The sequence below is a fragment of the Nicotiana tabacum genome, chromosome 3 (genome assembly GCF_000715075.1).
Source record: "Nicotiana tabacum cultivar K326 chromosome 3, ASM71507v2, whole genome shotgun sequence".
NCBI lineage: Eukaryota > Viridiplantae > Streptophyta > Magnoliopsida > Solanales > Solanaceae > Nicotiana > Nicotiana tabacum.
This window is the reverse complement of record NC_134082.1, coordinates 214558170-214630258: the sequence shown is the minus strand read 5'-3', so window position 1 is coordinate 214630258 and position 72089 is coordinate 214558170. Positions and strand designations below refer to the sequence as shown.

Below are 72089 nucleotides of genomic sequence, written 5' to 3'. Positions count from 1 at the left end.
TTTGGGAAAGCACATGGGGAACATTTGCGGAATCCAAGAAGTCTTGAAATTCCCTATGTCCCCCATGCCACATTTTGAAAATATAATAAATATAAAAAATAAAATATATATGTATATATGTATATATAAAAAAAAACGTTGAAAAATTCAAAAACAAAAAAGAAGATTGTGTATGTTTTCATCATCATCCACAAAATTAGAAAATCGTGAAAAAGAGGAGAAAATAACAGTGTAGAGATATAACTACTTATTGTTAGAAAAAAAACAAATGTCCGAGTAGTGTCGAAACTCTGCCGAAATTTTGAGAAAATAAAAAATGTCTTATTAGTTTGTTTTATTAAAGCAAAGGAAAAGCAGAAAAAATCATCATTGTTTTGCCATAAAAAAAAAAAGAAGAGTCTTGTTTTTAAAATATGTTTTATTTATTTGTTTATGAAAATGACAAAATTAAAATAATCCAAAAATAGTTTTTCCTTTATTGACTTCTTTAGAAAGTCTTTCTAATTGTTTTTTTTTAAAAAAATAAAATATAATATAAAAAAAAAACAAATCCGAAAATATTTTGATTCTTCTTTCAAAAATTGAAAAGAAAATTCAAATTTTAAAAAAAAAACATTTTAGAAGCATTTCTTTTATTAAAGGTAAAATTCCGAAAAATATTTTCTTCTTCTTCTTTAGAATAATAAAAAAAAAGCAAATGAAAATTCAAAAAATATATCTTAGAAGTATTTCTTTTTAAAAAGAAAACCAATCAAATAGTTTTTAAATAGTTCTTAAAGTAGTTCTTTCACAAATTCACAAAAAAAAGAGTTAGGTTTATCTACTTATTCTTGATTGCCCGAACTACGCGGGTTTGATTCTCACCGGATGTGAGATACGTAGGCAACCCTCATCGGGTCCAACCCCACCTTTTGCTAAAAAGCCAAAAACAAATAATAATAATAATAAAAAAATATATGTCAAATTTTAGTTTTGTCATAAAGAAGTCGGGTGACGTTGTTTTATCAAGACATAGCCGAATGTTCCTGAAAGGGACGCCGGAAGGCTGACTTTGCATAAACAGCCACCTTTGGGTCATTTTTAAGATTTAGTCCAGTTGACCCACACAGCCTTAAAAATCTTCGTCACCGAGACGTTGAAGGGCCGTGTTTGCAATGTTGAATTTTCTGTTTTTGAAAAAATGATAAAAGATTCATAAACAAGTCAGGGTGATGCTGTCTTGTCATAAATAGCCGAATGTTCCCGAAAGGGACGCCGGAAGGCTGACTTTGCATAAATAGCCACCTTTGGGTCATTGTTTTAGATTTGGTCCAATTGACCCACACAGCCTTAAAAAATCTTCGTTCCCGAGGCGCTGAAGGGTCGTGTTTGCAATACCAGGTTTTTATTATAATTTGAAAAGAAAAAAAAACAAAGAGTCAGCGGTCAGGCTATTTCGGCTTATTATGCATACCGTTTGAATTTTGTCATAATAAGCCGAGCCAGCTTCGGCCGCGTCTTAAACCATTCTTGCCGAAATAGCCTTAGAGTATCTTTCAGTTGTCGAAATGTTATTTTCGTAAAAGAACGGACAAGTTTGTAAAGTGGTATAAAATAATCCTCTCCGACCTCAAAATTTATATGAAATTTGGAAGGGGGCACATTTGCAAAAATAGCCGTTTGGCTGCATTTGGCAAACGGGGAAAGGAACTGGCCGTTTGTTTTGAGTTTGTAATTCGTTGATTAGAATATGCGAGTTGTTTGATTTTCGAGGCCATTTGTTGTCTCTTGTCAAAAGTCTGTTGGTTAGTTTTTAAACTTTTGCAATCAAGTTTGTTTTACTTTGAAAGTTGGAAATTCCAAAAAAAATAAATGTGTTATTTACTGTTTATCTTTTATTGGTCCGAACTACGCAAGGTCTGATTCATGCGGGGTCATGATACGTAGGCAATCTCCATAAGATTCGACCACAACAAAAAAAAAGGAAACAAAAAAAAAAGAATGAAAAAAAAAGAATGAAAAAATCGAAAAAGCAAAAAAAGAAAAAAAGAAAAAAAGATGTTGTCAATAATGAGGACCGACTGAGTCCATTCTAACCTGTTTGTTTTGCAAATAAGTTAAGGTGGTTGGTTTGTGGTAAGCCGGACAATGACACCCGTAATCCTTTACTTGCACCTCATGATGCACACTCTGCGGGGATCAGGCCTGATGACAGAAGCATTCGAGTCCTATTGGGAACTTGTTGACTAAGGGTAATGATATTGAAGTTGGCAATGGTCATTGCAATACTAATGCAAAGCTCAGTGGCTACGATGCCAAGTTTGATAAAATGGGAGGACGCCCCCTTCCTTGGTTAACAAGAAAGAAGCAGTTGGTGGCTTATTTTGTTGTCATTTCTGTTGTCCGGATTATTAAGGTTGTAATTTGGATTTTGTCCTGTGTCAAACCTTCTTATCTTTCCATTTTGTCATAGCAGTTTGTTTAAATTTTGTCCAGTTTGTCTTAGGATTTTATTCTGGTTGTTTTGTTTGTTTTATTATTCAAACCATTTCGCCGATAGTCTAATACAAAGCCGGTTTTTTGTTAGTTCCAGTCGTCTTTTGTTTAGTCCTTTTATCATTTCGTTCAATGCCGATTCTAGGGACATGACATGCGCACCCAGTTTGGGCCTAATCTTAAAAGTTAATCATAAAACCCCGGAAAGGCGATCAAACCATTTAAAGAAAATAAGGACGGTTTGAGATTATTCAGAGCTCGAGTCATGTGGAACTGGGGCAAGTTAAGCACAAAGAAAACCGTTAAAAGCAAGATTCGCCAAACTGGCATGAGGGCTGTTCAAGATAATGAGAGTTAGAGTGTCGCCCAACGGTGCGTTAGAAGTGACATATGAACAAACAAATGTTGAATATAATTGTCAAGTCCAGCACCATCAGAAGAGACTACAAATTTAAATCGTGTTGTTTGCACTTGACATATTTTGAAGACTGGAATGACGAAGGCATTTTGTTCTGCTACCCAAACACTTTATCCTTCATTACCCCTTTTGAGCCTTATTTATTTTCTTTCATACCCCTCGTTCGGAATCAGTAGCAACGAAGAAAAAAAGGAAAAAGAAAGAAAATGACAAAACGAAAAAGAGAAAAAAAAACAAAAAAAAGAGAAAAAGAAAAATGATAACAAAAACAAAAGAAAATCAGAATGAAAAAGAGGAATTGGGAACTACGTTTGACCTGATTCCTCAAAGAGGATACGTAGGCGCTTCACGGCTCGGTCATAGTTTTGAAAAACGAAAAAAATCAGTTAGGATATCCCCAAGCAAGAAACTGGGGCAAAGGTTGCGTTTATTGTGAATAAATCTAATTCCGAAGGTTGTAACTAATAACCCAAAATTAATGTATTTTTTTGAGCCTTTTATACCCTTTCTTTCTAGCCTATCCAAAACCCACATTACGGTCCAAAGAAAGACCTTCTGACCAGTCTTCAAAAGATGCCAAGTCAGACAAATGAGAGTCTTACCGGCGAACATAACATTCTGTTCCACAGCAGAAAGGACTCTAATCTCCAACAGAAAGAGTCATACCGGCGACACTCCAAATCCCCAGCTGGAAAGTGATACAAATGAGAGAGTCTTATCGGTGAAAACCTTCACAGGCACCATAAGGCGATGAAAGCTGAGAGAAAACCAAAATGAGAGAGGCTTGATAGTGAAAACCCTTCGGGCACTACAAGTCGAATAAGATTGGGAATCAGATGGGGAATCGTCAAGGGAAGGTCTTGAGAGACGATTGACGGCAGAGGATAGGCCAAATACGCATGTCATGGCCATTAGAGTCGGTATCTGCGTTTGATAGATTTTTATTTATAGTTTCTTTTGTTAAAGAGTCATCTTTTCCTTTGTCTTTTATTATGTTTCTTTTTATTTTTTTCCTTTCATAGGAAAATTCCCTAGTAGAATCTGTTTGGTCGGAACCAGTGGGAAATGACTTCAAAATAGGCCATCAACTAGTACATCCAAGTGGTACAAGGAACATGCGCAAAACCCGTGTCAAGAAGGGTATCCCCATCAAGATGAGATTGATAAAAAGGATGGGCCAGTGTTAGCAATTAATATCATCCCTAGCAAGTTTGATAGCATAATGGAACACAAAGCTGGGAAAGGAGAAAGAGGAAACCATCCCCAACAAGAGTGGCATGACCGCTTACCATGTTTTTAAACTAACAAATTTTTCTTTGATTTAGAAACAGGGAAAATGAACGTTATTGATGGCCGAAAGACAGGCCATAAAGAAAATCATCAAACCGGGGCAGAAAATTTTCTCATTGTGAAAATTTTCTCGAAGACAGGCGCCCACCTGAATAACGAGAGGAATACTTTTATGTCTTAATATAGACAGGCGCCCACCTGAATAACGAGAGGAATACTTTTTGTCTGTGCATTTCATATTTCAGGCACCCACCTGTATAACAAGGGAATACATTTCATGTCTTTACCATTAGGCGCCCATCTGTATAACAAGGGAATACATTCCACGTCTGTTCCAATAGGAGACGCACTTCCTAAGCCTAGCCTTTACCAATAGGAGACGCACTTCCTAAGTCTAGTTTTGCCAATAGGAGACGCACTTCCTAAGCTTTACCCATAGGAGACGCACTTCCTAAGTTATTTCACCCATAGGAGATGCATTTCCTCCTAAGTTTATTTTTACCCATAGGAGATGCATTTCCTCCTAAGTTTGTTTTAGTTTCACCCATAGGAGATGCATTTCCTCCTAAGTTTATTTTTACCCATAGGAGATGCATTTTCTCCTAAGTTTGTTTTAGTTTCACCCATAGGAGATGCATTTCCTCCTAAGTTTGTTTTAGTTTCACCCTTAGGAGATGCATTTCCTCCTAAGTTTGATTTTTTACCCATAGGAGATGTATTTCCTCCTAAAGTTTATTTTACCAATAGGAGACGCACATCCTAAGTTAAGTTTCACCAATAGGAGACGCACATCCTAAGATAAGTTTCACCATTAGGAGACGCACTTTCTAAGTCAATTTCACCAATAGGAGACGCACATCCTAAGTAAGTTTCACCAAGAGGAGACGCACATCCTAAGTTAGTTTCACCAAGAGGAGACGCACTTCCTAAGGAAAGTTTCACCAATAGGAGACGCACGTCCTAAGGAGACGCACTTCCTAAAAATAGTTTCACCAAGAGGAGACGCATATCCTAAGTTAGTTTCACCAAGAGGAGACGCATTTCCTAAGAAAAGTTTCACCAATAGGAGACGCACATCCTAAGGAGACGCACTTCCTAAAAATAGTTTCACCAAGAGGAGACGCACATCCTAAGTTAGTTTCACCAAGAGGAGACGCACTTCCTAAGAAAAGTTGCACCAATAGGAGACGCACGTCCTAAGGAGACGCACTTCCTAAAAATAGTTTCACCAAGAGGAGACGCACATCCTAAGTTAGTTTCACCAATAGGAGACGCACATCCTAAGTAAGTTCCACCAAGAGGAGACGCACATCCTAAGTTAGTTTCACCAAGAGGAGACGCACTTCCTAAGAAAAGTTTCACCAATAGGAGACGCACGTCCTAAGGAGACGCACTTCCTAAAAATAGTTTCACCAAGAGGAGACGCACATCCTAAGTTAGTTTCACCAAGAGGAGACGCACTTCCTAAGAAAAGTTTCACCAATAGGAGACGCACGTCCTAAGGAGACGCACTTCCTAAAAGTAAGTTTCACCAAGAGGAGACGCACATCCTAAGTCAGTTCCACCAATAGGAGACGCACATCCTAAGAATAGTTTCATCAATAGGAGACGCACTTCCTAAGAATAGTTTCACCAATAGGAGACGCACTTCCTAAGCTAAGTTTCACCAATAGGAGATGCACTTCCTAAGCTAAGTTTCACCAATAGGAGACGCACATCCTAAGGAGACGCACTTCCTAAGAATAGTTTCACCAAGAGGAGACACACATCCTAAGTTAGTTTCACAAACTGGAGACGCACATCCTAAGATAAGTTTCACCAAGAGGAGACGCACTTCCTAAGAATAGTTTCACCTATAGGAGACGCACTTCCTAAGAATAGTTTCACCAGTAGGAGACGCACTTCCTAAGCCAAGTTTTACCAATAGGAGACGCACTTCCTAAGAATAGTTTCACCAATAGGAGACGCACTTCCTAAGTTTAGTTGTACCAATAGGAGACGCACTTCCTAAGTTATTTCACCCAATAGGAGACGCATATCCTAAGTTATTTCACCCAATAGGAGACGCACTTCCTAAGTTAGTTTTACCCAATAGGAGACGCATTTCCTAAGAAAAGTTTCACCAATAGGAGACGCACTTCCTAAGTTTATTTCACCAATAGGAGACGCACTTCCTAAGTTTATTCCACCAATAGGAGACGCACTTCCTAAGTATAGTTGTACCCATAGGAGACGCACTTCCTAAGTAAGTTTTACCAATAGGAGACGCACTTCCTAAGTTTAGTTTTTCCCAATAGGAGACACACTTCCTAAGTTTATTGTACCCAATAGGAGACGCACTTCCTAAGTTCAGTTTTACCATAGGAGACGCACTTCCTAAAGTTCAGTTTTACCATAGGAGACGCACTTCCTAAGTTCAGTTCTACCAATAGGAGACGCACTTCCTAAGTTCAGTTTTACCATAGGAGACGCACTTCCTAAAGTTCAGTTTTACCATAGGAGACGCACTTCCTAAGTTCAGTTCTACCAATAGGAGACGCACTTCCTAAGTTCAGTTTTACCATAGGAGACGCACTTCCCAAGTTCAGCTCTACTAATAGGATACGCACTTCCTAAGTTTATTGTATCCACAGGAGACGCACTTCCTAAGTTTATTGTACCCAATAGGAGACGCACTTCCTTAAAGTTTAGTTTTGCCCATAGGAGACACACTTCCTAAGTTTACTTTTATCCCATAGGAGACGCACTTCCTAAATTAAGATTTCACGCATAGGAGACGCACTTCCTAAATTATTTTTATAGGAGACGCACTTCCTAGCTCAAAATCATTAAGGTTTCACCCATAGGAGACGCACTTCCTAAGACTATTTTACCCCTAGGAGACGCACTTCCTAAGTTTAATTTCATGCACAGGAAACGCACTTCCTGAATTAAGTTTTCATTATTAGGAGACACACTTCCTAGTCTGGTTCGCTCAGGTTATACTTTTGCTTTAGGAGACGCACTTACTAGTTTGGCTTTCTAGATTATATTTTATGTCAGGAGACGCACTTCCGGAATTGAGATTTCACCCTAAGGAGATGCACTTCCTAGTTTGATTCATTTTAAGTTCGACCATAGGAGACGCACTTCCTAGTCTAGTTTTTTGAAGTCTACCCATAGGAGACGCACTTCCTAATCGAGGTCTTTCAAGTTTTTAGGAGACGCACTTCCTAGTTCTAGTCACTGAAATTTTCACCCTTAGGAGACGCAAGTCCTAGTTTAGCTCATTCCGACTCAACCATAGAAGAAGCACTTTCTAGTTTGAGTCATTGAGGTTGTTTTAGCAGACACATTTGCTAGCAAGAGTTTTGGTTTTACTCGTAGGAGATGCACATCCTAGCCTAGTCTTTAGTTTACTCTCGTCATTGTGTCAGGTGGGTAAGTGAGTTACAATTTTGCTAACGACTCACAAATCTTCCCAGTACAAACTGGGTTAGGAAATTTTGTTTGTTTTGTTTGTTTTGGTTGTCAGGGACCCGCCTGTAGAACGGAGGTTGTTGCATGTCGAAGATCGAAGAAGTCAGGAGTCCACCTGTAGAACAGAGGAACATTTTTCAGGATCAAGCAGTAACCCACTGGAAAGTAGAAGGATTACAACAGAAATCCCCAGCATTCAATCCAAGTTAGAAGTTCGCCTCAAGAATGCGAATCAATAGTCTGGGATGATCAACAGAAGCTGGTCACAAAAACAAAAAAAAACAAGAAAAAAAAAGAGAAAAAAAGAAAAAAAAAAGAACCCAAATTACGGAAGTGGAGAACAAATGCGGTCTGCTCAAGAACTAGCACCTACAACTAGCAAGTATCAAGGTTCAAATCCGAAGTCTGTATGAAGCACCATTCAAGACTCAAGACCAAGTTTCAGAAGACTTAAAGATAGGAATCCTTGTAACTAGTAGCTGATAGGCTTAGTTAGTCTTTTTCAGTTTTCATTTTTGTTGTAGTGACAGGACCGCGGACCGGAACCTCAATGGAACGGAACCTCGATCGGCTCTTCACCTCGGTACACTCTACCATCTCTCATTTCCGAACTACACGTGGCCTGATTCCTGTATAACCAAGGATATGTAGGCAGCTCCGATACCAGGGCTCGGTCACATCCTCTTCCTTTCCTTAGTGTAGTCCCTCCAAGTAATGGTCGGGTCAAAAACATGTCTAGTCGTTCTTTGTCGAAAAACTCTTCGTGTTTCCAGTCAAAAGGGGCAGTTGTAGACACCGGATTTTTGACCCTCCCCGAGAATTTTCACATTTTTAGCGTGAATATGTGAAATTGGGTCTAATATAGCCATTTTAACTATTTTACTTTATTTCGTTGCAAAAAAGGAAAAATCACAAAAATACATATAAATTTTAGTTTATGTATTTCTCATAAATTTGAAAAAATACAAAAAAAAATTGCACTTTATTTTGGTACTTTATATAAATTCGAAAATTACAAAAATATATACTTCTATTAATGTTTGATAGTCATTTTAATTTTGAAAAATATAAAAATATATTACTTTATATTTTATTTTTATATAAAAACGAAAATTACAAAAAAAATAGTTTTATTAATATTTTGTAGCTATTTTAAATCTTGAAAAAAAATATTTAAAAAACAAGAGATATAGTTTTGTTTAAATATTAGTCTTATTTTTTGTAGTTATTTTGCTTACATAGGACTAGTTAAGCAACGGTTTCTTATTCTCGGATCCGGGCAAAAGAATAATATTCGGGTTCAAACTACCCGGTTTTAGGCCTAATTTTCGGACCTAGCCCATAATAATCCGAGTCCGCCACACGTGGGGAACACGGACGGAATCCCATACACGGGGAACCCCACCACGCATGGGGAACACAAGCCTCGAACCCCACCACGCGTGGGGCTCATTTTTCTGGGCAAATGGGCACAAATACACGGACTGAAAATTTTGAACGGGAGGGGCTTTTGGAAAAACCAACTGGGGAACTACTGTTCATCTTTCTTCTTCATAAAGAAGAAAGAAATAAAACCCTACGAAAGAAAAAAAGGGAACCCTACTTCCCCCGACGTCAACCACCAGCCCCGTCGAGTAGCAGCTGTTGCTGCTGCGTCACCTTCCCTACTGTCCAAACACCACTCCGTCACCTTCCCCGACACCCCTACTGTCGCAACCAAACCCTACACCAAACAGGCCCTTCCCACCACCAAAACCACCGTCAACCACCAGTCTCCCTTCCCTCCGTCGACCTACTATCACAACCAAACAGGCCCGTCACCTTCCCCCAGCACCACGACCAACAGCAATAACCTAACCTCCCGTCAAACCCCCTCCTCCTCACGTCCAGCAAAACCACCAGTTCCATCGCCCACCTCCATCCAGCTGACCCCTCGTCGACCACCGGCGTACACCACCAAACCTCCAGCTCGACCTCACGCCACCACCAGTCTCCCCGTCGTTTCCTCACGCCAAGCAGTGGATCAAACGACCATTGAACACCACGTCCAAACTACCACCAGACCACGACCCCTCCAGTAACACACTGGGAAAACCAGTAGCAGCCATGGTTCATGCTCAGCCCGTTCGTGTTCGAGTTTTGGTGCGAGCTATTCCGTTTGAGCTGTGATGACTGTTTCCATGGTTTCCCGTTTGAAGTCCGTTCAAGTGCCGAGGTGAGGTTCCAGTTCGTTGGTCTCGTTGCGTCATTTCGCCGACTATGGCTCCATTTCGGTTTGATGAATGAGTTGTAAATCCCCAGCAGTGTTTATCATTAGAGGTTCGTTTTCTAATCTTTGTTTGAGTTGCTATCGGTTACTATCGTGTCCGAGCTTGAATACATGTTATGTTGAAGATTTTGTTTAAATCCGTCGAGTTTTAGGTTTGTACTTATGTTATTGCTATCTCGAATGGGCATGCTAGACGAAAGTTGTACAAAAGTTTTCATGTTCGTGACTAGCTTGCCGAACGGGTAGTCGGATTGATTTAATAAGCTCTGTTATAATTTTATTAGTCATTATTCAGTTGTTCATCATATGGTTTAGTTCTAAATGTAGGTTTATGTTTAATTGTGATTCGTCAAGCTTGAGGTATTCTTCATTAGCCGTGTATCCTACTAGCTTCCATTGTTCGATTAATAAATTAGGATTTCTTTTTTTTAGAAACGAACTTAATAGAAAATATAGTCGTTGTAGGTTTATACTTTTTAAATAAAATGAAACGAGCCTCGCCACATAAAAATACAAGCTGCGGGGCCCTCTAAATGTATATATTAAATACTTAGATTCCGGGACGGGCTGTTTTAGCAAATTTCACGGCCCTATCCAAAATAATAATGCGCTAGTTGCTTTAGGCGCGCCTTTAATAATTTAATTTTCCTAAACTCGGGTGCACATTTATGTGACCCAAATCTAAATCTCAACGGAATCGAAATGTGTCTCTAATCACGGGTATATTGATTATGGCGTGGCCCGAGATGCATTTCCATGACGTTGTAAATTCCTTTTAATATTAAATGAGACGAGCCTCGACAAACAAAAAATGTAGAAGCTGCGGGGCCCTCTAAATGTATATATATTAAAAATACTTAGAATTCGGGACATGCCGTTTAGCAAATTTCACGGCCTTCCCCAAAATAACAATACGTTAGTTGCTTTAGGCGCGTCTTAATAATTTATTTTTCTTAATTCGGGTGCACATTTATGTGACCCAAATCCAAATCTCAACCGAGTCGAGATATGTCAATAACCACGGGTGCATTGATGTAACGTGGTTCGAGATATATTTTCACGACGTTGCAATTCTCGTAAAAAATAATAATAAAAGCGGTCAAGAGTTTAAAACTTGCACATAGGTTTAACATGTACAAAATCAGATAATCAGGCCAAATATAACAGTTGAGCGACCGTGCTAGAACCACGGAACTCGGGAATGCCTAACACCTTCTCCCGGGTTAACAAAATTCCTTATCCGGATTTCTGGTGCGCAGACTGTAATATGGAGTCATTCTTTTCCTCGATTCGGGATTAAAATTGGTGACTTGGGACACCCTAAATCTCCCAAGTGGCGACTCTGAAATAAATAAACCAATCCCGTCTCGATTGTCCTTTAATTGGAAAAAACTCCCTTGCAACCCCCTCGGGTGCGTAAAAAGGAGGTGTGACAGCTCTGGCGACTATGCTGGGGACAACCCAGAACCACTGGTTCAGGGTTAAGAATTTGAGCTTAGAATAATTGTTATTATTTGGCTTTATTTATTATCTGATTTTATTACGTGTTTTGAGCCTAATATGCTAAATGCTGCTTTTACCGCTTTGATATTATTTGAACTGTATATAAATTATGCCAAAACCTTTCTCTTCTTACCTCCGGGGATGTGCTTACTGGTTGAGACTCCCTATTCTGTTAGTGTCATACCCTGAATAGAAGAGGCTCGGAAAGTTTCTAAGCCGGCTGGCCTTTTGGTTCCCGGAAAGAAGCTCCTTCCTCAGCTCGAGTTGTCCGTTCGGATACACTGTCTAGAACACCGACCCAGGTTTTTGAACCTAGTATAACAAAGCCACATGCCGGATCCCTAGTAGGAACGTTTATTTGCATCATGTGCATTTGACTTAGGGGACTCAACATAGGGGTTGGGTCCGTCTAGGACAAGCAACCTGAAAATAATAGACCATCTTTCGGCATCCTATGTGCTACATGTTGTATTTAGTCAAGGGCGAATGGGTCATTTGGTCATTTCCAGCATGGTGTTATTTTAATCAAAAGCATGGGGAACATTTGTGGAATCCAAAAAGTCTTGGAATTCCCTATGTCCCCCACGCTTCGTTTTTGGGAAAGCACATGGGGAACATTTGTGGAATCCAAGAAGCCTTGGAATTCCCCTATGTCCCCCACGCTTCATTTTTGGGAAAAGCACATGGGGAACATTTGCGGAATCCAAGAAGTCTTGAAATTCCCTATGTCCCCCATGCCACATTTTGAAAATATAATAAATATAAAAAATAAAATATATATGTATATATGTATATATAAAAAAAAACGTTGAAAAATTCAAAAAAAAGATTTTGTAAAGCAGATTGTGTATGTTTTCATCATCATCCACAAAATTAGAAAATCGTGAAAAAGAGGAGAAAATAACAGTGTAGAGATATAACTACTTATTGTTAGAAAAAAAACAAATGTCCGAGTAGTGTCGAAACTCTGCCGAAATTTTGAGAAAATAAAAAATGTCTTATTAGTTTGTTTTATTAAAGCAAAGGAAAAGCAGAAAAAATCATCATTGTTTTGCCATAAAAAAAAAAAGAAGAGTCTTGTTTTTAAAATATGTTTTATTTATTTGTTTATGAAAATGACAAAATTAAAATAATCCAAAAATAGTTTTTCCATTATTGACTTCTTTAGAAAGTCTTTCTAATTGTTTTTTTTAAAAAAATAATATAATATAAAAAAAAAACAAATCCGAAAATATTTTGATTCTTCTTTCAAAAATTGAAAAGAAAATTCAAATTTTTTAAAAAAAACATTTTAGAAGCATTTCTTTTATTAAAGGTAAAATTCCGAAAAATATTTTCTTCTTCTTCTTTAGAATAATAAAAAAAAAGCAAATGAAAATTCAAAAAATATATCTTAGAAGTATTTCTTTTTAAAAAGAAAACCAATCAAATAGTTTTTAAATAGTTCTTAAAGTAGTTCTTTCACAAATTCACAAAAAAAAGAGTTAGTTTATCTACTTATTCTTGATTGCCCGAACTACGCGGGTTTGATTCTCACCGGATGTGAGATACGTAGGCAACCCTCATCGGGTCCAACCCCACCTTTTGCTAAAAAGCCAAAAACAAATAATAATAATAAAAAAAAAATATATGTCAAATTTTAGTTTTGTCATAAAGAAGTCGGGTGACGTTGTTTTATCAAGACATAGCCGAATGTTCCTGAAAGGGACGCCGGAAGGCTGACTTTGCATAAATAGCTACCTTTGGGTCATTTTTAAGATTTAGTCCAGTTGACCCACACAGCCTTAAAAATCTTCGTCACCGAGACGTTGAAGGGCCGTGTTTGCAATGTTGAATTTTCTATTTTTGAAAAAATGATAAAAGAGTCATAAACAAGTCAGGGTGATGCTGTCTTGTCATAAATAGCCGAATGTTCCCGAAGGGGACGCCAGAAGGCTGACTTTGCATAAACAGCCACCTTTGGGTCATTGTTTTAGATTTGGTCCAATTGACCCACACAGCCTTAAAAAATCTTCGTTCCCGAGGCGCTGAAGGGTCGTGTTTGCAATACCAGGTTTTTATTATAATTTGAAAAGAAAAAAAAACAAAGAGTCAGCGGTCAGGCTATTTCGGCTTATTATGCATACCGTTTGAATTTTGTCATAATAAGCCGAGTCAGCTTCGGCCGCGTCTTAAACCATTCTTGCCGAAATAGCCTTAGAGTATCTTTCAGTTGTCGAAAGGTTATTTTCGTAAAAGAACGGACAAGTTTGTAAAGTGGTATAAAATAATCCTCTCCGACCTCAAAATTTATATGAAATTTGGAAGGGGCCACATTTGCAAAAATAGCCGTTTGGCTGCATTTGGCAAACGGGGAAAGGAACTGGCCGTTTGTTTTGAGTTTGTAATTCGTTGATTAGAATATGCGAGTTGTTTGATTTTCGAGGCCATTTGTTGTCTCTTGTCAAAAGTCTGTTGGTTAGTTTTTAAACTTTTGCAATCAAGTTTGTTTTACTTTGAAAGTTGGAAATTCCAAAAAAAATAAATGTGTTATTTACTGTTTATCTTTTATTGGTCCGAACTACGCAAGGTCTGATTCATGCGGGGTCATGATACGTAGGCAATCTCCATAAGATTCGACCACAACAAAAAAAAAGGAAACAAAAAAAAAAGAATGAAAAAAAAAGAATGAAAAAATCGAAAAAGCAAAAAAAGAAAAAAAGAAAAAAAGATGTTGTCAATAATGAGGACCGACTGAGTCCATTCTAACCTGTTTGTTTTGCAAATAAGTTAAGGTGGTTGGTTTGTGGTAAGCCGGACAATGACACCCGTAATCCTTTACTTGCACCTCATGATGCACACTCTGCGGGGATCAGGCCTGATGACAGAAGCATTCGAGTCCTATTGGGAACTTGTTGACTAAGGGTAATGATATTGAAGTTTGGCAATGGTCATTGCAATACTAATGCAAAGCTCAGTGACTACGATGCCAAGTTTGATAAAATGGGAGGACGCTCCCTTCCTTGGTTAACAAGAAAGAAGCAGTTGGTGGCTTATTTTGTTGTCATTTCTGTTGTCCGGATTATTAAGGTTGTAATTTGGATTTTGTCCTGTGTCAAACCTTCTTATCTTTCCATTTTGTCATAGCAGTTTGTTTAAATTTTGTCCAGTTTGTCTTAGGATTTTATTCTGGTTGTTTTGTTTGTTTTATTATTCAAACCATTTCGCCGATAGTCTAATACAAAGCCGGTTTTTTGTTAGTTCCAGTCGTCTTTTGTTTAGTCCTTTTATCATTTCGTTCAATGCCGATTCTAGGGACATGACATGCGCACCCAGTTTGGGCCTAATCTTAAAAGTTAATCATAAAACCCCGGAAAGGCGATCAAACCATTTAAAGAAAATAAGGACGGTTTGAGATTATTCAGAGCTCGAGTCATGTGGAACTGGGGCAAGTTAAGCACAAAGAAAACCGTTAAAAGCAAGATTCGCCAAACTGGCATGAGGGCTGTTCAAGATAATGAGAGTTAGAGTGTCGCCCAACGGTGCGTTAGAAGTGACATATGAACAAACAAATGTTGAATATAATTGTCAAGTCCAGCACCATCAGAAGAGACTACAAATTTAAATCGTGTTGTTTGCACTTGACATATTTTGAAGACTGGAATGACGAAGGCATTTTGTTCTGCTACCCAAACACTTTATCCTTCGTTACCCCTTTTGAGCCTTATTTATTTTCTTTCATACCCCTCGTTCGGAATCAGTAGCAACGAAGAAAAAAAGGAAAAAGAAAGAAAATGACAAAACGAAAAAGAGAAAAAAAAACAAAAAAAAAAGAGAAAAAGAGAAATGATAACAAAAACAAAAGAAAATCAGAATGAAAAAGAGGAATTGGGAACTACGTTTGACCTGATTCCTCAAAGAGGATACGTAGGCGCTTCACGGCTCGGTCATAGTTTTGAAAAACGAAAACAATCAGTTAGGATATCCCCAAGCAAGAAACTGGGGCAAAGGTTGCGTTTATTGTGAATAAATCTAATTCCGAAGGTTGTAACTAATAACCCAAAATTAATGTATTTTTTTGAGCCTTTTATACCCTTTCTTTCTAGCCTATCCAAAACCCACATTACGGTCCAAAGAAAGACCTTCTGACCAGTCTTCAAAAGATGCCAAGTCAGACAAATGAGAGTCTTACCGGCGAACATAACATTCTGTTCCACAGCAGAAAGGACTCTAATCTCCAACAGAAAGAGTCATACCGGCGACACTCCAAATCCCCAGCTGGAAAGTGATACAAATGAGAGAGTCTTATCGGTGAAAACCTTCACAGGCACCATAAGGCGATGAAAGCTGAGAGAAAACCAAAATGAGAGAGGCTTGATAGTGAAAACCCGTCGGGCACTACAAGTCGAATAAGATTGGGAATCAGATGGGAATCGTCAAGGGAAGGTCTTGAGAGACGATTGACGGTAGAGGATAGGCCACATACGCATTTCATGGCCATTAGAGTCGGTATCTGCGTTTGATAGATTTTTATTTATAGTTTCTTTTGTTAAAGAGTCATCTTTTCCTTTGTCTTTTATTATGTTTCTTTTTATTTTTTTCCTTTCATAGGAAAATTCCCTAGTAGAATCTGTTTGGTCGGAACCAGTGGGAAATGACTTCAAAATAGGCCATCAACTAGTACATCCAAGTGGTACAAGGAACAGGCGCAAAACCCGTGTCAAGAAGGGTATCCCCATCAAGATGAGATTGATAAAAAGGATGGGCCAGTGTTAGCAATTAATATCATCCCTAGCAAGTTTGATAGCATAATGGAACACAAAGCTGGGAAAGGAGAAAGAGGAAACCATCCCCAACAAGAGTGGCATGACCGCTTACCATGTTTTTAAACTAACAAATTTTTCTTTGATTTAGAAACAGGGAAAATGAACGTTATTGATGGCCGAAAGACAGGCCATAAAGAAAATCATCAAACCGGGGCAGAAAATTTTCTCATTGTGAATTTTTTTTCGAAGACAGGCGCCCACCTGAATAACGAGAGGAATACTTTTATGTCTTAGTATAGACAGGCGCCCACCCGAATAACGAGAGGAATACTTTTTGTCTGTGCATTTCATATTTCAGGCACCCACCTGTATAACAAGGGAATACATTTCATGTCTTTACCATTAGGCGCCCATCTGTATAACAAGGGAATACATTCCACGTCTGTTCCAATAGGAGACGCACTTCCTAAGCCTAGCCTTTACCAATAGGAGACGCACTTCCTAAGTCTAGTTTTGCCAATAGGAGACGCACTTCCTAAGCTTTACCCATAGGAGACGCACTTCCTAAGTTATTTCACCCATAGGAGATGCATTTCCTCCTAAGTTTATTTTTACCCATAGGAGATGCATTTCCTCCTAAGTTTGTTTTAGTTTCACCCATAGGAGATGCATTTCCTCCTAAGTTTATTTTTACCCATAGGAGATGCATTTCCTCCTAAGTTTGTTTTAGTTTCACCCATAGGAGATGCATTTCCTCCTAAGTTTGTTTTAGTTTCACCCTTAGGAGATGCATTTCCTCCTAAGTTTGTTTTTTTACCCATAGGAGATGTATTTCCTCCTAAAGTTTATTTTACCAATAGGAGACGCACATCCTAAGTTAAGTTTCACCAATAGGAGACACACATCCTAAGATAAGTTTCACCATTAGGAGACGCACTTTCTAAGTCAATTTCACTAATAGGAGACGCACATCCTAAGTAAGTTTCACCAAGAGGAGACGCACATCCTAAGTTAGTTTCACCAAGAGGAGACGCACTTCCTAAGAAAAGTTTCACCAATAGGAGACGCACATCCTAAGGAGACGCACTTCCTAAAAATAGTTTCACCAAGAGGAGACGCACATCCTAAGTTAGTTTCACCAAGAGGAGACGCACTTCCTAAGAAAAGTTGCACCAATAGGAGACGCACGTCCTAAGGAGACGCACTTCCTAAAAATAGTTTCACCAAGAGGAGACGCACATCCTAAGTTAGTTTCACCAAGAGGAGACGCACATCCTAAGTTAGTTTCACCAACAGGAGATGCACATCCTAAGTTAGTTTCACCAAGAGGAGACGCACTTCCTAAGAAAAGTTTCACCAATAGGAGACGCACGTCCTAAGGAGACGCACTTCCTAAAAATAGTTTCACCAAGAGGAGACGCACATCCTAAGTTAGTTTCACCAAGAGGAGACGCACTTCCTAAGAAAAGTTTCACCAATAGGAGACGCACGTCCTAAGGAGACGCACTTCCTAAAAGTAAGTTTCACCAAGAGGAGACGCACATCCTAAGTCAGTTCCACCAATAGGAGACGCACATCCTAAGAATAGTTTCATCAATAGGAGACGCACTTCCTAAGAATAGTTTCACCAATAGGAGACGCACTTCCTAAGCTAAGTTTCACCAATAGGAGATGCACTTCCTAAGCTAAGTTTCACCAATAGGAGACGCACATCCTAAGGAGACGCACTTCCTAAGAATAGTTTCACCAAGAGGAGACACACATCCTAAGTTAGTTTCACAAACTGGAGACGCACATCCTAAGATAAGTTTCACCAAGAGGAGACGCACTTCCTAAGAATAGTTTCACCTATAGGAGACGCACTTCCTAAGAATAGTTTCACCAGTAGGAGACGCACTTCTTAAGCCAAGTTTTACCAATAGGAGACGCACTTCCTAAGAATAGTTTCACCAACAGGAGACGCACTTCCTAAGTTTAGTTGTACCAATAGGAGACGCACTTCCTAAGTTATTTCACCCAATAGGAGACGCATATCCTAAGTTATTTCACCCAATAGGAGACGTACTTCCTAAGTTAGTTTTACCCAATAGGAGACGCACTTCCTAAGAAAAGTTTCACCAATAGGAGACGCACTTCCTAAGTTTATTTCACCAATAGGAGACGCACTTCCTAAGTTTATTCCACCAATAGGAGACGCACTTCCTAAGTATAGTTGTACCCATAGGAGACGCACTTCCTAAGTAAGTTTTACCAATAGGAGATGCACTTCCTAAGTTTAGTTTTTCCCAATAGGAGACGCACTTCCTAAGTTTATTGTACCCAATAGGAGACGCACTTCCTAAGTTCAGTTTTACCATAGGAGACGCACTTCCTAAAGTTCAGTTTTACCATAGGAGACGCACTTCCTAAGTTCAGTTCTACCAATAGGAGACGCACTTCCTAAGTTCAGTTTTACCATAGGAGACGCACTTCCTAAAGTTCAGTTTTACCATAGGAGACGCACTTCCTAAGTTCAGTTCTACCAATAGGAGACGCACTTCCTAAGTTCAGTTTTACCATAGGAGACGCACTTCCCAAGTTCAGTTCTACCAATAGGAGACGCACTTCCTAAGTTTATTGTACCCACAGGAGACGCACTTCCTAAGTTTATTGTACCCAATAGGAGACGCACTTCCTTAAAGTTTAGTTTTGCCCATGGGAGACGCACTTCCTAAGTTTACTTTTATCCCATAGGAGACGCACTTCCTAAATTAAGATTTCACGCATAGGAGACGCACTTCCTAAATTATTTTTATAGGAGACGCACTTCCTAGCTCAAAATCATTAAGGTTTCACCCATAGGAGACGCACTTCCTAAGACTATTTTACCCCTAGGAGACGCACTTCCTAAGTTTAATTTCATGCACAGGAAACGCACTTCCTGAATTAAGTTTTCATTATTAGGAGACACACTTCCTAGTCTGGTTCGCTCAGGTTATACTTTTGCTTTAGGAGACGCACTTCCTAGTTTGGCTTTCTAGATTATATTTTATGTCAGGAGACGCACTTCCGGAATTGAGATTTCACCCTTAGGAGATGCACTTCCTAGTTTGATTCATTTTAAGTTCGACCATAGGAGACGCACTTCCTAGTCTAGTTTTTTGAAGTCTACCCATAGGAGACGCACTTACTAATCGAGGTCTTTCAAGTTTTTAGGAGACGCACTTCCTAGTTCTAGTCACTGAAATTTTCACCCTTAGGAGACGCAAGTCCTAGTTTAGCTCATTCCGACTCAACCATAGAAGAAGCACTTTCTAGTTTGAGTCATTGAGGTTGTTTTAGCAGACACATTTGCTAGCAAGAGTTTTGGTTTTACTCGTAGGAGATGCACATCCTAGCCTAGTCTTTAGTTTACTCTCGTCATTGTGTCAGGTGGGTAAGTGAGTTACAATTTTGCTAACGACTCACAAATCTTCCCAGTACAAACTGGGTTAGGAAATTTTGTTTGTTTTGTTTGTTTTGGTTGTCAGGGACCCGCCTGTAGAACGGAGGTTGTTGCATGTCGAAGATCGAAGAAGTCAGGAGTCCACCTGTAGAACAGAGGAACATTTTTCAGGATCAAGCAGTAACCCACTGGAAAGTAGAAGGATTACAACAGAAATCCCCAGCATTCAATCCAAGTTAGAAGCTTGCCTCAAGAATGCGAATCAATAGTCTGGGATGATCAACAGAAGCTGGTCACAAAAACAAAAAAAAAACAAGAAAAAAAAGAGAAAAAAAGAAAAAAAAAAGAACCCAAATTACGGAAGTGGAGAACAAATGCGGTCTGCTCAAGAACTAGCACCTACAACTAGCAAGTATCAAGGTTCAAATCCGAAGAATGTATGAAGCACCATTCAAGACTCAAGACCAAGTTTCAGAAGACTTAAAGATAGGAATCCTTGTAACTAGTAGCTGATAGGCTTAGTTAGTCTTTTTCAGTTTTCATTTTTGTTGTAGTGACAGGACCGCGGACCGGAACCTCAATGGAACGGAACCTCGATCGGCTCTTCACCTCGGTACACTCTACCATCTCTCATTTCCGAACTACACGTGGCCTGATTCCTGTATAACCAAGGATATGTAGGCAGCTCCGATACCAGGGCTCGGTCACATTCCCTTCCTTTCCTTAGTGTAGTCCGTCCAAGTAATGGTCGGGTCAAAAACATGTCTAGTCGTTCTTTGTCGGAAAACTCTTCGTGTTTCCAGTCAAAGAGGGGCAGCTGTAGACACCGGATTTTTGACCCTCCCCGAGAATTTTCACATTTTTAGCGTGAATATGTGAAATTGGGTCTAATATAACCATTTTAACTATTTTACTTTATTTCGTTGCAAAAAAGGAAAAATCACAAAAATACATATAAATTTTAGTTTATGTATTTCTCATAAATTTGAAAAAATACAAAAAAAAATTGCACTTTATTTTGGTACTTTATATAAATTCGAAAATTACAAAAATATATAGTTCTATTAATGTTTGATAGTCATTTTAATTTTGAAAAATATAAAAATATATTACTTTATATTTTATTTTTATATAAAAACGAAAATTACAAAAAAAATAGTTTTATTAATATTTTGTAGCTATTTTAAATCTTGAAAAAAAATATTTAAAAAACAAGAGATATAGTTTTGTTTAAATATTAGTCTTATTTTTGGTAGTTATTTTGCTTACATAGGACTAGTTAAGCAACGGTTTCTTATTCTCGGATCCGGGCAAAAGAATAATATTCGGGTTCAAACTACCCGGTTTTAGGCTTAATTTTCGGACCTAGCCCATAATAATCCGAGTCCGCCACACGTGGGGAACACGGACGGAATCCCATACACGGGGAACCCCACCACGCATGGGGAACACAAGCCTCGAACCCCACCACGCGTGGGGCTCATTTTTCTGGGCAAATGGGCACAAATACACGGACTGAAAATTTTGAACGGGAGGGGCTTTTGGAAAAACCAACTGGGGAACTACTGTTCATCTTTCTTCTTCATAAAGAAGAAAGAAATAAAACCCTACGAAAGAAAAAAAGGGAACCCTACTTCCCCCGACGTCAACCACCAGCCCCGTCGAGTAGCAGCTGTTGCTGCTGCGTCACCTTCCCTACTGTCCAAACACCACTCCGTCACCTTCCCCGACACCCCTACTGTCGCAACCAAACCCTACACCAAACAGGCCCTTCCCACCACCAAAACCACCGTCAACCACCAGTCTCCCTTCCCTCCGTCGACCTACTGTCACAACCAAACAGGCCCGTCACCTTCCCCCAGCACCACGACCAACAACAACAACCTAACCTCCCGTCAAACCCCCTCCTCCTCACGTCCAGCAAAACCACCAGTTCCATCGCCCACCTCCATCCAGCTGACCCCTCGTCGACCACCGGCGTACACCACCAAACCTCCAGCTCGACCTCACGCCACCACCAGTCTCCCCGTCGTTTCCTCACGCCAAGCAGTGGATCAAACGACCATTGAACACCACGTCCAAACTACCACCAGACCACGACCCCTCCAGTAACACACTGGGAAAACCAGTAGCAGCCATGGTTCATGCTCAGCCCGTTCGTGTTCGAGTTTTGGCGCGAGCTATTCCGTTTGAGCTGTGATGACTGTTTCCATGGTTTCCCGTTTGAAGTCCGATCGAGTGCCGAGGTGAGGTTCCAGTTCGTTGGTCTCGTTGCGTCATTTCGCCGACTATGGCTCCATTTCGGTTTGATGAATGAGTTGTAAATCCCCAGCAGTGTTTATCATTAGAGGTTCGTTTTCTAATCTTTGTTTGAGTTGCTATCGGTTACTATCGTGTCCGAGCTTGAATACATGTTATGTTGAAGATTTTGTTTAAATCCGTCGAGTTTTAGTTTTGTACTTATGTTATTGCTATCTCGAATGGGCATGCTAGACGAAAGTTGTACAAAAGTTTTCATGTTCGTGACTAGCTTGCCGAACGGGTAGTCGGATTGATTTAATAAGCTCTGTTATAATTTTATTAGTCATTATTCAGTTGTTCATCATATGGTTTAGTTCTAAATGTAGGTTCATGTTTAATTGTGATTCGTCAAGCTTGAGGTATTCTTCATTAGCCGTGTATCCTACTAGCTTCCATTGTTCGATTAATAAATTAGGATTTCTTTTTTTTAGAAACGAACTTAATAGAAAATATAGTCGTTGTAGGTTTATCCTTTTTAAATAAAATGAAACGAGCCTCGCCAAATAAAAATACAAGCTGCGGGGCCCTCTAAATGTATATATTAAATACTTAGATTCCGGGACGGGCTGTTTTAGCAAATTTCACGGCCCTACCCAAAATAATAATGCGCTAGTTGCTTTAGGCGCGCCTTTAATAATTTAATTTTCCTAAACTCGGGTGCACATTTATGTGACCCAAATCTAAATCTCAACGGAATCGAAATGTGTCTCTAATCACGGGTATATTGATTATGGCGTGGCCCGAGATGCATTTCCATGACGTTGTAAATTTCTTTTAATAATAAATGAGACGAGCCTCGACAAACAAAAAATGTAGAAGCTGCGGGGCCCTCTAAATGTATATATATTAAAAATACTTAGAATTCGGGACATGCCGTTTAGCAAATTTCACGGCCTTCCCCAAAATAACAATACGTTAGTTGCTTTAGGCGCGTCTTAATAATTTATTTTTCTTAATTCGGGTGCACATTTATGTTACCCAAATCCAAATCTCAACCGAGTCGAGATATGTCAATAACCACGGGTGCATTGATGTAACGTGGTTCGAGATATATTTTCACGACGTTGCAATTCTCGTAATAAATAATAATAAAATCGGTCAAGAGTTTAAAACTTGCACATAGGTTTAACATGTACAAAATCAGATAATCAGGCCAAATATAACAGTTGAGCGACTGTGCTAGAACCACGGAACTCGGGAATGCCTAACACCTTCTCCCGGGTTAACAAAATTCCTTATCCGGATTTCTGGTGCGCAGACTGTAATATGGAGTCATTCTTTTCCTCTATTCGGGATTAAAATTGGTGACTTGGGACACCCTAAATCTCCCAAGTGGCGACTCTGAAATAAATAAACCAATCCCGTCTCGATTGTCCTTTAATTGGAAAAAACTCCCTTGCACCCCCTCGGGTGCGTAAAAAGGAGGTGTGACACTATGCCAACGGCCCTAGGTAAAGCTAAGTTCATTTTATTTATGACTGACCATTTCTCTAAATGGGTTGAAGCACAGGCATTAGAGAAAGTGAGAGAAAAAGAGGTTATAGACTTCATCTGGGATCACATCGTATGTCTATTTGGGATACCCGCCGAGACAGTGTGTGACAACAGAAAACAATTTATCGATAGCAAGGTAACAAAATTCCTCGAGGGTGATAAAATAAAAAGGATATTATCAACAGCGTATCATCCTAATGGGAACGGACAGGCCAAATCGACGAACAAGACTATCATTCTAAGCTTAAAGAAAAGGTTAAACGACGCCAAGGGGAAGTGGAGAGAAATGTTACCCGAAGTCCTCTAGGCATATCAAACAACATTAAAGTTCAGTATAGGAGCAACCCCATTCTCCTTAGTATATGGCTCCGAGGCATTGATTCCGGTCAAAGTCGGGGAACCTAGCGCCAGATTTTGACATACAACGGAAGAATTAAATCACGAGGCTATGAGTACTGGCCTCGAGCTATTAGATGAAAAACGAGAAGTTTCGCTCGTTCGGATGGCTGCGCAAAAGCAAAGAATCAAGAGATATAATAATAGAAGAACCAACCTCCGCCACTTTGGAATCGAGGACTTCCCAGGGGGTCACCCATTCTAGTACTACTCTCGCCCAAGCACGCTTAACTTCAAAGTTCTGATGGGATCTGGTGCGTTAGTGTTGGTATGATCCGGAGACTTAGTTCTAAGGAAAGTCACCCTCAACACTCGAGAACCAAACGAAGGGAAACTAGGCCCAAATTAGGAAGGACCATATCGGGTCCTCGGTATCATCGGAAAAGGATCTTACAAACTTGGCACAATGGAAGGCGAACAATAGCCAAACAATTGGAATGTATCACTCCTCAAACGGTATTATTGCCAAGGTATGACTCTCACCCTTTCCATTTGTATTTGATACTAACTTATTGCAGGTGCTCAATCGAAGACGTCGAGAAACTCTTCAACACGAGGACCTTAGGTTTTAAAGCACGTGTTGCACTCTTTTTCCCTTAGATAGGTTTTTATCCCAAATAGGTTTTTTTCGGCGAGGTTTTTAGCAAGGCAACCATTATGTGCTACCTGAGAAAAATTCAACAGTATCCAAGGCTTATTTGCAGTCAACCTCGAATACTAGGGAGCATCACCCTCGGATGTTATATTTTCGAGGAAAGTACTTCATGTCAAAAGGTCTCGATAGGGAAACTTTGTAATGGGCCAAACAGTCGAATGAATCGTGTCCATATAGATTAGACGAGCCCCGATGGCAAAACATGTATGCATGTATAAATTATTTCAAGAACCGAATTGTTACCTCATTTATATTGACGAAAAAGGATATGTATAAGAGATCGACAGAGGTTTTACAAAAAAGGAAAATAAAAATAAAATCCTAACTATGCCCGGGGCTGGTTTCTCCCTCGGGGGCAGCCTTAATCATTGTAATTATCATAGAAGGAGACAAGCAATCTGGCATCAACTTCATCAAGCGCCTTAGCTTTAGGTATCTCTTTAGAGAGGTCAAAACCTCGAGCATGGATTTCCTCGGGGGTCTCCCTCCGTGATTGGCACTTCGCCAAGTCATTGCTCCGTTGCTCTCGATCGGAAGCCTCCATTAGCTGCGTTTGAGCAGCCTCGACATCGTCCAAATACACTGCTATGGACTTATAAGCCACTATCTTCATCTTCCCGACCTCCGCCTTGGCCTCAGCAAGCTCGGCTTCGAGCTCCTCGATCCTTTTGGCCTACGCCGAACTTTTCTCTTTGATGCCCCGAAGTTGGACCTCGGCCGATGACAATTTGGCCATGGAAGCCTCTTTCTCTGCAGCAAGGCAGTCCATGTTCTCCTTCCACCGATCGCAGTCAGCCTTGATCTGATCGACTTCCCCTCGAAGTAGCTCGATCCTTTCCAACTTTTGCTACAACTGGGATATTAAAGTATTAGCCTTCACAGTTGAGTCGAGACCATACTCTTTCAAAAGGATAGTTACCTACTCATCTATCTCGACCTCTTCCTTATGAGCCTGGGCCAAGTCTGCTCGGAGGTCCATGATCTCCTCTTCTTTTTCACATATGGGCATTTGAGGGCATCTCTCTCCTCGGTAAGTTTCTTGAGATCAGCCTCACACCAGTTCAGCTCGGCTTGGGACTTGGTGAATGCTTCCCGATTAAGCACCACAACCTATGGAGAAAGGAAAGAAATCAGCAAGAAGGAAATAAAAACAAACGTAATAATGGGGAATTAAGTTTACCTGGTTCAGGAGACGATGGGCCTCTTCAAAAACTATCGTTGCATCTAGATCGGAAACATCATCGACCCCCGTAAGGAAGCCACGGAATATGTCTTCCCCATTGTGGGTCATTCCTACATTGGGGGTCTCCATAGATCGAGCCTTGCGAAATTGTCCTTCAAAAAATTTAGGGTCGGGCGATGAATCATCAATAGTGATCGCCCCAAGCAAGTCACTTGGGGAACTCTCTCCCTTTTGATGAACCCTACTACCGGACCCTTCGGGCACACTCGCCATTCGTTTATCACGGTAGGAAGTATCTTTTACCCCCGATGACTCGGAGACTTTGCTCAGAGTACCTTCTGAGATATCCTCGATCCGAGGGTGAGTCTCCCGACCATCACCGGCCCTGCCGCTATTGAAGCTTCGACGCCCCCCCTCTTTTGAGGCACCAGCTCACAACCAACATCTTCCCCACTCTTCTTAATTTCATAGCTTCTGGGCTACGTCGGCAGATAGAGCGACAGAGTCGTCGTTTGACTTATGAGCCTTACTCTTCTTGGGCTTCGGGGAATCAGGAGGCGAGGCCCTTCTCCTTTTCTTGTCCTTAGCCGGTTTGGAGCCACTTCTTCCCTAGGTGTGGCCGACCTCATTTCAGCAACATCCCTGAGGCCTGCATAAAAAGAAGTCGAGTGTAAGTAAAAAGAAATATTTCAGAAAGGGGCGCCAAAAGCATACAGGATAAGCTTACCATAATTCTTGGCCTCCCATCTGCCCCTTGCCAAGTCACGCCAGCAGCGCTAGGCATGGGAGGAAGTTGCAGCTAGCTTCCTAACCCAGTCTTCAAGGTCAGGGATCGCGTGAGGCATCCAGGCAACCGCTGCATAACAGGTGAAAGTGTTACACAAAGCAAAAAATAGAGTACGAAGATTAATGGCTAATACTTACGATCAAGGTTCCATTTCTCGAGGAACGACAGTTTCTCCTCGGGGATGAGGTTGCAGGTCTTTACCCGCACGAACCGGCTCATCCAACCTCAGTCCTTACCCTCATCGATGCTTGCAAAAAAAACACTTCATTGATTGGTGTTGGAGCTTGATTAATCCTCAAAAAAGTCGAGGTCAATACAGCCGTATGAGGTGGCTGAGAGTGAATTCCAACCCCTTGGCCTTGCCAGAGAAAACGAAACACGATCACTATGTGCCAGAACGAGGGATGCACCTGACCAAGGGTAAAAGGACTCAATGTGAATGGGTAAGTATAGACACTTAGAAACCCCTCCCCGTGAGTGGTGATACTTTCTTCGGGAGCAGGTATTTGTACCACGACCTCGGCCCCCAGTTGCATTCTTTATTCACAACTTCGAGCTGTTTCACTGTTATCGAGCATATATACCTCGATACATATTCACATTGGCCGTGAACCAACAAAGGGTTTTCGACTTTGAAGGCGTTCTTTAAAATGCAGGGGCCAGGAACGTACTCGTGAGAGAGCGGTTATACCAGCATTTTATCACCGGCCAGCCGGAAAGAAGAGGAAGAATTCTTCTCCTTTTATGAGACAGTTTTGGAGGTTTTCGCCATTGGTTCTTGTAGAAGGAAGCAGAAAAAGGTGGAGTTTGGTATTTTTGGTGCTAAAAGATTGAATCAACGGACAGTGAAAGAGAAGAGATGGAGAGAGGAAGAGACTTAGAAAACTTGGTGAAAATGAAAGTAAAGTTTTGATTCAAACAGGGAACCTGTATTTATAGATTCACGTTGCCGGTTCGGTGGTGCTAGTGGCCGACCGTCACTGGAAAACATTAATGGTTTGGGGAACCGAACTGAAGGGACGTTTCGGTCACCTCGATCGCTTACGTCATGGGATGACGTCATTATGGGGTGTCCGGAATATCGAAGCTCAAGTTGTTTATTATCATTTTACTCTAAGAAACGAGCGGACTATCTGTATATGGTGGAAATCGGGGCTACCCGATTTCGTCATTCGATGAAGAAAAAGATACCACGTCGAAAGGCCAGGACTTCGAGTTCGGGATCAAGGTTTCTTTCCAAGATCGAGGTCGACATCGTTAATCGAGGTCAAAAAGAAGCATGCTTCGAACTCATGCCGGTATAAGGCAGTAACGGAAAGGGCGAGATATCCGTAACGGACCGGAGATCGTGGCATGAATCTCGGAACGGATCAGTCTATAGCGGTTAATTAGTTATTAATATGATTTCCTACTATAGTTAGAAGTGTAACCATCATTGTTCACTGTTAAGAAAATATACACTCATTACTTTCTTGCTATTTCATTTACTGTTCGTCAGAGTTGCTTTATAATTTGCTATTCTTATTATCATACCTCGAGACTACCATAGGCCGAGGTCGAGATTTGGTTTGCATGCTGGTTTGATCTATTTTATTCTCTAATTTATCTATTTAATTTCTTGTTTATCAATTGGTATTGGATTAAATCACATATCCTTAAAATCACAATATAAGTTTAATTGTTACTTGAATTTTAGGGTAAACATTGATATTAACTCATGTTATTTACACAATTCACTTACTTTATTATGTATTAGTGATTAAAATATTTTATGATTAGTTGTACTCCATCTATTCAAATTGGATGTCCATTATGATCCTGGAAAGTTAATAATCTACCCCACGTAGAGCTACATTCAAATACTCAAAGGTGGAGCAAGATGAGTAAGAGGTAAAATAAAAGCCGTTCTGCTTGCGATATCCCAATGCATAGTCTCAAAATGGTAAAAAGAAGGATGATTTAGTGAAGTTGAATATGAAAGTAAATCATTTAATATGATATGGTTAAAATTTTATATTCTTAATAACTTAATGGATATACATAGAATGTGTATAGACCATGATCTTAATTAAAAATGAGACATATTTGGTTGATAATGCATGTAATTACCAAGATAACGATAGAACTTGCATATTGTCCATATTTATTTTTTCGGGAAGAGCTAGCGGGTTGCTCTATTCTTATCACTCAATTAAGAAAACATTAGCATTGGTGAAAAGAAAAATACAAGCATCGAATTTTGTTGAGCATCGCTACAAATATTCAACCACTTGTATAGACTCAAACTACACGTATAAATTAAAAATATTTAAGGAATATGTATATGTATATATCGCCTCTTAGCAAAGAAGTGTCGTGTTTATCCAAGAACAAACTGGAGCCAATAGTAAGAATATAATACTAGTACTAGTAGAAAAAAAGAAAAGAAAAAATGTAAATACTGTCCACAACTTGCAGTAGCGGACAACCTCTGCCATTATACTTTACAACCCACACAAACACTCTTTTGCCTCAACAACAAAATTTATTTCTTAAATAGTGTTTTTCATACGGTTACAGCCGCTGCTTCTACTTGAAAACTAGTACTAGTATAATACTACTAGTACTAAGTAGGAATAATAATAATTCCGATTACTTGTCTTCGTCTTCTTCCTTCCAGCTCCATTTTCTTTCCTTGTTATTTACACAATTGAAAAAGTAGGATTTTCCTCTTTTTTATTAATTAATTTATTTCCCGCAATGATTTGAAATGTGTTTGTATTTTTTATTATTATGTTGTTGGGGTATCTTGAGTTGTATAGAGGTGCAGACGACTAATTTATGTGTCGGCGCCAGGTCGCTTTCTGTCGGCTTCGTTTGTATCCAACAATGGTGATGATTAAAATGGCCGGGCCGAGGAGAGAATAACCCATTTCTATTAAACTAGAGTATCATATTCCCCACATACCCATTACCCACTACCCTTACCCACCCGAAATAAAAAGCATAGAAACAAGAGAAGCAAGCTATACCTGCACCACTATGCTGATGATTCATTGTTAGTGTTACGGGATTTCAGTAGATTTTAGATTTCATACTTCCTCTCCCTCAAGTTTCAATATTTCTGACTTTATGTGGGAATGCGGCTGAATTCTGATCCAACTACTGCTACTGCTGCTGCCGCTTCTCCCAGATTACTCCCTCCCAAATGAAGTTTGCTGTCTTCTATCCAACCCATTTATCTTCCATCTCAGGTTATTCTTTTTCTCCACTTCTCTTATCTATGTTTTCTTAAATGTGCCCTAACTATTTACTATAAAGACCCTGAAAAATTGCCAATTTTTAGTTCCTTTCATGTAAAATAGGCTTCTATGCCACTTTGACCCTCATATTGGGCTATATGTCAAGTCTATAATGTTCATTTATGCTTCCTTGTCAGAAAAAAACATATTCATATACTTATTCTTAAGCATTGGGTTGCCGTGGGTTTTAAGCTCTTGTCTATCATATGCTTTTGGTGGGTCCTTCAGTCTTTGTTGCTTGAGGTTTCATCTGAAAATAGTGTACTATGTCCTCCCACCTGCCTCGGGGTTTGTCTTCTAAATAAGTGTTTGCTCCATCTTATGCAAGGCGATTACCTACATGCACAGGTGATTTGTTACCTACAAACAAGTACAATGTTAATAATATTAGGATGCCTCTGACTTTTTTGAACAAATTACTCTTTCCTTCTTGAAAATTCTCTTCATCATCTAACATCATGCACGTCCTTCATATTTCAGTGTCAATGTGTCAAAATATATATCCCAAAAGTACTCGCCTTTGCAGCTGAAGTGGTCGCCAAATGTCAAGGACTCTTGCAGCAATTGTAGGAGGTGCTGCAGGAGCCGTGGCATTGGTGGGGATTGTGATTGTCATTTTATGGTTCTGTATTTTTCATAAAAGGAGCATTTCAAGAACTTCTGAGACAGGCTCTTCTGATCCATCTATTCAAGGTGATTGTAACTCAGTTCTTATTCAAATCAAACATGCCATTATGTATTCTCCAGTTAAGATCACTTCCTCAAGTATCTGGATAACTTGCAGTTGGAAAAACTGCTGGGATTGAATTGACCTTACGAGATGCCAGGCGCTTCCAGATAGAAGAATTGTCTTTGGCAACAAAAGGTTTTAGTGATAAGAGTTTGATTGGCCAAGGCAAATTTGGGGAGGTGTACAAGGGATTGCTTCATGATGGCATGCTTGTAGCAATAAAAAGGCGATCGGTTGTCCCTAGCCAGGAATTTATTGATGAGGTAATAGTACTCATTACATCTTATGGAAATTAGTGCACATACTCTTTTGAGTTTGTTTCTTTAATCATACTGGTCCCTCTGAGCCTATCCAAAATTTCGTTCCTCGTCCTGATATTGAAGTGACTACGTCCTTTAATTAGAGGCTGATTGATCAAAATGGTTCGGAAGTCATCTGCTTCCATTGACAGATAAAAGGCACTAAATGGATCAGCTTATCTCTTGAAAAGCTTGGTGCTTTCAGGCCTTCATCACTTGTCTGATTGAATAAACACAGAGTGAAAGTTTATGGAAGTTTACTTACACTCACTCATACCAAAATTGTTTGGTACTTAATCAATTTCAATTAATAAGGTTAGTAAATATTTTATAACTAAATACAAAATAACTAAAAACACAAATTCTTTAGATATTCTACGAGGCACTGACCAACTGTCCACATCTACTTCTCTGTTTAAATTTTCACGGTTTTCTAAGTTGTGTCAAGGATCACAATCTGGTGAACAAACTTCTCCTCAGGTTCTAGTTGAATCTGTAAGAGATCAAGCCACAAATCTGGCTTCTTAACAGAAACATCATTGAGACTGCTGCTGATTACCTTGTGTCAACTTGATCAAGTAAAAGCATTTATTACTTTTCTTCCAATCATGTTATTATTTCACTGCTTCATCTCCTTCCTAAACTGGCACCAAACCATGATAAACCCATTTAAGTTGCCCAAGAGACCTTCCAATTTTAGATTACCCGTTGCGCCACTTGGCCCAAATCCTTTATCTCTGCAATCTCCTTAGAAGCTCAAATCCAAACACAAGATGAAGCAAGCAACTTTTCTGCTATACTTGAAGCATCTTTTAGCTGCTTCCTTGGGACCACTCTTCTGTTGTGTGATCAACAGTGGCGTGAACAAGGCATGACAAATCCAAGCTTTGACTGAGATGGGTGATAGTTGTTGGGTTGAGTTTTAGACGGAAGTTGACTTTCACAACATTTTAGTCCCTTGGGCTTTATTTTAACCATCTTGGTGAACCTGGATATTAGGAGGCCGATGCGAAACTTTTAGGCATGTTTGAAGGTCAATTTTGGTACTTTTCTCCTTTTTGTGATTGTGTCTGCAATGGGAGAAGGGACCTAGGTGTTATGTTGGGTTACAGCTTGATAAAATTGCATTACACAACTGGCAATTGAAAAAGAGAGGGAAAAAAGTGGATTATATAGTCATGCGCTGCTGTAAGGAATAAAGAGTGTAACCTGTGGTATTTGATTCCGTTTTTGCTAATCACAGGGAGTCCTAAGTAGCTTGCTGGACAAATTTAGTTATCATGAGACTGCTTTAATTAGAAAAACGTCTCTTCGTCCATTCCCCGTGAAACAGAGGAGAGTCAATTACTACAAAGAATTCTTTTTCAAGCTCAGGTACAGACGACCTAGTCGCGTGTGCTGAATTGAATATGCAACCAGAGGCACAATTTCATTCTTCGGCTGTCATGGGATTTGATATTATTTTTAAATTTTGAAATTCTTTTCTGCAGTTCACTTAAATTGAATTGATTTAAATTATAGCAATTTTCAACTGATACAAATGGAAAAAATTGGGTTATTTAAAGTTCTTGAGAACCCATGAGATTCTAATTATGGTAAACGATTGGGCTCTCTTTGTAGAAATCCTCGTTTAGTTACATTCTTTACTTTTGTATTCTGCTTTTATAGGGTCCAAATCAATTAAAATTTACGCTATCAAAACGACAAAGAGAAAAAAATGGAAAGAAATTGATAGAATATCCCAAGAAACAGATCCCCATTACTCGGATATCTTCCTCTTGGCCATGAATAAGGGTCTATCAGTGCAAGTAAGACCGTGATTGATATATGAGTAGATGGGTTAGGTGCACCTCTTGCCTAGTGCGACGTGGCGTGATATAGCTTTTGGAGAGAATATCAAGGTGAAATCCTTTTTCCATCCTGGCATTTGTTTTGACAAGTCTCCTTTCCATCCTACCATTGGGGACTGAAAAGGGCTAATACACCTGGCATGTGATTTATCTCCTAAGTCACATTTTTGCCATCATCTTTTGGGTTGTCTCTAATTTTTCTGTACCCGTATTCATATATCCAGTGTACTTGGAAGAAATACAGCAGGTAAGTCTGACGCTGCTTTGCAGATAAATTGAGATTACTATGTAAGGAGGAGCAAATTATAAATTCCACTTTTATCTGTTTTAGGTGTATTGGAATAAGTACGTGCCGCCTAGACTTAAGAGCAAATTCTACAGGGTGATGGTTAGACCGGCTATGTTGTATGGAGCTGAGTGTTGGCCCGTCAAGAAGTTCCATGCCCAGAAGATGAAAGTAGCTGGAATGAGGATGTTGAGATGGATATGTGGGTGTGGTAGGAAAGACAAGATTAGGAATGAAGTTAGGGACAAGGTGGGAGTGGCATCTGAGGAAGACAAGTTGCGGGAATCGAGGCTGCGATGGTTTGGGCATGTGAAGAGGAGAGACATAGATGCCCCGGTCAGGAGGTGTGAGAGGTTGACCATGGCGGGCTTGAGAAAGGGCAGGTTGCACCTAATCGAGGACATAACTAGCGATAGGAAGGTGTGGAGGCCGAGAATTAAGGTGGTGGGTTGACAGGTAGTTGTGAGTTTACCAATAGCACTAGTACTATTCTTGTATTCTTTTATTCTTAGTTCGTTATTACTTTGTTATGTCACTCGCTTCCATTATTTATTATATTATTATTGTGATTACTGTTCTTGTATTCTTTTATTCTTAGTTCTTTATTACTTTGTTATGGCACTCGCTTCCATTACTTATTATATTACTGTTGTTATTGCTTGTTACTTTATTCTTACCATTTCTTTAGCCGAGGGTCTATCGGAAACAACCTCTCTGCCTTTATAGAATAGGGATAAGGCTGTGTACACACTACCCTCCCCAGACCCCATGTATGGGATTGAACTGGGTTTGTTGTTGTTTGTTATGACTATGTGTTCATTGTTTATGGTTTGATGTATTCAGACTGTATTTCCTATCAGGTTCGCTATCTCTCATCTATTCAGCACCGGAACTTAGTCACCCTCCTAGGATACTGCCAGGAACGCGATCAGCAGATTCTTGTCTATGAGTACATACCTAATGGAAGTGTATCCGTTCACTTATATGGTAGTCATCTTTCTACTCAAACTTCTGTTTCCTCCTTTTCCAGTTTATATTTTTTGTTTACCAATATTTATTTCCAGATAAATTTTGACTATTCAGTGAGTTGCCTTATCTTCTGTACATTGTGGTGAAACCTAATATTTCCAAGTTCCGAGCTTCTTCCTTTCCCCTTTTCTCCCCCCACAAATTGATCCCTCTTTGTTATTCCAATCTTTCTTGCTTTTACCTGGTTTCAACTTCAAGCCAATTAGCAAATGTTGCTAACTCTTTGTAGGATGCAATATATTTTTCTGTTTGATTTTTCATTCCTTGGGTTTTTCTTTCTAGGCGATGGTCATGTTACACAAGAGAAACTTGAGTTCAAGCATAGGCTTTCTATAGCTCTAGGAGCAGCTAAAGGTGATCCTCTGCAAAATCAGTGAGCATTTTGGCTCCCCTGGTATTTGTTTTGTCTTTTGTTTAGATAATATGTGTGTCCCGCTCTGGTTTGGCAAAATTCTCTGAGAAGCTTTCACAACACTTGAGGGCCCTGTATCAGCTTCTTTGAGTTGAAAAACCTTATTGTTTGGTTCTTAAGCTCCATTGCCGCTCAATGTAAATATGCAGGTCTTGCTCATCTTCATTCCCTAAGTCCCCGCTTGATTCATAAAGACTTCAAGACAGCAAATGTTCTCGTGGATGAAAATTTCATAGCTAAAGTTGCAGATGCAGGATTACGCAATTTTCTTGGGAGATTTGAGGTTGCAGGCCCATCTTCTCAAGTGGCTGCTGATGAAATTTTTCTTGCTCCAGAGTAGTCCACTTGCTTCTTTCGTGTTTACTTTTTGGAACATCTTTTCCACCCATTCTTTTGTGGAGACCCATGTTCAGAGGCTTAAAACAAGATGTTCTATTTTATATAAGGCTCTGTTCTCCAGTCCCCAGTGGCTAAGGGATCTGATTGATGTGAAGATTCAATGACTTTTTTCTCATTGTTCTGTAGGGTCAGAGAGTTCCGACGATTTTCTGAGAAAAGTGATGCCTACAGTTTTGGTGTATTTCTCCTGGAGCTAGTTAGTGGCCGTGAAGCAATGGATTTGCTGTCTTCAGATTTGAATATAAACATAGTTGAATGGGTACACCCTTCTCAGAACAAGCTTATAATTTGAAACATATTGACAAGGATATTGGGGCTCCTGGAGACAATCAGGAAATTAACTTAGGACCAATGTCCTTTATGTGCATTGAAATAAACTTATTAATCCGCTGAGTGAATTTAGCTTAGTTATGCAGTTGGTAATAAGAGAATTTTCTCATTTCAGGTGGAGAATTATCAGGAATCTGGCAACATATCTGCCATCATTGATCAAAGATTGGGTAATAGCTTTACCACAGAAGGCATGGGAGAGTTCATGCAGTTGACTGTCCGTTGTATGGACCCTTCGAGTGAAAGGCGGCCTACCATGAGTTATGTGGTGACGGAACTGGATCGGATACTGGAGAAAGAGATGAGCTTGACAACAATCATGGGAGAAGGAACTCCAGTTGTGACTCTTGGAAGCCAGCTTTTTAGGGCTTCAAAATAAGATGCAAGTGTGGGAATTAAGCTTCTTTGTTGTATTAATTCTTTTGTTTGTGTGATTTGTCATATTATTTACAGAAACACCAGATTGGAAAGAGAGATGCATCCAGCTGTTTGTTAACTGTAAAAAAGAAAAAATAACAGCTGTGTTTTTTTCTTCTTTTATTCTTTCCTCTCATAAATGTACTCTAAACCTTGTGCTAAACAATTATTTGTTGATAATAGATGAAGATTGTCTGGAGTGATTTTTTTTAATATTTTTTCTTGTTCGTTTAATACTCCATATTCCCTCTCAGACCCCCCCCCCCTTTAGAGCAAGCCCTGCCCTTTGAGCTAAATTCATAGTATTTCATATTAAGGTGATAACTTGAATGCCAGTTATGAGCAAGTAGTATATGAATCTAGACCCACTGCGAGGAGAAGGGGAGGCAGAAGAAGTGAGACTATCCAAGTTGGGTAGTTGATATGGTAGGGTAGGAAAAAGGGAAAAAAGAGGAAGAGTTTTTTCTCATAGTAGTTGCAGTTTCCAACAATTCTATAGCCGAAGAGTAGAGAAGGCACGTCTGCATCACTAGTTTCTTCAAATGTTTAGCTAATATCGCACTTGCACAATGTTCATATAAACTTTATCATATAACCGTGGTTATAGTTAACATATGTATTTTTGTACACACGTTAGATAAAGAAATAATAATAAAAGAAAAGTTTTTCCATGTAAGCACGGTGAAATTCTCATATCACTATCAGTGGTAAAAATGTGAAAAATAACTTCATAATACTCAATTCCTAGCATAAGTTCAAGCTATTCTCCCTGGGCAAGACTTTTCGTGATAAATGAACAGTTCTTGTGTCTATCCTCTGGTCTCTGCTTGGGCTCTTCTTTTCTTCACCAATCACTCACGAGTCACGTCGTATTCCTCTCCAATCTTCGCCACACTTAAGTTATCGCTTGCATCTTGGATATTGCAGTGCCTTAACTTTTGACATTGCTTAATTGAGATACCTTCAATTTATTAAGTGTTGATTTGTCATCTATGTATTTATTTTGTTAGTAAATCAAGTTTTCTTCTGGATGCACATTTCTTCTGAGGCCACGCCTCAGTACAGTGGGTGCTTGGAATTTTGTTCATTTTGTTAGTAACCAAGCTTTCTACCTCGCGAGTCACGAGGGTTGGGCGCACATCTACCCCTGAGACACTAGGTAAACCTGGGGAGACGTCCTACAAGTTGGGTAGCAGTCAAGTTTTAGGATCACCTTGAATGGACATGCCCCAAAACCGCCCACGAGAACACTTTCCAAGTCACCTGGCTTGCTAACTGATGCCCCCTAATCCAACATCTCCCATTTACAAAAGCACCACAAGGACTTCTAGGCCTGAAGCCAGGACATTGCACCTTGAATTCTATACCACGAGCTTCCACATTACTTCACTCTCTCGACAAAGAATATGATATAGAAAACCCAAGAAACTGTAGCAACATCCAAGAATTGTAATGAATAAAACATGCATGCCAACACCCCTTGTGTCGTTTCCAAAATTTTCTTACAAGCATAAAAGAAGAGAAACAAAGATAAGAAAGAAGCTAATCATCTGACACATAACGTCAAGGAGAAGTGGCACCCTGCTTTGCTTTGAGGACAAGCTCTTCCGTAGTGGTCCCAATTATCTCATTTGCACGCTTGAGACCAACACAATAGTACCTTCCAATCGTATCCTTAATTGGGAACAGAATATATTAGAGGCAAGAAAAACATAGAAATAATCAATTCAGGTAGCAGACAAGGTAGAAATAGACTTCAATAGCCAACAAGAAAGGGTGCAGATAAGGTAGAAATAGGCTTCAATAGCCAACAAGAAAGGGACTTAGCATACTACTTACTAAGGTACGAATATTGGCTGTGCATCTTCCCTGATAGTACAATAACTTGATTATTCTCCACGTTGAGAAAAGGATTACTTATTTATATTTCCATAAAAAGATTAGACCTGCGTCTTCTAATCTTATCAATGAATTTGGTTAAACTTAAGTCACCTTGCTTGTCTATGCTTTTTATAATGGATTCCTTAAGAAAATGAGAAGTAGCATTTAGTACAGAAGACATTTTCCTAAAAATAAGTCATTTCAGACAAATGTTCTAGTGTTCGGTTGGTGATTGTAATGTTAGCAAACCGGATAGTACTTTTATGAATTTTTTTTGCATTAAAATTTAAAATAATATCTAAATGTCAGTAAGAGCAATGATATCAAGTTAAGAGTTGAGATAGTTGTGAAGAGTTATTCCTTGAAAAACATTTTATTGCACATTTTACTAATTGTTAACAAAACATTATGAATGATGGCTTTTCTTGGGTGATTAGGAACACAAAATTAGATATCTATTATGTACAAATGGGAATCTTACGGAATGTACCAAAAAAGACACTATTATACCAACAACTAACCATTTTAGTCATGCTATCAAAGATAGCCAAGAAAATAACCAATGATATAACATTCAAAAAACATAGTTTGCTTATGGCTTTAACCCTTTCTTCGCTAAAGCCATGTTTGTTTGCGCTTTGTGCTTAAAGCCCCAATAGACCTATAAAACTTCTTCTTCCAAAAATCTTAATATGTGTAAAAGGTTATTTTACATCATGTTCAACGTAGTTGGTCTTTCACATTTTCTTCGATGCGTCATGCAGGCATTCTCCAGTTCGATCAATGTTGATGCTGTACAATATCACTTTCATGTTGGAAAAGAGAGGGCTTCCCAGATATCAGTAGAGAATGCTCATGTGCTAGAAACTAAGTGAATTGGTTCAACCCGGTAATTGTAAAAGAAGGCTAAATATTAGTCTCTCTTCCAGAAAATTGGCTGATGAAAAAAGCCCAAGTTCTATTATGGATAGTTGTGGGGCCAATCTAGCAAGACCTAAAACTTATGTATCTCAAAATTTTGGGCCCGATGTTATAAGTGAAGAACTGAATAGGGATTCTAATTTACCCCAACAAATGGAGCGGCCCGACCTTCTATTCCTAGAGATAGAAGCGTGTAAACATAGGGAGGTGTATCTGATAGAGCAAATTGAAAAATCAGCGGCTGCTCAACCGTTATTATCTCAATTGGAAGATGATGGAAGTCACACAGATCATGACATGCAAGAGGGGGAAATTGAGGGGGAGGTTCAGATACTCGAAAATCTAAATCAACAACAGTTAAATTGAAAATAGAGGTGCAGATGCATGGGAGATAGAAGATGTTGACCCAATTCAAGTTCAATTCCAAGAAGCTGAAATGGAAGCAACTCTATGGGTACATAGGAATATATTGAGACTGAGCAAGGAATATGAGGCAGTGTTCAAAGGCTGTGAAGGGGAGGCTCTATCTCTTTTTATGAAACTAGATGCCAAAAAGGAAGGAGGAGATGACAGAAACTCCTACTGCCAACTGTGGTACTCCAAAACAAAAGGGGGGAAAGGAAGTGGAAAAACTGGTTTTCAATGTGACGTACAAAGATGAGGGGAAAAGAGCAAGGGGAGGTCAATTTCCAGAAGTGAACCATGAAGATAAAAATTATCTCGTGGAATGTTTGGGGATTGAATAGAAGGGAAAAGAGAAGGTTAGTGAACAGTTTGATACAAAGGTGGAAAGCAGACATTTATTGCTTTCAAGAAACTAAGTTAGAGGGAAATATTGAACCATTAGTCAAGCAAATATGGACCAATAGAAGGGTAGAGTTTGGTTGCTTGCAATCAAATGGGAGAAGTGGGGGAATTCTTATTTTATGGGATAATAGGGCATGGAGAGGAGAGGTGATCACCACTGGAATATCCACAATTACTTGTAGATTCAGCTCGATGACAGAGGAGTTCTCCTGGCACCTCACAGGGGTATATGCACCTTGCAAACAGGGTGGAAAGACAACTTATGTGGATGGAAATTGCAGATACTAGGGGACTTTTTGATGGTCCCTGGGTAATATGCGGGGATTTTAACACAACTAGATTTGTAAATGAGAGGAGAAATTGTAGGAGAATGACAAGATCCATGATAGAGTTCTCTGATTTCATTAATGACATGGAAGTGGTGGATCCTCCTCTTATCGGAGGAAGTTTTACTTGGGAAAAAGGTGACAATCAGCAAGCTTTTTCAAGGATAGACAGGTTTCTATTCTCTACGGAATGGAATGATGAATTCAGGAATATTTCCCAAACACTGTTACCTAGAGTCTCTTCTGACCATGCTCCCTTACTGTTAGAATGTGGAGATTGGGAGAATCATAAGTCTTATTTCAAGTTCGAGAATTGGTGGTTCGGGGTGGCAAGTTTTAGTGACATGGTAAAAACGTGGTGGCTTTCTTTTGAGGTACAGGGTAGACCTGATTATATTCTGGCCTGCAAATTGAGGATGCTGAAAGGAAAACTAAAAGAGTGGAATGGTACAAATCATGGCAACTTTGAAGTAAGGAAAACTCAACTTCTAAGTTCCATGGCAGAAATGGATGTTGTCCAGGAAACTAGAAATCTATCTGAAGATGAGCTTTTGCAGAAGGCCAGCATGTTCATGGAGCTGGAAGATACAACAAAAAATGAGGAGATAGCTTGGAGACAGAGATCTAGAGTTCTTTGGCTCAAGCAAGGGGATAGGAACACAAAAATTTTTTCATAGAATGGCAAATGCACACATGAGAAATAACACAATTGATAAGCTAGAAGTTAATGGTGTGACGGTGGAGAATCCAGCGACTATAAAAGGGGAAATTCTATCCTTCTACCAAAAACTTTACACTGAAACAGAGGAATGAAGACCAGAGTTTGTTTTGGCTGATTGTCCTTGTATAAGTGAGAGTGAGAAGCAGTGGTTACAAAGATCATTTGAAGAGGATGAAGTTTGCGCAGGGGTAAAATTATGTGCTTCAGACAAAGTACCTGGGCCAGACGGATACACTATAGGATTTTTTCATTCTTGCTGGGATATTGTAAAGGAAGATGTTATGCAAACCTTGAGAAATTTTCATGCACAGGAGTTTTTTGAGAAGAGCTTTAATGCATCATATATAGCCCTTATACCAAAGAAGACTGGAGCTCGAGAGTTAAGAGATTTTAGGCCTATTAGCTTAATTGGGTCTGTGTACAAAATTATTTCTAAGGTTTTGACCGAGAGATTGAAAACAGTGATCTCCAAGCTAGTAGATAGGCATCAGATGGCTTTCATAAAGGGAAGACAGATAATGGATGCAACACTAGTGTCTAGTGAATGTGTTGATTCAAGGCTAAACATGAAGACACCTGGAATTCTTTGCAAACTTGATATTGAGAAAGCATATGATCATGTGAGTTGGGGTTTTCTTCTTAAAATGCTGAAATCTATGGGTTTTGGAAGAAAGTGGATTAAATGGATGCTCTTCTGCATAAGCTCAGTCAGGTTCTCTGTTCTCATCAATGGTTCCCCAAAAGGTTTCTTCCCTTCACATAGAGGTTTGAGACAGGGTGACCCTCTTCCCCCTTTTTGTTCCTAATAGCAATGGAAGGTCTAAATAATATGATAAAGGTAGCAAATAACAATAGGTGGATGATTGGTTTTAAGGTGGCAAGTAGTGTAGGTGGAATGGAGGTAACTCATCTACTATATGCAGGTGATACTTTGGTATTTTATGATGCAAAAGAAGAAGAGCTAAGACATCTCAGGATGATTCTAACAATTTTTGAGGCAGTCTCTGGTCTACATGTCAATTGGAGGAAAAGCCTTATTTTTCCAGTAAATGAGGTAACTGATACACAAAGGCTGACAGGCGTTCTTGGATACACAGTTGGAACTCTTCCTACAACCTACTTAGGTATGCCATTGGGTTCTAAAAACAAGTCGTCAGACATTTGGAGTGGGGTGTTAGAAAGATGTGAGAAAAGATTGGCTAAGTGGAAAAGCCAGTACATATCCCTGGGGGCAGAGTAACATTGGTTAACAGTGTCTTAGATGCACTTCCCACATACATGATGTCTCTTTTTCCTATTCCTACAAAAATAGAGAAAAGGATTAATGTTATGAGAAGGAATTTCATCTGGCAAGGAAATAAAGAGAAGGGAGGTTATCACTTGGTTAACTGGAAGGTTTTGACACAAAGCAAGAAATCTGGGGGCTTAGGCATAAGAAACTTGAGACTACATAATAAAAGCCTACTCATGAAATGGCTTTGGAGGTTTCGCAGAGAAGATCAAACTTTATGGCGACAGGTCATCACTGAAAAATATGGACTAGAGGGACAATGGATACCTAGAGCAGTGACAACAACATATGGGGTTAGTGTCTGGAGGTCCATCAGGGCATATTGGCCTCTTTTTGCTGAGAATGTTTCTATTGTAGTAGGGAATGGGAGGAAAACATCCTTTTGGAATGATAATTGGCGAGGGCATGGACCTTTGAATGACCTTTTCAGTGACATGAAAGTTTTGAGTTTGAATAATGAAGCCACAGTGGAAGACAGTTGGGACCAACATGGATGGACTTTCAACTTTAGAAGAGAACTAAATGACTGGAAATTGCCTAGATTCACTGAATTTTTGAATGTACTTGATCAGTTCAAGGGGACTACAGTGGAGGAGGATAGGGTTAAATGGACAAGGCATCGTAGTGGCTCTTTTGCAGTGAACTCAGCATACAAATTGCTCAACCATCAAGGCCAGCAAACTCAGTTATGGAGCTGGAAAACAATATGGCAAGCCAAAATACCAACTAAAGTAGCCTGCTTTGTATGGTTAGCAGCCATGGATGCTTGTCTAACACAAGACAATCTAATGAGAAGAGACATGCCATTGTGTTCAAGGTGTTATCTGTGTGGAAATGAGGCTGAAAGTAGTAGCCATTTATTTTTACACTGTCAGTTTGCTAGAGCTTTATGGCACCTATTTTTGAGTATGAAAGGACTGTCATGGGCCATGCCCAGGAGTACAGGGGAGCTACTTGCTTGCTGGAATTTCTCTGGAGACCTGATCAAACAAAAAAAGTGGTGGAAGACCATCCCGGGATGTATATGGTGGATCATTTGGATGGAAAGAAACAGTAGATGTTTTGAAGGACACAACAACTCCTTACAGAAGATCAAGATGACCTGCTTATTTTTGTTTCACTTTTGGTGTAAGGAAGATTTTGTACAGGATGTAGATTCAATGATAGATATCATAGGATCACTGTAGTAGGAGATAGAAGATAGCCGTGGTTTTTGCTCTTTTTGATATATGTATATATGGCCTTAGCACAGCCTTTGTGCTACGATTAAATAATATGTTACCATTCTCAAAAAAAATTAGTCTCTCTTCTTCTACCTACCTGTGGAAAATGACATCTTGGTTTAATGCTTCTAATGACCAAAAGGAATATCTCTCAAGTTTTCAGACTTCTCGTAAAACAGTGGTTTAAAAGCTGGAGTAACTTAAAGATTCCTGGAAAGATCCCTTTTTTTCTTTTCTTGATGGGGGTCTTACCAACTAGCTCAATCTTGCCATTCCAAAGGATGACGCTTAAAACATGGACCATTTAAAAGCGCTTAACTTTCTTTTAGAAGGTATATAGATGGTGTGTGGCAAGGATCATCTAGTCAGCAACGAAATGAACGAGCAATAAGAAACAAATGGCTTGGCCGAGTTTAGCATCGTCTAAATCCAGAGACCCATAAACTCCTTTCCAGTGGTTTAGTCCTGCTTCTTGTGTGATATATATATATATATTTCCCCCCATATTAATGCCTATATCTAAATATCTGGCAGCAAGACAAGTTTGCAAGAAAAGATATTTACTAGGTCAAGGAAAAGAACAAAAAAGTAAAAGGCTAAGACAGAAGATCATTCTTACCCGAACAACAATGCCTAATTTATCTAGTTTCTGAACAGCATCATCTACATCAAAATTACAGCTTACGCCGAACTCTTCTTTTAGCAATTCCTCGCACCGCAGATCAAGATCCTATACAATCCTCAGAATAATGGAAGATTATCTTAGTAACACAGTAATTGAGGGACACCATGGAAGCATGCATCAAAGAAAAGCACCAGATAAGATTCATATGAATGCCAAACATGCAGTGAGAGATACATGTGTCATATACCTGCAAAGTAGCTTTACCCTGTTCCATCAAAATGAAAAATGAAATAATAACTTCCTTTACCTGCAAATTTGACATGGACACCATAAGCACCAGCTGTAACTTGTTCAACTACTCGAGAACATTGTATCAGAATCAGTAGCTACATTCAGTAACGAAATGCAGTCTCAAACAACTGATAATATTTATTAAAAGTGGGAACCCTGAGAGTATATGTAAACATTTCTAAATTTCCTATAATGGCACACCAGCATCATAAATATCTTCCTTTTCTATTTCTTTGACTTCATAATTGTATCGTTAGTCTATCATATAAATCCCGATCACCATCAGAAATGAAAAAGAAAAGCTTATTTTCAGTTTTATAGTCCTTTATTTTCCTGGGGAAGGAGGTAGGGTAATAAAATTACAGGAAATTCATGATAGAAACAGCCGAGGGTCTCCTGGAAACAGCCTCTCTGCCCCTCGGGGTAGGGGTAAGGTCTGCGTACATATTACCCTCCCCAGACCCCACTTGTGGGATTATACTGGGCTGTTGTTGTTGTTGTTGTTGTTGTTGAAATTCATGATAGAATGAAAAAGCAATTCAAGGGAGAAAGAAGACAGAAGCTACATACTTCTTGCTGAATCACATCATCGCACAAATGGAGAAGAGTACCCCTTCCACTATCTAGCTGTTTATCATACATTGACTGGGTAATCAAGTTCTGATATGTAGCCATATTTTGTTGAAACCTGCAGGCAAATTAATGAATCAGCTTCGGTGAAATACCAGCTTGAGGATGCTCTTAGTGATTTGCTATGTTCTTAGCGATCATCTGAGACATTCATCATATAAAACATGTGCCTCAGCATGACAAAATGCACAATTTAGGGAACTGCGATCAAAAAGAGAATGAACATTACAAATGTGGGCAGACTACACAACTAAGTCCATGATGCTTATGTCCCTTAAATAAACAAAAGACAAGTGAAGACAGATTTGAAGGAACATGCAAGATTGGGAGATCGAGGAACTCCAAGACTTGTTGGCACTACTATACGGGCAAGGTATGCACCACTATTCTAGTGATTGTTGGAGATGGGGGTTGCGTGCCGATGGTTTGTTCACCGTAAAGTCCTTCTACCAAAGTATGCTTGTGAGAGGGGAGGTCACTTTTCCCTACTCATCAATATGGATCCCTAACGCGCCCACAAAGGTGTGTTTTTTTGTATGGTTAGCAGCGAGGGGTGTGATCTTGACTGCGGAAAATCTACGCAGGCGAGGAATCACACTTGTTAGTTGGTGCTATATGTGTAAAAGCTCAGGGGAAGAAGTTGATCATCTTTCATTGCATTGCCCTGTGTCCTCGGCTTTGTGGAGGACGATCCTGAACCTTTTTGGTGTTCAATGGGTGATGCCAAGCACTGTAAAGGAAATGCTACATAGCTGGGCCGGCCTACGTAGACGAAGAAAACAAAAGGCGTGGAAGTTCGCACCACTAGCTCTCATGTGGATAGTTTGGGGGGAGCGAAATAGGAGAGCTTTTGAAGGGATTGAGTCACCTTTTTCAAATCTTAAGAATAGTCTTTTATCTTTGATTGCTTTTTGGTGTACTCATGTAGCCCCAAATTGTGTGGATGATTGGGCGTCTTTTGTAGAGAATCATGTTCTGTTGTAAATTCCCTAATCCTCTGTATAACTCTTGTAAAAGGGAGTTTCCCCTTTTTGATTAATACAATGACAGATTTGAAGTGCTGAAAAGTCAGCAACTAAGAATAAAACGATATACCAGCATTAGTACAGATAATTCTTTGCTTTCTTTTAAAAAAATTGATGCAGATAATACTGAAATTAACAGGCACTCAACGTGAAGTATGTCTTTGCACAATAGCCTATCACCGTGGAGAGAACAGCAAATATGACCCAGATATCAGCTTTAGGCAATTCAAGCGAACCCACAACAGCTACCTGAAAGAATGAAAGAGTACCTCAGTTAAAAAAAATAATCTGAAAGGACAATAACAGTCAAGTAGTCAAATTCTAAGTGGTTTAAAGTAACTAACCAGACCAACTATTGCAGACACAAGGAATTTGACCCAATCCATTGGAGTTAAACTGGGATTCTTTTTCTCCGGCTAAAAAAGAAAGAGAAAGATAGCATCAAGATGTAACAGTTTATAAGAAGCTCAGCCCCCCAGTTGAAAGGTACATATAATAATTTCAGGATGTAACAGTTTATAAGAAACTCAGCCTCCCAGAGGAAAGGTACACAAAATACAGGCTGAAAGAAAACAACAACAACAACGACCCAGTAAAATCCCACAGAGTGGGGTCTGGGTAGTGTGTACGTAGACCTTACCCCTACCCCGATGGGGCAGAGATGCTGTTTCCGATAGACCCTCGGCTCAGGAAGACGGAAAGAAAACAAGAAGAGACAATATATCAGTATCGTCAACAGAATCCATAGAAATAGTAACAGCATCATAAAACAATTGAAAGAAAACAATTGGAAAAAAAAAAAATCATACAAGGACAATTTCCAGGTCAGCCATTGGGATGTGTCTGAAATGCTTCACATAAATTCCTCGATCAGATTGTGATGAGGTACCAGCTCGTCTGCAAAATTACCACTTGAATCCATTATTCAAACAACACACAGTGTACAACAAGTGAACGATAAAGGAACAAGGGACCAAAAAACTTATTATTCAACAACTTAGCCATCTGATAAACATGAGCCTTTTTGTGAAAGAAAATGGGCTTCAACCAAGAATTTCATATTTAAAGATATTTCCACAAAGAAAGCAAAGTCATACCTGTAGACAACAATTATCCTGTCAAAAGTAGGTTCTTGAATTGTTATCTTGCTCAGCAGACTACGTAAACTGGATTCAGACAATAGAAAAAAATTATAAGTTGGTAATAAGCATCAGGAACTCAAAGCAGGCAGCAAAAATTGTTAATGCTAGTGGTATTAAATCATAATTATTAATGTCACTCGACTGGCTAACAGTGGTGAATCCAACAACTGGTCATCCGCTTCTACCAGTTCAGACAAGTAATCGGATACATTAGACCATTAATTTTCTTGCTCTAAGAGCCAAACCCACTACACGCCAAGCATGGATGTGATTAATCAGATTCTTCCAATTTCACTCGGGCATATCAACTCTGAAATTAAGGTAAATGAATAGCAGAAATGGAAGGGAAATACATGAATGCATCTAATACATACTTTGACAGGGATTTACTCAACAATTGTTGCTACAACTAGGAATGCACTGATCAAACTGGAGGGAGAGTATTGATAAGAGAAGTTATTTCCAGATGTCTTCTTCATGTATTTTGCTGGTAATGAGATTACTAAGATGGTTATTTAATGAAGATTTCTGGCATATATGAGGGATTTCTATATTTCGAAGGCAAAAGAGAAAAGAGGGGAAAGTAATTGACTAGATCAGAAGTGCACCATCAACCAGACGAATGCTGAATTACTCCTTTATTGGCCCTAATATTGACTAGGTCTTAGGGTCTTGAACAAGTCCCACATTACTTTTGCAAGGATTTCTAAATGGATCTACCATGGGGCTTATAATAATCCCGAGTTACTCCACCAAATGCCTTAAGATTTTGGGTTGGATGCTCAAATTCTCTCATATCATATCAGAGCCAATTTTTGGTAAGCCTGTGCTCAGCCATTTTTTCCTCTACTTCTTATCTCTACCACTTCATAAACTGCGAATTCTAGCTCTCTGAAGCAGACAAGCCAAAAGAAAGGCAACAACTAGCAATCATGTACAGTTTAGTTATAGTACAGCTTGTAATGGTTACTTTTATTTCAATCCTTGTACGTGAGAATTGTACTCTCAAACTTTCTATACTTTAGCAAGACAAAACTAAGATGTAATTTTTTGGAAGCTACAGAGTAGTAGAGAATTGGGCATGTCAATTTCTCACATAAAGTTAGCTAGCATTAGTCTAGTTATAAACTTTGGAATATGCGCAGATGCTAGTGACTGTCTGCCAATTCACTAGATGATACTTTTTAGTTCCATCCGCTGCATCCCAAAGAACACGAGAACGGAGTGTTAGAGAAGATTTTGGCTGATTATCCATGGTTTTGAAAAGGCTTATAATGTCCTTGGTTATTCAACCACATCCTTTAAGTATTCTGTTTGAATGCTTAGACAAAGGTGGATCCAGGAAGTTGCGCAGATGTTGTAAACTGTTGGGCCTGTCCTTAAGGAGGTAAGGTTGTATATCCCCCAAACTTTTTTTGATAAGGTAAATTGTATTAATCAAAAGGGAGAGAACTCCCGTATACAAGAAGTATACCAAAAAGTAGAGAATTTACCTCAGAACATGATTCTCTATAAAAGACGCCCAATCTTCTATATAAATAGGGGCTACATGAGTGCACCAAAAAGTGCTCAAAGATAAAAGACTATTCTTAAGATGTGAAAAAGGAGACTCAATCCCCTCAAAAGCTCTTCTATTTCTCTCCCCCCAAACTATCCACATGAGAGCTAACGGGGCGAACTTCCACGCCTTTTGCTTTCTTTTTCTACGGAAACCAGCCCAGCTATATAGCATTTCCTTTACAGTGCTTGGCATCACCCATTGAACACCAAAAAGGTTCAGGATCGCCCTCCACAAAGCCGAGGACACAGGGCAATGCAACAAAAGATGATCAACTTCTTTCCCTGAGCTTTTACACATATAGCACCAACTAACAAGTGTAATTCCCCTCTTTCGCAGATTCTCAGCAGTCAAAATCACTCCCCTCGCCGCTAGCCGTGCAAAAAAGCACACCTTCGTGGGCGCCTTAGGAATCCAGATCGAGGAGTATGGAAAAGAGGCCTCCTCTCTCGCCAACATACTCTGGTAAAAGGACTTTACGGTGAACAGACCATCGCCACGCAAACCCCATCCCCAAGAATCACAAGATGGCTGAGGCCTGTCTTGCCCATATAGCAGTGTAAATAAATCTTGGAGCTCCGCAATCTCCCAATCTTGCGTGTTCCTTCTAAATAAAAGGTCTCATACTACCCCCCTACATGCTCCTTACGAATCTGTTGGACCATCAATTCCTTCTGGTTTGAAACTCTGAAGAGGTGGGGTCTTCAGAGTATCCTCTCCACACCACCTATGATTCCAAAAGCTGATTCTCCTTCCATCTCCCACCCTGTAAGAGATGTTGCCACTGAAGGATTCCCAATTCTTCATGATGCTCCTCCACATGCCACACCCGAAGGTGTTGTGATTGCCTTGGTCCTCCAACCCCCTCCCGTGGAATCGTACTTTTCTACTAGGACCTTCCTCCATAGAGCATGCTCTTCTACTTCGAATCTCCATAGCCATTTTCCCAACAAAGCTCTTTTGAATACCCTAGATCTTTTACTCCAAGTCCACCCCACTTCTTTGGGAAGTGACTGTCTGCCAATTCACTAGATGATACTTTTTAGTTCCATCCGCTGCATCCCAAAGAACACGAGAACGGAGTGTTAGAGAAGATTTTGGCTGATTATCCATGGTTTTGAAAAGGCTTATAATGTCCTCGGTTGTAAGTATTCTATTTGAATGCTTAGACAAAGACGGATCCAGGAAATTTATGGGTTCTGGTGACCCCATGCTTGCCACAGAACCCACAACCCACTTATGCTATCGTGTTTGCAGTTTATTATGTGTACATATTTAGTGGATTTCTCAATACATATACAGGATCTGGGCCAAAGCTACTGGGTTCTGTCGAACCCGTACTATATGTCGTACATCCTCCTCTGTGCTTAGATGCTTTGCCCTTGGTTGTTATATTCTCCTTGAATAAATAAGGTCTTGTATTCCATGTCTCAGTCGTAAACATCGGATAGAATGGGTTATCCAATTTGCCATTCAATTGGAAGAGATCATAAAGGGTGGAGCCATTATCTACGTCAGTAATAAGTGGTCCTTACTATTTTGATAGGCAGTCCCTGGCCAAGTATCAATCTGATCCTGGACTCTACACTATTTCACTTGATGCAAGGAAAATTGATTACTTCTGGCACTACGAAGAAATGTTTGGTTAAAAGGACAAAGGTCGGTGCAAAAACCAGAATAGTTCATTGCTACACTAGGTCCAACTAGCAAGACAGATGCACACAATCTGCGGCAGAGATAACTATAAGACACCACAATGCTTAACTGCCTTTTAACCAAAGACCATAAACACTCATGCAGAAGAAAAATGACAACCTTTTTATCGTTATGGACTGTCCATCTCATACAGATTCCAGTTGTTAATACTTTATGCATAAGTCAAATAGAATTTGCATACAGAAAAATAGGTCCATTTGCAACAAATCCGAGTATAAGTGAATGACCAGATGAGAGCCATTAAAACCTTAATGTGAAATTCTACAAGACAATTGGATCATCTCCAAAATGATACATTGAAAGTTACTATGAAAGTTATAGATAAAAGATTCACAAGACACAAATGTGCCTCCTAAACTTCCTAGAGCAGCTTATCAGCTAAAGCAAAGAATAGAAATACACTAATACAGAACAGCAAAGAGACACTTAATAGACCTGAGTTCCATATTTTGAATGCGGATACGTTCAACATATAAGTCATGATCTTCTGCTTCACTGTTGATCTCATCATCTTTTTTCGGATCCTTTTTGCGCCGTGAACTTGATCTCCTCGAAAACAGTCTATCAATCCTGGCAGCATAAGAACCTAAGAATGCTAAGACGCAATGCATTCACTAAAACACTGAAAAGAGGCCCAAAACAGAGGCAAAGTGCAGATGAACTTTAGAATTCTATCTTCAAATTTTCACCAGAAGGGTTCAGAAAGTTATAGGAACTTCATTTCGAGTACAATGCAAACTGTAAACAGGTTTACTATACTAAAGTATCTAAAAGTCACTTACCTTGTTTTTCTCAAAATCCATGCCCAAGTGCGTCCAATAATCATGTCCACTTTTTCCATGAAAAAGTAATCAGTAGTCCTATCAATTCCAATGCCGCGCCGAAAAATTACGTACTGGAAAGAAAAGGTACGTGTATAGAGATTCAGTGGCATGATCAAACTCTTGACTCTCATCCTTTTCCCTCGAGAAATATATGTTCATATTACACATTGATATACTTAATAAGTTTCTAAGGTAAAACATTGATATACCATATAAGTTGAACAGCTCAAATACAATATAATACATCCATAATACTATTTGCAGGTTCAAAGAGATATAAGTGACAACACGTGCACAAGTCACTCTTTACCTTTGTTAAAGCTTGTGTGCACTATTACAGGTTTGAGGAGCAGACCTTAAACAATGATTAATCTTTTGAAAACTAGCAAGAAGATGAGAGGATAAAGATTCTAGTTAGTGCTCAGTCATACCACACTTTTTTGAATCCGTGGGCGCAAAAAAATATCTTTCATCAAAGAAAAAGAAGAGAGGGCCAGTAAGCACAATATAACTCTAAAGTTCCTCGTAAGAAATGATCGCATACTTTTGCTTGTGTTTTATTGGAGTGCAAATTCCTTCTTGCCAAAATCTTGGGCAGAGTAATGGACATCCTGACACCTAAGAGCTAATGTTGTATAGGGCCAGTGGTTACTTCAAGATTCACTTTAAACAGCCAATCATACTTGCTGCAAAGCAACAATGAGATAGGGAAATAAATGGACACCATATGTGGATATCAAGGATTCAAGTCACATTCTTGAACCCCAAACAATGCAAGGCACCGACAAAAAGCAGATTGGGAAATATTCAATTTGGTGAAAATTTCATAAATACAACCAGAAGCTACACTTGTCGACCTAGCATCTGGGAGCCATTAACTTCATACCAAACGTTCCAGCAAAAGTAAAGGCCTAACTTGAAGCTACACTAAGAGATATACCTTGTCAGTAAACTCTGGAAGGTCCTCACGAGGATGCTCTGCAAAATACTTCTCTAAAAGTTTTTTGTCAAGCTGCATCCAGGAAAAGGTAGAGTGAATGCATAGTGAAATGACAAAATGGAACTATATCAAGAGAGCCAATAATTGTCGGGACAAAGTATATGCGAAAGCAGCTGGTTAAGAACCTTAGATTCATCAACAGTGATTGGAAGATTTAGAAGATACTGTCCTGAACGTGCAACATCAATCTCTTCATCACTAGCTATTTTAAAATTGCTTTTGTTCATAATCTGCATCAGCATAAGAGAATGATGATAGAAAGTGGAGAATGAAATAAGGGTGCCAGAACACAAATGTCATACTCATTTCCCTTAATCCTCCAGCTAGATGTGGAAAAGCATTCAGAATTCACTGCATTTACAGTTTGGTGCAAGTTTAAAATCCATTACAGGCTTGGCCTCAATAGCATGATAATGCAGTGCAAAATAATGGAAAACGACTTTAGAGATAAATGAATAATATATAGCCATTCCCCATGCTTGAAAATAAAGAAATATCCCCTTCCATTTCGATTTTGCAACAAAACAGCATAAATATGCGAAATTTTCTTATTGTAAGGCTACTCCTTATGATTAAAAATGGGAAGCGTGTGTTAGAAAAAACAAAGTAAAAGAGAAGAAAAAAAACAGGAAAATGAAGGACGAAGCAACTCCCACTCCCTGAAGACAAAAACCTCGACCTCTTACCTTTCACCTCACTGCCGTAGTGTTGTCAAAGGCGAAAGCCGATAAAAAGCGCTCCAGGTCTATTTGGGCTTTAAATGCAAAGCCCAATTGAAGTGTAGGCTTTGGTTCAAAAAGGCGCAAAGAAGAAAAAATAAAAAAATATATGTAATGCAAGAAAAAATTAAGAATTTCATTCATAATGATTTCCTTAACAATTATTATATCTTTTTACCAATTATATTTATTGTTTTGTACTACTCTATTCAAGATAGAACTTATGGGCAACGAGGCGCACGTCTTAGTGCCTTGCCTACACAAAAGCGCAGCCTAAGTGACGTGAAGCGCATGCCCTGAGCTTTTTTGAGCTTCAGGGCTTAAGCGCACCTCAAATGAGCCTTTGACAACAACTGGTTGTCTCGTCTCCCTCCCCTGAGAAAAAAACAATTATTCCCTATGTCCCGATTTATGTGATGCACTTTCCTTTTCAGTATGTCCCAAAAAGAATTATACTTTTTAAAAAATAAAAAAATTAAAATTTTTCATTTTACCCTTAATGAGACCATCTATAGCCACAAAAATATATACGACTTGTTTAGACCACAAGTTCCAAAAGCTTTCTTTTTCTTAAATTTTGTGCTCAGCTAAACAACATCACATAAAATGGGATGGAAGGAGTAGTTTTTCCTCTCAATTTAATCCAATAGAATTTTCTTCCATTACAGTGGATCTTATAACTTAATAACTTATGCAGGATTCTATCTTTTGTTATACTATTTCCTAGGCTCGGGGAGGAGAGGATAGCATGTTTTCACCTCCGTTGGGGATTTTCTTTTGAAGGTACATAAATGTCAGGGCCCTCATACAAGGGTTGTAGATCAAAAGTATTCTAACTATCTTCTTTTTCTCGGGTAAATTGTTGAGCCATGGGTACACACATACACATATATATATAGAGAGAGATCTTCATATAAGCAACTGCAGACTATAAATATGCACGCACAGAAGACACATATGAGATTGAATTCTTTATTAAATTTAAACTGGAACACCAATATCCTGACTAACGATATGCGGATACCATAGAATATAGCAGCTGATAGTGTTACTGAAAGGTCCAACACGGGTGCTCAAAGTCCACTTGGGCAAATGCGGCTGGGGAGTCGGAAAGAATGAGATGGGTGACGGACTTGCCCTACTGTCAGAGCTAGTGGTGTGTTCTTGAGATGAAAGGCTTAGCCTTCACCACCTTCCACCTTTCCGACTTTCTCTTATTTGAACTTTTTAGATCAGTCAACTTGAGTAAGCAACTTGGGCCAAGGGATGAAACTCAAGTCTCTAGCTCTCAAGTATACTGAGTAGGCAACTTGGGCTTGCATGTTATACATATTTTTTTAATAAGTATACTGAGTAGGCAACTGGGGCTTGCATGTTATAAAATGAATCTAAACAGCCCATGTAGCTAGCTCAGGTACCAGAGGAAAACAAACTTTAGACGAAGCTGCAGCTTTTTACCTGAAACAAATATGTCAAGAAATTCTGTTCAAGAACGTCAATCTCTTCTGGAGATAACTTCTGCTGTTCCAACTTTTTAGCCCCGTTCACAGGATCAAACAAAGAGTATAATTGCTGCAATCAGACAAGTATTATTGATCAAAACACAATATCAACATCAGCATATTATATTCATTTGCAGTAAACTGATGAGAAAAAGATGTCTGATCAAATAAAAAGTAGCATAAGATTATATTACCATGAGATCCTCAAATTGTAGAAGATACCAAGCATGAATTGTGTACTCAACCCTCTTGCAAAGCTTCAGAAATTCAGCCCGGTCAGAACTATGTTCTGGGCAAGGAGGAAGGTCGGATCATTAGAACCTCAAAAAAAAGCTTAAATAACCAATCATAAAAAGCACTAAAGAGACTAGAAGCACAGAGATTCATGCAGCATTTTACAGTTTCAAGAAAAGTAGATTTTTTAGAAAGAAAAAAAAAGAGTGGAAATGAGCTGCCAAAAAGCAGACATTTATATCCAGAAGGAAAAACTTGTTTCTGTTAAAATTCTAAACATATAACACGTCAAAGCTTATCAGTGAAGGAAGGGTTTTGAAACATTTTGGGGATTTTGATCCATGACCATCAAATGTCTCCGTAAAATTCACATGGAAGGTGTACAGGGTCCCCCCCTCCTTTTGAAATGTCCAGCACTAATTTACTGCGTTGTTTTTACTGTGAGTAATACTGTTACTTATCTATCCAAAAAGTTACATAGAGGGAAGTCATTTCATAAGCTTACAATTTCTTGAAATCCATGAGGACTTGATGAAAAGATGGAAGCCTTTCTATTTCGGTTAGAGTTTATATGCCCGAGTGACCGCGTAAGGAGAAGTGTAAGATTTAGACAATTCCCGGTTATAGAGAAACCCTTATTTGTCCTAAGAGACAATTTATTGAGTAGTGGAATGAAACAAGCCAATGGGGCAGAATGATAATGAGAATTCACATGACCAACTCCAACTAGTTATGAATCGAGATGGAGTTGCAAAAATGAAATCTCTATTAAGCATCTAATTTCTTAAATTCAAGAGATTGTGAACTTCTATATTGAGTGAAGTGACTTACTCTAAGAGAGTATTTAATGATGAAAGAAATAAGTCACATGGTAAACCTTGGAAAATAATCTAATTTAATCTGGGAAAATAATCTAATTCACACAACAGTTAATCTAATTAATCTGGGAAAATAATCAAGGTCAAATTATCTGCTTTGTCACAATACAATTAGAGTGACTCAGTAAACAGCATTAAATTTTGCAAAATTAAAAATTTTAACTACCATTAAGGGGGTTGCTGTTTACACGAAAAAAAGCTAAAACTCAGACGTCACCAAAACTATGAGATCGTGTAAAAGTTAGTAACATTTTAGGTTTAAATCCATGGCACGCAATAATTGCTTGACATTCAGAAGAAAGACAAAAAAGTAGACTGCCGTTCCATATAGAGTCTAGCGTAGAAAGTTATATTATTTGCTTCAAAGATCTCCTCTTGGAGAAAGAAGCATTGTTTCCTTACACTGCCATATTCTATGGTCTAGTATAGGAAGTTCTACTGTTTGCTTTAAAAGTCTCCTCGGTTTATAGCAGAGTTGTGCTAGTCAAATTTGGTTGGTTTTTCCACAGAAGTAACTGAAACTGAAAATATCAGAGATATTATCCCATTAAATTAGAGGAGAGAAATTGTTTCAAACAACACAAAATAGAGAGGGAACAAGTGAGTAGAGAAAGAGTAACCGGTTGTTTGGGAGCATCCAATTTTTACCTATAAGGTCGGCGAGGGCCATGATGAGCCTGGGTTTGAGGACTGGAATAACAGACTCGCGCTCCAAACGGATCACCTCTTTCTTCTTCTCCATTCTAATTCCTCCGTCTTCCCAGGGCACAAAGATTCCAAAGACAGAAACAAGGACAATGCTCTATCCAATCGGTGTTTTTGTTAAAAGTGTAGTAAGTGACATTTAAGGCGACCCAAACAAAGAAATAAAAAAAGTGTAACGGTAGGAATCCGTCAACCGACGAAATGAGGTAAATGATGTGTAATGAAGAAGCGCCCTTCAGCCACCTCAAATTGCAAGACACTACAGTGCCGCGGTAGGCCTTTAGTTGACACGGGCCATGACATTCCTTACTCAATTCTAATTTTGTTTTCCTTTTTTATTTATTAAATAAACTAGTATAGTGGCCCGCGCTTCTCGCGGTTATAAAATACATTAGTGAAGTTGAAATAATATTTTAATAATATAATCGAGATAGATGGGATAATTTTTCTATGTATTTTCATACAAAATAATTTTATATCTAGGCAACACCGCAAATAAAAATATTTTTCATTGAATTAGAGCTTAGATGAATTACTATAAGATTTTCTTTAAAAAGGGAAAAGGAAAAGTAACTTTAAAGGAATTTTTTTAATTATAGATATATGTATATACGTGGTTTTAATACATGATTCTTTAAATATAACATATATTAAATATGTGAATTTATTTTATATTTTTTTCCTTCTATTGGATGATAAAATTAAAGAATTACATTAATCCTCTTGATGAAGACCAAAAGCAAGAACAAAAACAAAGATACAAGTTTATTTTCATCTGAAATGAAAAATAAAAGTCTCATAATTTTAGAATTATTACATTGTTGATCATGGATGACATTTGAACCTTGAAGGGTTAAGTTTACTTGATGTCTTTAACCTTGTTTTTTATTTCAATATTGGCTTTTACAGGAAGCATAATATTTTTATAGTAGATTTTTAACTGGTTGCTTGTCAGAACTCATCATCTCATTTTTCCTCTTCTACTTTTCCTTATGCTCTTACATATCCTTAAAATGTCATCTTCCACCGTGATTTTCACGTCCTCATTTCCCAGTCCTAGCATAGAGTATTGTAGTTGATCATGTTATTGTCCTTATATCTGCCCGTAAGTTATTAGAGGTTCACGTGATAATCACTTTATAAACGCATTGACGAATTAGAAATGTAGCTTGACTGAGTGGCTTCTTCTATCAACCTTGCAATCATGACTTATATTTGTTATGGAAAGTCCATTGCAATGCCAGAAGTGTGTGTATGTGTATATATATATATATATATATATATATATATATACACACGTGGAAGAAGAAACAGAACTCACAAGGAATATTTAAGAATAGAGACAAATTGCAATAATGAGGAAAGATATTAGTATAAAAAATGCTACAAAAATTTAAGAAAATTAGAAGAGCCTCACAAAATTCTTAAATTTGATTGTAAAAACCTGACGATGTACTGATTGATGGCATTTAAAAAAAAAACATAGGTCTCAATTGTACAAGACCTCCCTCCTTAGCTTTATTAATCAGAGATGACAATGTGTGTAAAAGAAAACAAATTGAAGCTAAAAAAAATTGTAAAGTTCTAAGCGAAAAAGGAAAATAGATGGAACATTTAGAACATTAATATCATATAAAACTTAATATTTTTGAAGTGTCAAAAAAAGAGAGAGAATTTATATCATCGGTGCTTCGACGTGAAAGGACATTCAGATCTTTAAGAATTGAGCCATAAAACACAAAGAAAAAAACGATTATATATATTCACCCACAAAGTTAGATTGAAGTAATGCATATTAATGGAGAACGAACATGGGTTTATAATAGGAAACAAACTTTACGTTACATTTGATGCAGTAATACATTTGAAGTAATAGTGTTTACTGGGGAAAGGAACGTGGGGATATTGAAACGGAAGAATAATCAATAATTACTTATAAGGAGGAGAAAAAATCCCAAAATCAAGGAAAATAGCCAAAAATCTGAGAGAAAAGAGAAATACAAATCCTGGACTATGAGAACTTCCACGTCACTTTCTTATTTCCCACATTTATATATATATATATATAGAAACGCATATGAAGTGTGAGAAAAGTGAGAATGAGGAATATTAATATGCCAATTTACCAACTTTAAGTTGTTTGACTCAAAAGATATCGGAACCTTTTTGAATAAATCAATCAAAGAAAATGAAGGGGTAAATTTTAGTCATACATAATAAATTCTATATCAAAGAGCTAATAGTGTAGATAATACATAAGATGAAATAAATAAAGTCGATCTTATTGAAATTCAACATTGTGCCTCCCATCAATCGATGGAGGAGATAGCTTTACATGTTTTTCTGTAGATTACTTCTTTCCCATAAAGATTACAAGAAGAGAGCTTGGGAGAGAGAAGGGGGAGCAGACCCTCTTAATCGAAGGTTTTCCCCTACTATATATAGTCAAGGCACCCTTGTCATTTACTTGGTTCGACGCTCTCTCACATCTAGTGTGCCTTGGCCATTCTTTTAGACATTGCTCCTTCTGACTCGACGGGTGTCGAGAATGGGATGTAGAGTGGGTTATGTTATCTTTTACCGCCCGGTCTCTTAGGCGGGACATTGGTCAGCTCGGCCATGACGATCAGATTTTGACCAATACAGTTAGTCCCTCCGTCTGTCGGGGTCGCCCTCTATCGGGCCCGGCGGACGGATCATGATTGTTACGAAATCGAGCGAAATCTGACTTCTCGTTCCTTAGTTACATTACTTGGGTTATAGGCGAGGTGGCGGCGTTCTTTCGATACCCGTGAACCGTTGCGGCTGTTTCGGAACCGAAACGTCATTTGGCATTGAAGCATTGTTTCATGGTTACGGCCATTATGACGCACATTCCTAGGGAACTGAAATGTTGCGTGCCCTATCAAGTTCGATTAGCGACTTTTGGGTTTCGTGCTTTGGGAATTTATGTCTCTTATAAATAGAAAGAACTTATCATTCGATTGACACACTTCTTTGCCTTTTACTCGGAAGAATTCTACTGATAGACTTCCTTTCTAATACTTCAAGTTTTCATTTGCCCTTAGTTAACTGAAAATTTTCATCCTTTCTTTCTGTTATCTTTTTGCCGCCTCATCTGGGAAAAAATGGCCAGTGATCCTCTCGCACCGATCTCCCTGCCACAATTCCGGCACCGGAAAATGTTGCTCAAGCCACTGGAGGGGTGGATGCGGTGGAAGACGAGGAGGTCCCATCGATAGTCGAGATTTTGCCTCGCCCTGGGAGAGAATTGACCGACTTCAGCAGTCGCGCAGGGGCTGAACCGGAACATATCCCTTTTGTTATGAGGGAAGAAGACATTGCAGAGTTGAAAACCGGGTGGGGGATCCCCGGCTACGTCGACATGCGACCTGCAGAGGCGTAAAGGAGTTTTTTTCCAATCAAAGGACAATCGAAACGGGATTTATTTAAAGATTCAGAGTCGCCACTTGGGAGATTAATGGTGTCCCAAGTCACCGGTTGAATCCCGAATCGAGGAAAGGATTGACTCTGTATTACAGTCCGCGAACCAGAAATCCGAGTAAGGAATTTTGTTAACCCGGGAGAAGGTGTTAGGCATTCCCGAGTTCCGTGGTTCTAGCACGGTCGCTCAACTATCATATTCGGCTTATTTATCTGATTTTAATACATGTTGAACCTATGTGCAAATTTTAACTGTTTACCGCTTTTATTATTATTATTTTTAACGAGAATTGTAACGTTGTAAAAATACATCTCGAATCACGTCACATCAATGCACCCGTGATTATTGACACATTTCAACTCTGTTGAGATTTGGATTTGGGTCACATAAATGTGCACCCGAGTTTAAGAAAGTAAATTATTAAAGGAGCGCCTAAAGCGACTAGCGTATCATTATTTTGGGTAAGGCCGTGAAATTTTGTTAAACGGCTCATCCCGAAGTCTAAGTAATTTTACCAACACGTATAGAGGGTCCCGTAGCTTGTGTATTTTTGTTTGTCGAGGCTTGTCTCATTTATTTTAAAAGGATGATCCTAAAGTGACTACATTTTTTCTATTAAGTTCGTCTCTAAACACAAAATGAAGGTCCCAACCAATTGTTACTTAGCTCTATGGTATGATTTTTAAGGATGGTCTTGTGAGCGAGCCCGTTTCCTACGACCAGATTTCATGCGTTATTCGGGCCAAGTTCAGCGTTCGACTCACAGAAGCAGATTCGAGTCTGATTTAACATACACAGGATATTGCCAATTGCTTTACATGATGAAGCCAAACCCAATATTTCAACCTTTTGAGCAAATGGGCTGCCAACAATCATTATCTACCTACTGTTGACAATATTAAAACCTTCATAGCTAGTGAAACTAACAAGTTTAAACAGGCAGGTTCAATAGAACAAACTCATGCTATCTTCATCTTATTCCACTTTTTAACTAAACAGTTTGACAATAATGGGCATGCTTAACTATTCGGGAAAAGCACAATTAACTTGGAAGTTTGATTTTTTAATTCTATGCTACTGAAATTGGTATTAAACTACTAAATTTACAACTAAGAAAGGCAAATTAATTGTCCAATACAGTCCTTATCAGATACAAACTCCACAGTCCGCATTCTTCATTGAGTTATAAAGATAGACTCTACAACTTATCATTTATCTACTAAATTACAGATGCACTAAGTACTCCACTACTCGAGCATTTTCTTTTCACTTTTACATCTCACAGCTACCTCATAGTGTGATTCGAAAGTGTACCTGGTAATAGACAATAGAATAAGAAGAGGAGGATCAGCAGAGCAGTAGCAAACAACAACAGCAATAACCAGGAATTCAAACAGCAACCCTCATAGTTCAAGACCAATGTTTATCCAGAATCAACTCGACCACAGCTCAGAACACGTTGCAAAACCAATAGCAACAGCAAATATCAAAACGAGCAGACTCAATAGAGTTTAGATTAAACCAAAAAAAAACTCAATCAGTAGGCTACTGAATCACTGCAGTAATGAGAATCATTGTCCAGAATTTAACTTACACCTATGAATGCAATGAAACCCTATATTTTCTGGTTTTCTGTTCTTAAACTCCCCAGAATTCTAAAAGAAAAACTGAATGTATTAGCTTTTAAAATTCTATCTCAGACTGCCTCCTCAAAGAACTATCAAAAACTCCCTCTTTTCAGGTTGCTTTTCTCTTTTAAGGTCTGCCCAAAAGAAAAGCCAGACCAGACTAAAAGGATCCCCTCCTAATTCTGTCCAGACCCCTATTTATATCCAACACTGACCTTGCCCCCCTCTCAAAAGCACTCAGGTAGAATTCTTAAACTAATTCTGCCCATGATCTCTTTTAATTCCACTAGAGTATGTCTTTTTCCCATTATCCCTTGTCATTTCCTTATTTAAATTCAAACAGGTATGAGCACCTATTTCTTAATCCATTTCCTTTAAACCTTCCCCTACCATTATGTTTTGTTCCCCAATAGCACTTAAATAATTCATTAGTTTAATGGTACTTTAGTACCCTACTGTCAGACCATTCAACTTAAACCATTTTCAAACCTTTTCAATCCCAAAATACCCTCCTAAAGTCCCTGAAATTACTGTCCTACCCAATACCTTTTACCTCATCACATATAACCAATCTCCTTAATCAGATAACTAAATTGATTCCTAATTAATCAGCAAACTACAGCAGCTATAACCAATTTAATTCAATTCACCTAGCAGTTCGAACTTAGAACTCAGATTAGATCAAATAGCAGACTGATGCAAAGCTGCTAAGATGCACATGTACATGGGATTAACTAACTGCATTCACAATTCTAAATCAAACTTAGGCAAAATGAATGATCACTGTAAACGTACTGAATCGACAAACAAACTGAACTCATGTGCAAAATGATGAACAACAAAGAAAAGGGAACCAAACATCTCATGAAATGAAGCAATTCGAACCAATATTCATAGTTCTAAATCAGCCTTAAACACAAAATGTAGGGACCCTGAGGATATACTGAATGGAACGATAAGGCTGAAAACAAAACAAACGACACCAAACAACTTGACGAGAACTACTAAACTACAGACATGAACGGATTAATCGACGAAACTGTTTATAACACATGTTAATCAACAAAAGGACACTGGACCCAGAAAAGGGTTCGAAAGAGTAGGAAGAACTACTTGACGAAACTGACGAACTACTCAGTCAAAATAAAACAAACAACATAAGGAAAAGGAAAACAAAAGTAAATACCTCGAAACTTCCAGACCAAACCCCATCCGTTTCAGTTTGAACTTCGTCTTGAGACTTTGAAGCCAAAACGGACCTTAATCGAGTGTTCTCGACTAAGAACACTTGACTAAAGTCGGTTAAGACCTCAAATCTTTTGGATAGATTCCTAGGTTTTGTTCTTCTAGGGCTCGTGCAGTCGATTTAGGATTCGTCTAGTTCCGGCTTGATTTGAGCAAGACTAACATGGGATTTGGGACGATGGAGGTCAGGTGGAGTTGGGGTGTGAACTTGGGACTGGTTGGGGTAGGTTTAGGTTTTGCTCGAATCTTCAATTGAAGATTCGAGAAGCTAGAGGTTGATTCGAGGCAAATGGTTAATTGATTCGTAACGAGGGTAGTCAGAAGGTTCAGGGGTGTTACTTTCACGGCCATTGGAGCCGGCACCGCCGGGTTTTCAGGCAAAGGGAACGAGGGCGGCTAGGGTTTGGGGGGCGTCTCTAAAGGGTCTGAGAGAGACGATGGGGCGAGGGGGGGTTTGGTTTGGGAGGTGGGGCACGATTTGGATCCCTTATATACATACGTGGGGATTGGATCCAAGTCGTTTGACCAAGTGAGATCAATGGCTTGGATCAATCCCCTTATAGGAAACGATGTCATTTGGTTTCATTGAGGGACTGGGTCGATCCGGAGACAAATGGGTCGGGTTGTAGGGATTGTGCTGAGGCGTTGGATCAAAACGATTCAACGATTAGGATTTGTTGATCCTGAAACGTTGCCGTTTCGATTGAGTTGATGGTGGGGTAAAAGCCGTGTATTGGGGTGTTCGAATTGGGCTGTAAGGATTTGGGCCTTGGGGATTTAAATCAATTTGGGCCCACTTCCGATTTCTTTTTCTATTTTTGTTCTTTTCTACTTATTTCCTTTTTAATTCCTAAATTACAACCAAAATCCTAAATTAAATCATAAAATCGACAATTAACCTAAAATATTAGCTCTTAATAATAATTATCACACGAAATTAAACATCAATAAAGATAAAATCACACAATTTGGACATTAAATGCTAAAAATGCAAAGTACATATTTTTGTGATTTTTCCATTTTGTAAAACAAACTTGATTGTTTAATTAATTCCTAAATTGTAAAATTAAATCCTAAATGCACATGCCACACATATTTTTGTATTTTTCTTAATTAAAGTAGAAATAAACATGCACAGACAAAATACAAATAAATCACAAACAGCACAAAACCATTTTATTTTGAATTTTTGGGAGTAGTTCTCATAGGGCAAAAATCACGTGCTCACAGCTGCCCCTCTTTGTCCGACAACACGAAGAGTTTCCGTGCAAAGATAAAGTGAGCGGATATGAGCGATCTTTGCTCGTTCGGCTACTCCGTGTGAAGCATTCTTTTTGAAAGATTTGACCGAACCTTTGCTTCAAAGGTTTCCTACATATCCCTGGCTAAAAGGGAATCAGGTCAATGTAGTTCGGGAAGTTTTGGTAGCTGGGACTACCATGGAGTTGTGGATTTACTGGTACTGCTGTTGCTGCTGCTGCTATCTACTTACTGACCTCCTTATTACACCATGTTAAAAGAAAACAAGAAGCTAGACTAAACTAGAAATTACAAAATCTTATCTAGATCTTCAAACTTGCTCATGTTGCCTTGTGTTTCCCCTGATGTTTCTTTACTTCCGACTTGACTTGTACCCTCTCTTGATTGCTAAACTCAAACTAGTTAATTCCTTCTGTGGGCTTCGCATTATTTTTTCCTTCGAAGCTTGAACTGCCTTCTCCTGAACACTGTTGCCCTCCTTCTGATTTCTGAACTTGAATTTATGCTGGGGATTTTTGTTGTATCTCTCTGCTTTACTGACTTCAACAACTACTTAAAAGATAATGCCATTTCGTTCTACAGGGGGGCTCCTGACTTCAATAACTTCTTAAAAATGTAACACCTCCGTTCTCCAGGCGGGCTCCTGACTTCAACTAATATAACACCTCCATTCTCCAGGCGGGATCCTGACTTCAATAACTTCTTAAAAATGTAACACCTCTGTGATCCAGGCGGGCTCTTGACTTCAACACAACTTAAAATGTAACACCTCCATTCTCCAGGCGGGCTCCTGACTTCAACTAATATAACACCTCCATTCTCCAGGCGGGCTCCTGACTTCAACACAACTTAAAATGTAACACCTCCATTCTCCAGGCGGGCTCCTGACTTCAACTAATATAACACCTCCATTCTCCAGGCGGGCTCCTGACTTCAACTGTAAATTAAAAATATAACACCTCCATTCTCCAGGCGGGCTCCTGACTTCAATAACTTCTTAAAAATATAACACCTCTATTCTCCAAGCGGGCTCCTGACTTCGACTATAAAAATATAACACCTCCATTCTCCAGGCGGGCTCCTGACTTCGACTATAAAAATATAACACCTCCATTCTCTAGGCGGGCTCCTGACTTCAATAACTTCTTAAAAATATAACGCCTCTATTCTCCAGGCGGGCTCCTGACTTTGACTATAAAAATATAACACCTCCATTCTCCAGGCGGGCTTCTGACTTCAATAACTTCTTAAAAATATAACACCTCCATTCTCCAGGCGGGCTCCTGACTTCAACAACTTCTTAAAAATGCGTTCTATCGTCGTTGTTCCTTCCTGCCTCCTGAACCATTTTCCTTCTTGAATCATCTTCTTTCAGAACTGCTTCCCTCAAAACTGGTGTTTCATTCCTTTGAAGACTGCTGGGGATAACACCGGTGTTTCATTCAAAAATATGTTATTCTCCTCCTAAAATTGCTTTCTTTGAAACTTGTTTTGCCTTCTCCCGAAAACTGCTGGGGATACCGCTTTTTACCAAACTTGTATTAGACTTCCAGAAAATTTTCGAAATGAAAGAAAATTTTCTGCCCCAGTTGGACAATCTTTCTTGTGGCACATCTTTCCGTCATCAATAACATTTCCTGTCCCTGCTTCAAATCAAAGAAAAATTTGTTAGTTGAAAACGTGGGGGACGTTCCTGCTGGGGATGGTTTTCCTTTTTCCTTTTTCCATGCTCTGTGTTGTTCGACCATCTTGAAACTTGGCTGATAACTTTCGTCCTTCTTGATGCTTCTGTATCCACCCACTTCTCGATCGTTGTTTTTTCACTTTTACTCCATACTTTCCACGACATCTTAGAACAATCCGTCATTTAGTCCTATAATGACGTCTTTCTTGTCCCGTCACATTATCTTTGGCATGTCTTATCCCCATTTACCTTGTCCCATGTTGGCGAATGGTAGTTGGCTTTGAAAATCCTTCTTAAAAACAAACTACTATACATATCTTTAACCAAAAGAAATGAAAGATGATGACTTCAAAAGATAAAAAGAAAAATCTTCCTAAAGAATTGTTTGAAGAGAAAAAAGGAAAAGGGCTTATCTGAATGGTGTAACCGATCTCCATGATCATGTCGTGAATTTCGGCTTAATCAACCCAGTCTATTATATCACTCAATCTTTCTGATGGTCTTACTTTGCAACCCAATTCTTTTGCCGAATCAACATCTTTGTTCTGCTTGATGCCTCGACGGATCATTTCAGTCAACCTTACCTCGTTTGTCCACTTTCAATTCCTTGTCGCCTTATAGTACCCTTCGAGGGGTTTTCACTAATAAGGCTCTCTTATTTCTCTCAACTCTCGTTGCCTTATGGTGCATGTGAAGGTTTTCACCGATAAGATTCTCTCATTTTATTTCTCTCAACTTCCGTCGCCCTATGGTGCCTGTGAAAGTTTTCACCAATAAGACTCTCTCATTTTATTTCTTTTCAGCTGGGGATTGGGGTGTTACTGATAAGATTCTCTCATTTCATTTCCTTTCTGTTGGGGATTCTCTCATTTCATTTCTTTTCTGTTGGGGACCAGAGTGTTATTCCAGACTTCCATTTGCCCGACTTGGCACTTCTCGGATACTGATCGGGAGGTCTTTTGGACCTCAATATGGGTTTCTGGTGTATGGCTAAAGAAAAATTTAAAATAATTTTGATGGGTAAAACATTACAACTCTTGGAATCAACTTTCTTTCCCAAAATTATAAACACAACTTTTGCCCCAGTTTTTCTTGCTCGGGGATTTTTGATTCTTATTACACTATGACCGAGCCGTGAGGCTCCTACGTATCCTTTTTGAGGAATCAGGTCAAACGTAGTTCCCAATTCCTTTGTTTTTTTTGTGACTTTTCTTTTGTCTTTATTATTTCATTATTTTTCTTTTCTCCCTTTTTTCATTTTCATTACTGATTCCAAACGGGGGGTATGAAAGAATAAATAAGGATCAAAAGGGGAAGCAAAGGTTGAAGTGTTTGGATGGAAGAACAAATTGCCTCTATCATTTCATTCTCCGATACCACGCCAAATGCAAACAAACAATAATTACAATTAAAAGAAATCATACATAATATCTCTTAACTGCGTCAGAATTGATAGCCATGTCGATGCATTTTCCTTCGATATCTGTTAAACATAAAGCACCATTGGACAACACTCTGGTTACAATGAATGGCCCTTGCCAATTCGGGGCAAACTTGCCTTTTGCCTCAGCCTGATGTGGAAGGATGTGTTTCAGCACCTGCTGGCCCACTTCAAACTTCCGGAGACGCATTTTTTTGTTGTACGCTCTTGCCATTTTCTTTTGATATAACTGACTATGACACACAGATGCCAATCTTTTTTCATCAATCAAATTCAACTGCTCCAGACGAGTTTTGACCCACTCATCATCATCAATCTCAGCTTCAGCGACAATCCGAAGGGACGGGATTTCAACTTCCGTAGGTATAACGGCTTCAGTTCCATATACCAACAAATAAGGAGTTGCCCCTACTGAAGTACGGACAGTAATGCGATAACCTAGCAACGCAAATGGTAATTTTTCATGCCATTGCCTAGAACTTTCTACCATTTTTCGAAGTATCTTCTTTATGTTTTTATTGGCTGCCTCAACTACTCCATTTGCCTTGGGATGATATGGGGTGGAATTGCGGTGTGTAATCTTAAACTGTTGACATACCTCTTTCATCAAATTGCTGTTAAGATTAGCACCGTTATCCGTGATGATCACCTTCGGATTCCAAATCGACAGATGATATGTGAGTGAACAAAATCGACCACCGCTTTCTTGGTCACAGACTTGAAAGTTTTGGCCTCAACCCATTTGGTGAAATAATCAATGGCTACCAAAATGAACTTATGCCCGTTTGATGCTGTCGGCCTAATTGGTCCAATGATATCCATGCCCCAAGCGACGAAGGGCCATGGCGCTGACATTGGGTGTAATTCCGATGGCGGAGAATGAATCAAATCTCCATGTATCTGGCACTGATGACATTTGCGCACAAAACCAATACAATCTCGCTCCATGGTGAGCCAATAATAACCTGCTCGGAGAATTTTCTTCGCCAGCACATATCCGCTCATATGTGGTCCGCAGACTCCTGAATGTACTTCGGACATGACAACCATAGCATGTCTAGCATCTATGCATCTTAACAATCCCAGGTCTGGTGTTCTCTTATACATAACTCCTCCACTCAAGAAAAATCCACTTGTCAACCGTCGAATTGTTCTCTTTTGATCCCCAATGGCTTGCACTGGGTATATCCCCATTCTGATGTATTCCTTGATATCGTGGAACCATGGTTCGCCATCCAGTTCTTCTTCAATCATGTTACAATAAGCATGTTGATCTCGGACTTGAATATGCAAAGGATCGACATAAGCTTTGTCTGAGTGGTGCAGCATTGATGCTAGGGTAGCCAAAGCATCGTCGACCTCATTATGGACCCTTGGAATATGCCTGAACTCCACTGATCTAAACCATTGACAAAGATCATGTAAGCATTGTCGGTATGGTATGAGCTTCAGATCTCGCGTTTCCCATTCTCCTTGAATTTGATGTACCAGAAGGTTTGAGTCTCCCAAGACCAAGACTTCCTGGACATCCATGTTCGCAGCTAACCTCAAACCCAAAATGCATGCTTCGTACTCAGCCATATTGTTGGTACAATAAAAATGAAGCTGAGTCGTAACAGGATAGTGATGCCCTGTTTCGGAAATAAGCACAGCTCCTATTCCGACTCCTTTCATGTTAGCAGCCCCATCAAAGAAAAGTTTCCAGCTTGGTTTTTCGGCCTGTTCTAGTTCATCAATATGCATCACCTCTTCATCAGGAAAATAAGTCCTCAGTGGCTCATACTCTTCATCGACCGGGTTCTCGGCCAAATGATCGGCCAATGCTTGGGCTTTCATCGCAGTCCGAGTCACATAGATTATGTCAATCTCTGTGAGCAAAATCTGCCATTTTGCAAGTCTTCCTGTCGGCATAGGCTTTTGAAAGATATACTTCAATGGATCCAAGCGTGAAATGAGGTAAGTAGTGTAGGATGATAGATAATGTTTCAATTTCTGTGCCACCCAAGTTAGGGCGCAACATGTCATTTCTAGGTGAGTGTACTTAACCTCATAAGCTGTGAACTTTTTGCTAAGATAATATATGGCTTGTTCCTTCCTGCCGGTGACGTCATGCTGCCCCAGTACACAACCAAATAAATTTTCCAAGATTGTTAAGTAAAGAATCAAAGGTCTCCCTGGCTCTGGCGGAACCAACACATGTGAGTTTGTCAAGTAACCTTTTATCTTATCAAACGCTTCTTGACACTCATCAGTCCACTTGATCGCAGCGTCCTTCCTCAACAACTTGAAAATAGGCTCACAAGTTGTCGTGAGCTGAGCAATAAACCTGCTGATGTAGTTCAGCCTTTCTAACAGACTCATCACTTGATGCCCTGTTTCGGAAATAAGCACAGCTCCTATTCCGACTCCTTTCATGTTAGCAGCCCCATCAAAGAAAAGTTTCCAGCTTGGTTTTTCGGCCTGTTCTAGTTCATCAATATGCATCACCTCTTCATCAGGAAAATAAGTCCTCAGTGGCTCATACTCTTCATCGACCGGGTTCTCGGCCAAATGATCGGCCAATGCTTGGGCTTTCATCGCAGTCCGAGTCACATAGATTATGTCAATCTCTGTGAGCAAAATCTGCCATTTTGCAAGTCTTCCTGTCGGCATAGGCTTTTGAAAGATATACTTCAATGGATCCAAGCGTGAAATGAGGTAAGTAGTGTAGGATGATAGATAATGTTTCAATTTCTGTGCCACCCAAGTTAGGGCGCAACATGTCATTTCTAGGTGAGTGTACTTAACCTCATAAGCTGTGAACTTTTTGCTAAGATAATATATGGCTTGTTCCTTCCTGCCGGTGACGTCATGCTGCCCCAGTACACAACCAAATAAATTTTCCAAGATTGTTAAGTAAAGAATCAAAGGTCTCCCTGGCTCTGGCGGAACCAACACATGTGAGTTTGTCAAGTAACCTTTTATCTTATCAAACGCTTCTTGACACTCATCAGTCCACTTGATCGCAGCGTCCTTCCTCAACAACTTGAAAATAGGCTCACAAGTTGTCGTGAGCTGAGCAATAAACCTGCTGATGTAGTTCAGCCTTTCTAACAGACTCATCACTTCAGTCTTGTTCTTCGGAGGGGGCAAATATTGTATGGCTTTGATCTTTGATGGGTCCAACTATATGCCTCGCCGACTGACTATGAATCCTAACAGCTTTCCGGATGGAACACCAAATGCACACTTGGCGGGGTTAAGCTTGAGGTTGTACCTGCAAAGCCTCTAGAAGAATTTCCTCAAATCCCTGACGTGGTCGGCCTGATGCTTTGATTCTATGATCACATCATCTACATATACCTCAATCTCCTTGTGTATCATATCATGAAACACAGTAGTCATGGCCCTCATATAAGTTGCCCCAGCATTCTTCAAGTCAAATGGCATTACCCGATAGCAATAAGTTCCCCAGGGTGTGATGAATGCCGTCTTTTCTACATCTTCTTCATCCATTAAAATCTGATGATACCCGGCATAATAATCCACAAAAGATCTGATCTCACGCTTGGTACAATTATCGATCAAAATGTGGATATTGGGTAGTGGGAAGTTATCCTTCGAACTTGCTTTGTTGAGATTGCGGTAATCGACGCATACTCTGATCTTGCCGTCCTTCTTCGGTACATGCACGACATTAGCCAACTAGACAGGATATCGAGTGACCCGAATAAACTTTACATCCAACTGCTTGGTAACTTCTTCTTTAATCTTCACACTCATATCAGTTTTGAATTTCCTCAACTTTTGCTTGACGGGTGGGAACGCTGGATTAGTGGGCAATTTGTGGACCACTAAATCAGTGCTTAAACCTGGCATGTCATCATATGACCACGCAAAAACATCTTTGTACTCAATGAGTGCTTTGATTAACTCCTCCCAGATTTTTGGCTCGAGGTGGACACTTATTTTAGTCTCTCGGACGTTGTATGTGTCCCCTAAATTAACGGCTTCTGTGTCATTCAAATTGGATTTGGGTTTTTCTTCGAAGTGAATTAACTCCTTACTAATTTCTTCGAAGGCTTCATCCGCATCATCATATTCTGATTTGTAATCACAATCTACTTCTTGAACTATTATTTCGGAGTCAGATTGATTTTTAAGACTGGGATGAGGATTCCTTATGCACGCCATGTCATTAAGACCAGTATAAAGAGAACTGTACAGGAAAATAAAAGAAGAAAACAAAATTAAAATAAAATAAGGAATGAAGAAGAAACTTTTTTATTTTATTGAATTACGGGATAACAAGGATTCACACTTTGATGAACTCAACAAAAATAAAAGAACTCTGGACTACAACCCTGGAATAATCCAGAAAACAGGAAGGAAAATCCGAGCCAACTACCAAGACTCCCTCCGAATGGTTAAAGGAGTAGCCATCCAATTGTTGATTTTTGCCTTAGGCCCCACAAACTGCACATCCGCCTTGCTGGACCCCTCCCCAACTTCTACCATGTTGACTTCGGTGAATAATCTTTCAAAGCCTTCATCTAAGTCTCCGTCTACACCAATCAATGGCCCTGTAACCTTGGACAACAATTGCTTTTTGATGCTCGGCCTAACAAAAGATCGGGACCGGCGCGGGATTGGCTTGGGAAGGACCCAGACTCTTTTCTTTAACTTGCGGGCTCGTCTCACATCCGCCGCTGTAGGCTTGAACCCTAGCCCAAAGGTATCCAGATTTTTGGGCAAAGAAACCGGTTGAACAATACCCTGAAGATCAGCCCCTAAACATTTGCCTGGCACAAACCCGTTTTTCAACATCTCCGAGGTTACCATGACAGTTGCAGCTGCTATTTTGGGAAGTGGGATACTTTCACCCTCGGGAACTTTGTCCACTGAAACCGTATCGAAAACCTGGTAAACCCACGGACCCTTGTCATCGTCAGTCTCTATGAAGGGTACGAGGGCATCACTTACGACGCTTGTATTGTCTTCCCCATGCACTACAATCTCTTGCCTATCCCACTTGAATTTGACCATCTAATGTAATGTAGAAGGCACTGCTTTGGCGGTGTGGATCCAGGGTCGCCCCAACAGAAACTCCATGGTGAACTCGACCGGACCAATTGTTAATTCAAGTATGATGTCACCCACTGTGTCTGTACCACCTCCATCAAACCCTCGAACATAGATGTTGTTCTTGTGAATTCTGTCACCATCGACCTTTAGTTTGTTCAACGTGGTCAAAGGACAGATATTGGCACTGGACCCATTATCAATCAGTACTCGAGTGACTACCGAATCTTCACACTTCACGGTCAAATAGAGGGCTCTATTATGTTCTGTACCCTCCGCGGGCAACTCATCGTCTGAAAAAGTGGCCCTGTTGACCTCGAAAATCTTGTTTGCTATTTTCTCCAGATGGTTCACAGAGACCTTATCCGGAACATGGACTTCGTTCAGAATTTTCATCAATACCCGGCGGTGCTCATCTGAATGGATCAACAAGGGTAACAATGAGATCTGTGCCGGGGTCTTCCTCAGCTATTCCATAATGGAGTAATCTTGCGCCTTCATTTTCTTTAAAAAGTCTTTCGCCTCTTCCTCGGTAACTAGATTCTTTGTCGCTACTGGATTGGCCCTTCTTAACTCTGCGGGAGCAAAACACCTTCCCGAACGAGTTAGACCTTGGGCTTCACACACTTCTCCTTTGACTTCTTTCCCTTTGTAAATCACTGTCACCCGTTCATAATTCCAAGGAACAACCTTGTTGTTGATCACTGGAAGCTGAGTTACCGGTTTTATAATGACAGGCTATGTGCGAGCACCCTTCACGACCACAACAGGTTTACTTGCAACCCTTGGCACTACCACTTTAGCTTTCTCGGGTTTCACTGCAACAGGGCTCGACGACCCTCTCTCGGCTACCACAACTGGCTTATCATCTACC

The 72089-nt window shown here is 39.4% G+C and overlaps 2 protein-coding genes and 1 pseudogene across 6 annotated transcripts; 1 reads left to right on the top strand and 2 right to left on the bottom strand.

Moving 5' to 3' along the window:
- Window positions 1-23937: 23937 nt before the first annotated feature.
- LOC142179628 (5S ribosomal RNA) lies at window positions 23938-24056 on the bottom strand (annotated as a pseudogene).
- A 4823-nt stretch (window positions 24057-28879) lies between these two features.
- LOC107796273 (nodulation receptor kinase) lies at window positions 28880-35629 on the top strand. Of its 4 annotated transcripts, none has more exons than XM_016619042.2 (9): window positions 28881-29632; window positions 29909-30028; window positions 30161-30373; window positions 30465-30673; window positions 33706-33832; window positions 34157-34228; window positions 34436-34622; window positions 34812-34944; window positions 35131-35629. In XM_016619042.2, exons 3-9 carry the CDS (start codon window positions 30223-30225, stop codon window positions 35392-35394), a joined length of 1143 nt encoding a protein of 380 aa, XP_016474528.1. In that variant the 5' UTR covers window positions 28881-29632; window positions 29909-30028; window positions 30161-30222; the 3' UTR covers window positions 35395-35629. The 4 variants fall into 4 exon arrangements, with proteins under 4 accessions (XP_016474534.1, XP_016474528.1, XP_016474521.1 ...); XM_016619035.2 differs by having other exon boundaries at window positions 29818-30028; XM_016619048.2 differs by lacking the exon at window positions 29909-30028 and having other exon boundaries at window positions 28880-29632; window positions 30207-30373.
- A 1232-nt stretch (window positions 35630-36861) lies between these two features.
- LOC107796264 (uncharacterized) lies at window positions 36862-55724 on the bottom strand. Of its 2 annotated transcripts, XM_016619017.2 has the most exons (15): window positions 55395-55724; window positions 53829-53923; window positions 53591-53704; window positions 51539-51643; window positions 51354-51425; window positions 50372-50484; window positions 50025-50159; window positions 46271-46339; window positions 45983-46070; window positions 45518-45589; window positions 45322-45422; window positions 44089-44206; window positions 43475-43534; window positions 43222-43332; window positions 36862-37106 (listed from the first exon to the last, which is right to left on the bottom strand). In XM_016619017.2, the coding sequence occupies exons 1-15, from the start codon at window positions 55486-55488 to the stop codon at window positions 36996-36998; spliced, it is 1458 nt and encodes a 485-aa protein (XP_016474503.1). In that variant the 5' UTR covers window positions 55489-55724; the 3' UTR covers window positions 36862-36995. The 2 variants fall into 2 exon arrangements, with proteins under 2 accessions (XP_016474503.1, XP_075106690.1); XM_075250589.1 differs by lacking the exons at window positions 53829-53923; window positions 55395-55724 and having other exon boundaries at window positions 51539-51764.
- Between the last annotated feature and the right edge of the window lie 16365 nt (window positions 55725-72089).

Excerpts from the sequence above, each read along its gene's own strand:
- LOC107796273 (XM_016619048.2), top strand. The coding sequence starts at position 30,223 with ATGTCAAGGACTCTTGCAGCAATTGTAGGAGGTGCTGCAGGAGCCGTG. Across the intron at positions 34,229-34,435 it reads AGCTCTAGGAGCAGCTAAAG|GTCTTGCTCATCTTCATTCC; the intron begins GTGATCCTCTGC and ends GTAAATATGCAG. Across the intron at positions 34,945-35,130 it reads ATATAAACATAGTTGAATGG|GTGGAGAATTATCAGGAATC; the intron begins GTACACCCTTCT and ends TTCTCATTTCAG.
- LOC107796264 (XM_016619017.2), bottom strand. The coding sequence starts at position 55,488 with ATGGAGAAGAAGAAAGAGGTGATCCGTTTGGAGCGCGAGTCTGTTATT. Across the intron at positions 43,333-43,474 it reads AGGGTAAAGCTACTTTGCAG|GATCTTGATCTGCGGTGCGA; the intron begins GTATATGACACA and ends AGGATTGTATAG. Across the intron at positions 37,107-43,221 it reads AATTAGGCATTGTTGTTCGG|GATACGATTGGAAGGTACTA; the intron begins GTAAGAATGATC and ends TTCCCAATTAAG.